General features: G+C 40.3%; 1 non-coding gene and 1 pseudogene across 1 annotated transcript; one reads left to right on the top strand and one right to left on the bottom strand.

Moving 5' to 3' along the window:
• Positions 1 to 45,647: 45,647 nt before the first annotated feature.
• Positions 45,648 to 45,757, top strand: LOC117201661 (uncharacterized; annotated as a pseudogene).
• A 5,622-nt stretch (positions 45,758 to 51,379) lies between these two features.
• LOC117201664 (U6 spliceosomal RNA) lies at positions 51,380 to 51,484 on the bottom strand. Its single transcript, XR_004483730.1, has one exon. It is a non-coding gene; the product is annotated as a U6 spliceosomal RNA (small nuclear RNA).
• Positions 51,485 to 72,089: the final 20,605 nt, after the last annotated feature.

The raw sequence follows: 72,089 nt of genomic DNA, 5'->3' as shown, positions 1-72,089 counted from the left end.
TGTATATATGTCCATGCCACTCTCTCACTTCGTCCCAGCTTACCTTTCGCCCTCCCCATGTCCTCAAGGCCATTCTCTGCCTCTGCATCTTTATTCCTGTCCTGCCCCTAGGATCTTCAGAACCTTTATTTTTAGATTCCATATATATGTGTTAGCATACGGCATTTGTTTTCTATCAGCTAACAACCAACAGGAGCAAACCTGTAGTTGACAACATTGGATTTCTTATTTGCTACAGCAAGGAGACCACACACCATGGGGAACTGCGGGTGATGGGTGGGGCAGAAGCCACTTAGACATGATTTAGAGGGTATGAGGGCCGGAAGCAGTCACAGGATGGTCTTGGCAGGGATTGGCCAGTTCCTGTAAATGAGGCTATTGCCAGAAGATTCAGTAATCTTACCTTGAGAACATTTGTTTACATATGACGTTACAGTTAGATTGGTTTGTGCGCAGTCTTAGCTTTGACAGTTAAGGAACACTTAAGAGAAGAGCCATTGATTGCCAGGACATTGATGATAATGAATTCAGCTCCAGTTCCATGAGTAAGACCTCTGAGAACAGGAACACTTAACTGTGTCTAGTTTCCTTAATGTAGAATATGGAGCCATGATGAATAGTCTCTAAGAAATTGAGCCATATTTAGTCTTTCTCCTTATACCTCAATGACAGTACTTTTTTGCAACTTGCCATCCTGGGTATTTTTTAAAATTGTGATTAGTTGTACCAGCTTTTGTTTACAGCTCTATTTTTGATTTTTCTTTTTGATGAAAAGAATAGTTGAGTGGGAAAGGGTGTTAGATTTCTTCTCACTTCATCTTATTTAGGGAAAGGCATAGCTGACCACGTGGTGATCATGTGTCCTATGATAGACACAGTATTTGGGACAAAATAAATAGCTTTGTCATATCTGGCCTGAAGAACACAAATCTACAGTGACAGAACAGAACACAATCAAAGAGTCTCATGTGGTACAGAAGCTGTATTTCTTAGCCAAACCTATGCCTAAGAACACGTGTAATTATGGCCACAAACTTATTTCTCCTGTCCTTTTTCCTTTCCGCTTTTAGCTCTGCCACTCTTAAAAATTATCTATTGGAGATACCGAGCTCTTGGGTTACTTTGTTTTGTTTTATGTATTTTACTATTTTATGGCCTGAGAATATGGCTTTGAAGAGATTTCCCCTCATCAGATTATTTTAGGAACCTTTTCTAGCAAGCTCAACTTCTTTGACATCTCCCTTGTGCAGAATAATTGTCCCCATCATACCACAAGTTGTTTTCCAAGAGAATCAGAGTTGTCAACAAAGGACAGGGGATAATCTGAATGTTTGAAGGGAACACGGGTGCTGTGAGGAAGAATGTGGTGATGGAGGGAGCAGAGTACATCCATCCACTTTGTGGTCCAGGTTCCAGAGGTCATGGGGTACATCTGCAAAGCCTCCACCCAATGCCACTGAATTCTCTTGGATGAATTCCATTATGTCATAAATCTCTGGGGATTGAATATTGAAAGTGAAGAATACCTCCTAACCCAGTAAGTAGTAAGGCCAGATTAGGGCATCTCAGGTTCACAAATAAGACATTGTATGTTTCCTCCTACTCTCTCTGGCAAAGCTTCCTCTTCTGGGCATGTGGTCTGGGAGGGATTAACACTACCCCCCATCCAGCCTCCAATAGCATGCCATGATGGCCTTCAGCCAATCAGGATATAAAAGCCACCATGATTGGTTCAGGGATGATCATATGGTCTGAGCCTGTTCAATCACATTCAACAGCACTCAAATGCAAGACATTTGGTTGCTAGGGAAGCATATACCTCACTACCCTCTGCCCCTGGTGGAACTTGGCAGTAGGAAGAGGAAGCTGCTGGCACCACTTTGAGATGATGAAGGGAATGCCAGTACTGGAAGAGCACGTTTGAGAAATGGAGGGCAGAAAATAAGTCCTGATCATGATTTGAGCCCCTGGGTCAGTTATTGCCTGAAGGGAGCCCTGCCTTTGAGACTTTGAATTGTAAAAGCTAATAAATTTCCTTTATGTTATAGTTGTAAGGTATGAGTGTGGCTCAGTGGGTCCTGCATCCTGGACGTAGCACGTTTTATTTATTTTTAACATCTTTATTGGAGTATAATTGCTTTACAGTGGTGTGTTAGTTTCTGCTTTATAACAAAGTGAATCAGCTATACATATACATATATCCCCATATCTCCTCTCTCTTGCGTCTCCCACCCACCCTCCCTATCCCACACTTCCAGGTGGTCACAGAGCACCCAGCTGGTCTCCCTGTGCTGTGCAGCTGCTTCCAACTAACTATCTATTTCACATTTAGTAGTGTATATATGTCCATGCCACTCTCTCACTTCATCCCAGCTTACCCTTCCCACTCCTCATGTTCTCAAGTCCATTCTCTATGTCTGCGTCTTTATTTCTGCCCTGCTGCTAGGTTCCTCAGAACCTTTTTATTTTTTAGATTCCATATATATATGTTAGCATATGGTATTTGTTTTTCTCTTTCTGATTTACTTCACTCTGTATGACAGACTCTAGGTCCATCCACCTCATTACAAATAATTCAATTTTATTTCTTTTTGTGGCTGAGTAATATTCCATTGTATATATGTGCCACACCTTCTTTATCCATTCATCAGTCGATGGACACTTAGGTTGCTTCCATGTCCTGGCTATTGTAAATAGAGTTGCAATGAACTTTGTGGTACATGACTCTTTTTGAATTATGGTTTTCTCAGGGTATATGCCCAGTAGTGGGATTCCTGGGTCATATGGTAGTTCTATTTTTAGGTTTTTTAAGGAACTTCCATACTGTTCTCCATAGTGGCTGTATCAATTTACATTCCCATCAACAGTGCAAGAGGGTTCCCTTTTCTCCACATCCTCCCCAGCATTTATTGTTTGTAGATTTTTGATGATGGCATTCTGACTGGTGTGAGGTGATACCTCATTGTAGTTTTGATTTGCATTTCTCTAATGGTTTGTGATGTTCAGCACCCTTTCATGTGTTTGTTGGCAATCTGTATATCTTCTTTGGAGAAATGTCTATTTAGATCTTCTGCCCATTTTTGGATTGGGGTTTTGGTTTTTTTGATATTGAGCTGCATGAGCTGCTTGTAAATTTTGGAGATTAATCCTTTGTCAGTTTCATCATTTGCAACTATTTTCTCCCATTCTGAGGGTTGTCTTTTCGTCTTGCTTATGATTTCCTTTGCTGTGCAAAAACTTTTAAGTTTCATTAGGTCCCATTTGTTTATTTTTGTTTTTATTTCCATTTCTCTAGGAGGTGGGTTAAAAAAGATCTTGCTGTGATTTATGTCATAGAGTGTTCTACCTATGTTATCCTCTAAGAGTTTTATACTCTCTGGGCTTATATTTAGGTCTTTAATCCATTTTGAGTTTATTTTTGTGTATGGTGTTAGAGAGTGTTCTAATTTCATTCTTTTCCATGTGGCTGTCCAGTTTTCCCAGCACCACTTATTGAAGAGGCTGTCATTTCTCCATTGTATATTCTTGCTTCCTTTATAAAAATAAGGTGTCCATATGTGCGTGGGTTTATCTCTGGGCTTTCTATCCTTTTCCATTTATCTGTTTCTGTTTTTGTGCCAGTACCATACTGTCTTGATTACTGTAGCTTTGTAGTATAGTCTGAAGTCTGGGAACCTGATTCCTCCAGCTCTGTTTTCCTTTCTCAAGATTGCTTTGGCTATTTGGTGTCTTTTGTGTTTCCATACAAATTGTGAAACTTTTTGTTCTAGTTCTGTGAAAAATGCCATTGGTAGTTTATTAGGGATTGCATTGAATCTGTAGATTGCTTCGGGTAGTATAGTCATTTTCACAGTATTGATTCTTCCAATCCAAGTACATTGTACATCTCTCCACGTTTTTTAATCATTTTTAATTTCTCTCATCAGTGTCTTATAGTTTTCTGCATACAAGTCTTTTGTCTCCTTTGGTAGGTTTATTCCTAGGTGTTTTATTATTTTTGTTGCAATAGTAAATGGGAGTGTTTCCTTAATTTCTCTTTCAGATTTTTCATCCTTAGTGTATAGGAATGCAAGAGATTTCTGTGCATTAATTTTGTATCCCACTACTTTACTGAATTCATTGATTAGCTCTAGTAGTTCTCTGGTAGCATCTTTAGGGTTATTGATGTACAGTATCATGTCATCTGCAAACAGTGGCAGCTTTACTTCTTTTCCAATTTGGATTCCTTTTATTCTTTTTCTTCTTTGATCTCTGTGGATAAAACTTCCAAAAATATTTAGAATAATAGTGGTAAGAGTGAGCAATCTTGTCTTGTTCCTGATCTTAGAGGAAATGGTTTCAGTTTTTCACCATTGAGAACAATGTTGGCTGTGGGTTTGTCATATGTGGCTTTTATTATGTTGAGGTAAGTTCCCTCTATGCCTACTTTTTGGAGAGTTTTATCATGAATTGGTGTTGAATTTTGTCGAAAGCTTCTTCTGCATCTATTGAGATTATCATATATATTTTCTCTTTCAATTTGTTAATATGGTTTACCATATTGATTGATTTTCATATATTGAAGAATCCTTGCATTCCTGCAATTAAGGAATACTTGATCATGCTGTATTATCCTTTTAATGTGCTGTTGGACTCTGTTTGCTAGTATTTTGTTGAGGATTTTTGCATCTGTGTTCATCAGTGATATTGGCTTGTAGTTTTCTTTCTTTGTGACATCCTTGTCTGGTTTTGGTATCAGGGTGATGGTGGCCTCGTAGAATGAGTTTGGGAGTGTTCCTCCCTCTGCTATGTTTCGGAAGAGTTTGAGAAGGATAGGTATTAGGTCTTCTCTAAATGTTTGATAGAATTCTCCTATGAAGTGATCTGGTTCAGGGCTTTTGTTTGTTGGAAGATTTTTAATCACAGTCTCAATTTCAGTGTTTGTGATTGGTCTGTTTATATTTTCTCTTTGTTCATTGTTCAGTATTGGAAGGTTGTGCTTTTCTAAGAATTTGTCCAATTCTTTCACTTTGACCATTTTATTGGCCTATAGTTGCTTGTAGTAATCTCTCATGATCCTTAGTATTTCTGCAGTGTCTGTTGTTACTTCTCCTTTTTCATTTCTAATTCTATTGATTTGAGTCTTTTCCCATTTTTTCTTCATGAGTCTGGCTAATGGTTTATCAATTTTGTTTATCTTCTCAGAGAACCACATTTTAGTTTTATTGATCTTTGCTCTCGTTTCCTTCATTTCTTTTTCATTTATGTGTGATCTGATCTTTACTATTTCTTCTTTCTAACTTTTTTTTTTTCTTCTTCTTCTTCTTTCTCTAATTGCTTTAGGTGTAAGGTTTGGTTTTTTATTAGCGATGTTTCTGACTCTTGCAATTTGATTGTATTGCTATAAACTTCCCTCTGGGAACTGTTTTTGCTGCATCCCATAAGTTTTGGGTTGTTGTGTTGTCATTGTTACTTGTTTCTAGGTATTTTTTGATTTCCTCTTTGATTTCTTCAGTGATCTTATTAAGTAGTGTATTGTTTAGCCTTCATGTGTTTGTACTTTTTACAGATTTTTTCCTGTAATTGATATCTAGTCTCATAGCACTGTGGTCAGAATAGATACTTGGTATGATTTCAATTTTCTTAAATTTACCAAGGCTTGATTTGTGACCCAAGATATGATCTATCCTGGAGAATGTTCCATGAGCACTTGAGAAGGAAGTGTATTCTGTTGTTTTTGGACGGAATGTCCTGTAAATGTCAATTAAGTCCATCTTGTTTAATGTATCATTTAAAGCTTTTGTTTCCTTATTTATTTTTATTTTGCATGATCTATCCATTGGTGAAAGTGGGGTGTTAAAGTCCCCTACTATGATTGCATTACTGTCAATTTCCCCTTTTATGGCTGTTAGCATTTATCTTAGGAATTGAGGTGCTCCTATGTTGGGTGCATAAATATTTACAATTGTTATATCTTCTTGGATTGATCCCTTGATCATTATGTAGTGTCCTTCTTTGTCTCTTGTAATTGTCTTTATTTTAAAGTCTATTTTGTCTGATATGAGAATTGCTACTCCAGCTTTCTTTTGATTTCCATTTGCATGGACTATCAGTTTCCATCCCCTCACTTTCAATCTGTATGTGTCCCTAGGTCTGAAGTGGGTCTCTTGTAGACAGCATATATACAGGTCTTGTTTTTTTATCCATTCAGCCAGTCTATGTCTTTTGGTTGGAGCATTTAATCCATTTACATTTAACATAGTTATCAATATGTATGTTCCTATTACCATTTTCTTAATTGTTTTAAATTTGGTACTGTAGATATTTTTCTTATTTTATGTTTCCTGCCTAGAGAAGTACCTTTAGCGTGTGTTGTAAAGCTGGTTTGATCGTGCTGAATTCTCTTAGCTTTTGGTTGTCTATAAAGGTTTTACTTTCTCCTTCGAAACTGAATGGGATCCTTGCTGGGTAGAATAATCTTGGTTGTCGGTTTTTTCCTTTCATCACTTTAAATATGTCCTGCCACTCCCTTCTGGCTTGCAGAGTTTCTGCTGAAAGATCAGCTGTTAACCTTATGGAGATTCCCTTGTATGTTATTTGTTGGTTTTCCCTTGCTGCTTTTAATACTTTTTCTTTGTATTTAATTTTTTATAGTTTCATTAATATTTGTCTTGGTGTGTTTCTCCTTGGATTTATCCTGTATGGGACTCTCTGTGCTTTCTGGACTTGATTGACTATTTTCTTTCCCATATTAGGTAAGTTTTCAACTATAATCTCTTCAATTATTTTCTTACTCTCTCTCTTTTTCTCTTCTTCTTCTGGGACCCCTATAATTCGAATTTTGGTGCATTTAATGTTGTTCCAGAGGTCTCTGAGACTGTCCTCAGTTCTTTTCATTCTTTTTTCTTTTTTCTACTCTGTGGTATTTATTTCCACTCTTTTATCTTCCAGGTCATTGGTTCTTCTGCTTCAGTTATTCTGCAATTGATTCCTTCTACAGAATTTTTAATTTCATTTATTGTGTTGTTCATTATTGTTTGTTTGCTCTTTAGTTCTTCTAGGTCCTTGTTAAACATTTCTTGTATTTTCTCCATTCTATTTCCAAGATTTTGCATCATCTTTACAATCATTACTCTGTATTCTTTTTCAGGTATACTGCCTATTTCCTCTTCATTGGTTTGGCCTGGTGGTTTTTTACCTTGCTCCTTCATCTGCTGTGTGTTTGTCTGTCTTCTCATTTTGCTTAACTTACTGTGTTTGGGGTCTCCTTTTTACAGGCTGCAGGTTCGTAGTTCCCATTGTTTTTGGTTTTTCCCCCCAGTGGGTAAGATTGGTTCAGTGGGTTGTGTAGGCTTCCTGGTGGAGGGGACTGGTCCCTGTGTTCTAGTGGATGAGGCTGGATCTTGTCTTTCTGGTGAGCAGGACCACGTCTGGTGGTTTGTTTTAGGGTGTCTGTGACCTTATTATGATTTTAGGCAGCCTCTCTGCTAATGGGTGGGGTTGTGTTCCAGTCTTGCTAGTTGTTTGGCCTAGGGTGTCCAGCACTGTAGCTTGCTGGTCGTTGAGTGGAGCTGGGTCTTAGCATTGAGATGGAGGTCTCTGGGAGAGCTTTCACTGTTTGATATTACAAGCAACCAGGAGGTTTCTGGTGGACCAATGTCCTGAACTCAGCTCTCCCACCTCAGAGGCACAGGCCTGACACCCGGCTGGAGCACCAAGACCCTGTCAGCCACACGGCTCAGAAGAAAAGGGAGAAAAATAAATAAATAAATAAATAAATAAAATTATTAAAATATTTTTTAATTATTAAAAATAGAAAAATTAAAATGTAATAAAAAAAGAAAGAAGAGAGCAACCAAATGAAAAAACAAATCCACCAATGATAACAAGCACTAAAAACTATACAAAAACAAAAACAAAACGGACAGAGAGAACCCTAGTTGAAATGATAAAATCAAAGCTATACACACAAAATCACACAAAGAATCATACAGATACACACTCATAAAAAGAGAAAAAGGAAAAAAAAATATTTTTATATAAAAAAGAAAGGAATGGAGCAACCAAATCAATAAACAAATCTACCAATGATAATAAACTCTAAATAGTAAACTATGGTAAACATAAAACCAGAAACAAATTAGATGCAGATAGCAAACCCTAAGTCTACAGTTGCTCCTAAAGTCCACCATCTCAATTTTGAGATGACTTTTTGTCTAGTCAGGTATTCCAGTGATGAAGGGTACATGAAGTTGATTGTGGAGATTTAATCTGCTGCTCCTGAGGCTGCTGGGAGAAACTTCCTTTTCTTTTCTTGTTTCACACAGCTCCTGTGGTTCAGCTTTGGATTTGGCCCCACCTGTGCATGTAAGTTTCCTGAGGGTGTCTGTTCTTCACTCAGGCAGGACTGGGTTAAAGTAGCATCTGATTAGGGGGCTCTGGCTCACTCAGGCTGGGGGTGGGGGGAGGGAGGGGTACAGAATGCGGGGTAAGCCTGCGGCAGCAGAGGGTAGCATGACATTGCAACAGTCCGAGGCTTGCCATATGTTTTCCCAGGGAAGTTGTCCCTGGATCAAGGGACCCTGTCAGTGGTGGGCTGCACAGGCCCTCGGAAGGGAAGGTGTGGATAGTGACCTGTGCTTGCACACAGGCTTCTTGGTGGCTGCAACAGCAGCCTTAGTGTTTCATGCCTGTCTCTAGTGCCTGCGCTGATAGCTCGCACCCATCTCTGGAGCTCGTTTAGGTGGTGCTCTGAATCCCCTCTCCTCACCCACCCTGAAACAATGGTCCAGACTTGGACCATTGGGCAGGTCCAGACTTTTTCCCGGACTCCCTCCTGGCTAGCTGTGGAACACTAGCCCCCTTCAGGCTGTGTTCACACAGCCAACCCCAGTCCTCTCCCTGGGATCTGACCTCTCCCAGCCCCCACCTACCCCAGCAGGTGAGGATACAAGCCTCTCAGGCTGGTGAGTGCTGGTCGGCACTGATCCTCTGTGTGGGAATCTCTCCGCTTTGCCCTCTGCACCCCTGTTGCTGCACTCTCCTCCATGGCTCCGAAGCTTCCCCCCAACCCATCCCCAGTCTCCTCCAGTGAAGGGACTTCCTAGTGTGTGGAAACATTTCCTCCTTCACAGCTCCCTCCCAGAGGTGCAGGTCCTGTCCCTGTTCTTTTGTCTCTGTTTTTTCTTTTGCCCTACTCAGGTACGTGGGGAGTTTCTTGCCTTTTGGGAAGTCTGAGGTTTTATGCCAGCGTTCAGTATGTGTTCTCTAGGAGTTGTTCCACATGTAGATGTATTTCTGATGTATTTGTGGGGAGAAAGGTGATCTCCATGTCTTACTCCTCTGCCATCTTGAAGGTCTCCCTCTGGATGTAACACTTTAGATCAGAGCCCCTTACTCCTATGGCTATGACAGAATCACCAGGAAAGTAGTTCTAGACTTGGTATCAGGAACTCTGAGCTCTCATCTCATTTAAACTAAAATTGTTGCCTCTCTGAAACTCTACTCCTCATGTGTGCCGGAGATGGTCACTCTTGGCCTATTTAGCACGTGAATTGCTGTGAAGTCAAGTGAGAGGTCATGGCTGTGGAGCCCCCAGCCAGGGAAGGAGTGCCTGCACTTCCAGTTCTTAGAGCGGAAACATGGCTACTGTCACCACAAAGACTGCAGAACCCCTGGGAAAGTGCCTATGTGTGGTGTGGAGAGGGCACAAACAAGGTTTACTACAAGTAGTTTTGCAGAACTTGTCAGAAGTCTTATACCCTTACCGCATAGAGGATACCACCTGCCAAAACTGTAAACAGACTAGGTGCTCCTGCCTCGTAAAACTTCGTCACATTGAGTCCAAAAGGCCCTGCATCAGTTATTGTCTGAAACCATCCCTGCCTTTGCAGGGGGAGCAGGGTGACATGTCACCACCCACCCCACCCTGGACCCTGCCCAGGGCAACAGCCTGAAAGCCAGCCACCTGGGAACCAAGCAGACACAAAGCCACAAGGCACTGTGCCCATAAAGTGAACAAGGCTGCTGGAAGGGGAAAATGCATTGTCTGTGGGAATGCTGAGGCAGAAGGCCCTGCTCCCATCAACTGTCCACCCCCAGAGTGTGTATTTATACTTATTGTACAAAGGAGTCTTGGAGAATTTGAGGCAGAAGCTTTGACCTTGTTACTTGGAGTGTAAAAGGGAAGGCAGCTGGCCTGACAGGCCATAAGCAAGGATCAAGGATATGATTTCATAGATATTGTACTAGGGTATGACTTCTTCCACACGAGTGTGTTCAAAGGTTTGCTCTTTAATCCACATCTCCAGGAGGCAAATTATATTCTGTATTTAAAAAGGAGTCAAAAGACCTGACTAGGTAAGCAGTTGGAGGCAAGCATGACTTCTATTAGAAATTCACGTGTTCCTGCACCCTGAAGGACAGGGTGATGCTGCCTGGTGCCAGGCTAACTGCCTCACTAGAGGCCCAGCCTGCCTCTGGAGTGCTCACTGGAAGATTCCTTTGCAGAGGCCCCCAGGGTCTGCTGCTTCCCAGAGATTGGAGCTTGTACTACAAGAGAAGCACCTGGGCATTTATTGCTCTTGCAGACTTGCAGGCACTATGCCTGTCCTCCATGCCTTCTCCAATAAATACAGCTCCACAAGACACTTTCCCTGGTTCACGAGCCTGAGCTGGATTTTACAAACCAGGCCTTTTATTTTCTGTATTCTGATTAGGGGGCTCTGGCTCACTCAGGCCGGAGTGAGTGGGGCCTTCCTGATCCTGGAGGGACTGTTCTTCCCAGAATTAGCCAATTCTTTTCGAATGCAATCAACCAATCCAGAGCCCACATCCCACTCATTTCCTCTCTAAGGCTCTCACACTGCGGTCCACTAACCACCTACCCTAATCACCCCAGGACTAGGTACCAGACAGCCAGGGACCATGTCCGTGCCCCAGAGCCCACTGAAATTATTGAAAATAGCCAATCCTAAACCTGCTTATCCTGCGTTGCCCATTCCTTCCCATGGAAGTCACAATAAAGGCTCTTGCCCATGCTTTCCCCCTCTCCCTCTGTTTCCTGACTGACACTGGTGCCTCCCTCTGTGGCCCTGCATGACATGGTATGTCCCCCCCACCGCTTGGGAACTGTAACAAACTATTTTTTCAGCAGCAGTGATCTCCTGATCTGTTGGCCTCACTATATCTCCAGTTTTCTATTAACATATGTTTTTGAAACATGGGTGTAGTGACCATTGTCCTCACACAGATTTTAAGTTTCAGCCTGAGAGGGGCTCACAGTTATAGATCTTGTATTTCACAAACATCAGCTCATTGCTTGAAGCTTCAAGTGGCAGAATTTCTCAACTGAGTAGGAAGCCATCTTTGTTGCTGTTCTTTCCATGTCTCCATAACCCAAAAGATACATATCAGCCCAGAGTTTGGATAAGGAGTTGCTTATTATTCTTGAAAGAATAAGGGGAGAGGAGGCAAATCTTGCATCAGAGACTTTGGGTGTCTCTGATGCAAGTTATGATAATGATGGAGAGTCGTTATCATAACTCTAACCTCATGAGGAGGCCATCTTGTGAATGGGACAGCTGCCCGCAGTGTCCCATGGATGGACCACTTCAGAAGTGGAAGTGAGGCAGGCAGCCATGCCTACCCAGGAACTCGCCAGCATGGATGCTTTTGCCCGCAGGGACAAAACCCTCTGGCCCTACGCAATTCAAAAGTAACTGCCACTCAATCCCCCTGGCACGGCGCTTTTCCTTGACTTGCCCCGGTTTGGAAAGACAAGATTTAAAAGGATAAAGTTCAAATATGAGGCAGCCAGTCCTGTCAACTTTATCTCTGCACATTATTTGAGTCAACAACAATCATGAACTTGTATGAACTGCCAGGAACACAGCCCAAATGAGGTTTCCCTTTCTCGATCACATTTATTTATTTTGTTAGCACCGCCGCTACATTTTGCATTTTTATTACCCAGTCTGCAAACGACACCAAAATTCAAACACAGCAAACTTCCAAAATACATTTGAGAAGCTGTTGACTTGGGAGCGACACCCAAAATCAACAAATCAAATGGAGATAAATTGGCCCCAGTTTGCTTGCTTGTGGCTGTTTTATGGACTCAGAGAGACAGGATGGATTTTATGGATCTTGGAAAATTGTCTTGTGTCACTTTAATTAACTGGAGCATGATGGTGAAACGCAAGCATGAAATGGGGAATTTTTCCACTTCTGGCTTTCCTGGAAGCTCTGTTAGGACAGCCACGAGTCAGCTCTATGGGAACAGTGGGTCCTCACTGCCCATCAAAACAACCCCTCTGTTAAAGTTTCAGAGAATTAACGATGATCTGTAAAACTCACCTGAAAACTGCGTGACATACCATGCCCTGTTATATTTATCCTTTAAGAAAAGGAATCTAGTTACAAAAGGCATTTGAGGGCAACTTAGAACCTTTGCATGTGACATCTCTCTACTAACACAGGTTATGCATACCTCTCCCTGCGTGGTCTCCCAGCAAAGACAAGCTGAGGAAAGTTTGCTCTCAAAGTCTTCTTGCCGTTCTTTGTGGATTCACTCTCCTTAGCCTCTCTCCCAGGCCTCCCAATTGCCTCTTGTGAAGAAATGGCTGATTGCCTATCCAGCATCCGTTGTTTCTTTCTGCCTTAGCAGGAGTCTAATTTTTTTCCTGGGTGTTAGTTTCCAAGCTACAAAGTGAGACTTCTAATCCTGATTGCTGCCGGGAGTGGTCAAGCAACCCAATTCTAGACAATGAGATGAATATGGACATAGTGGGTAGGGTTTCAAAGGAAAGTCTTTTAAAGAAATTGATCCTATTGGTGTTTTGTGCCTTCTACTCCCTTCATTTTTTTCCTTTTTGAACCTGGAATGCAGATATATTGGTTGGAGATGCAGCAGTCATTTAGGATGATGAGAAAAACTTGGGGGTGAAGGCCATGTCCCAGGACGAGGGAATCTTGAGGGTGAGTTCTGAAGATGGCAGAGGGTAAAGCCAGCAAGAGAATGGGGCACTGAGACATCATGGAATCATTGTACCAGACCTGGATGGACTTCCTAAGAATTTCAAGTTATTTGGGTGGAATTAAGCCCCTAATAAATAACTTAAGCCACAGTTTGATATTAACTGAGTGTCCTCATACGCACCTCCCAATCCACCCACACACATACAGACAAAGACACTGGTTCCTAGATGAAACCTATGCTTCAGACTTTTGTTCACTCAATTTTTTCTCCCTTTATTATGAAAAGTGACCCTTTCCCTTGGGTGGCAACTTACTCTTAAGTAAGAAACTGTTTTCAATAGAGTAGTACTTCTTGATGACTCCTAAATAACACAAGCTTTTGTACCCATCACCTTCCACTTTATCATCTGTTCCCATAGATGTCCCTTCTCACAATGTCTCCTTGACAACACCATGCACATTTTTCAAGACTCAGCATAGACTTATCCTCTTCTGAAAAGCTCCCTGACCTCCCCAGGCAGCACCTGGGACTCCCTTTCTGTGCTTTCAAAGTGCCTCCAGCAAAGTGTGGCACTGGGGTAATTGGCTGTTATCTGTTTTCCACATGTGAATTCAGAAAGGTCAGGAATGGTGTCCACCCAACCAGCCTCTACCCAGTTCCTGGCTCTCTAACAAATGTTTGTTGAATGAATGACTGATTGTAGAATGCATTTCAAATTTAGCTGGATGGATAACTGAATCACTTGGCTGTACACCTGAAACTAACACAATACTGTAAATCAATTATACTTCAATAATTTTTTTTAATGTAGCTGGATGGATATTTTGGGACATTATAGGGTATTTGAAAAGGAAGCCTATCCTGCCCTGGCCCAATGCCTCCTCCTCTTTGAAAGGGGGATCACAGAAAACAGCAACACCATCTCCAGCTGAATGTATGAGTCACCTAGAGTGAGACCAGCAGAAAAACAGTGCAGTCAACCCACAGAACCGTGAGAAATAGCATTATTGTCTTAAGCCTCTAAATTCTGGCATGGTTTGTTACACAGAGCAGATATTTGCTACGAGATTCTTTCTCCCTGATTCCTTATTCCTCTATTAATGAGGCAACCTGAACGCTTCCTTGCACCTTAAGAGAGCACAGAGACTAAAGACCTGAATGGGACATCAGTATTGGCCTCAAAACAGTATTTGCAGAACGATTTTGGGGCACGGGGTCAGCCTTCCTCTGCAGGCGGGTAGAATGACCAGCTTCTGTGGCCTCAGTCTCCTCTACTCACAAGCAGCCTGAGTTGGCACAGTGAGTTTTCGAAGTGCACTTTGAGCAACAGTGGGGTTTCCAGCAAAGTGCCTTGCGGGCAAGGCCAAGAGCATCCCTGTAACTGGGTCTGGGAGACCCTCCCCTTCTATCAGAGAAGCTATTCTTGCATGGGTTTCATATATTAGGTTTTGCATAAAAACTTATCTGAAGAAAGCATTCAGTTGCTTTAAGCATGTGAAAAATCACTGAACTAGATTTTTTCAGGGCCTGTGGGGACCTAATCTTGAGTAAGCAGGAAATCCGCAGCTCTAGGAGGAGGCTGCTCTCATTTGGTGTCTTTCCGCAAACTTCCAGAAGCTCGTGTCCAAAGCCTCCACATGTTCACATGGAGCTGGAGAACATGTAGGCATGAGATGGGTACTCAGCGCGAAGACATAACTGGCCTGGAGGCTTTGCACAGAACCACAAGCATGACAGTTCACTTAGAGACTGTCATTTACGTTCGTCCTCAGTGCAGGACGAACAGCCTTCATGTTCCCTTCATGCATCCCGGGGTCCATCCTGCCGGGAATGGAATGTCATCTCTGAGCCCCTGCAGTGACCATACTCTGCCTGTGGGAAGGGGCAGCCCGGAGAATTTGCTTTCAAGAAGGAGTTAACCCACACATCCATCAGAGGGGGAGGGCTTGGAGTGAGCATCCGCTGCAGAAAAAAGTGGGGAATTTTAAACAGCTATTTCAAAGGGCTGTGTATTTCTAATAAGGTGGGTTTATCTGGTCTGCATCTCACCCGGCCTCTCAGTGTGCAGATGTCCAACAGATGTGCTCACTCTAGAGGGGGCTGGGAAAACCTTACATATGATTGACAGTAGGGCCCAGACAGACCCTCCCCAGGTGTCCAGCACCAGCCCACCTTCCTCCCTCATGGCCCGCCTCTCACACAGGCCACCTGCTGTCCCTCCTACCTGTGCCCTGGCCCCAGGTGGACAGAGGAGGAAGGTTGGTGCCACTGCCAGCCTCCTTTCTCCCTCGGCCTCCTTCCTCCTTGGCTGTCTCAGAAAAGGGCACGTGGGAGGATGACTGACCTCAGCAGGGGTCTGAGGACCCAGGGAGGCAGCCATGGTCCGTGTTCTGCCAGAGGCCTTATATGCAGTATTGCATAGAATTCAAACCACAGCCCTATGAGATGGAGGCTAATTATCTCCAGGCTACACACGAGACAAGTGCACCTGAAGAGTTTAGTGAAGTAACCCAGACCACACGGCTACACTATGACCACAAGGCTTCCTGTGAGTCCCTGACAGAAGTACAGGCTGTGAGTGGTGCTTCTGGGCCTCAGAGGTGGGTGTTCGTCCACCTTGAATTCCGCCAAACATCATACATTTCTACAGCTTCTCCTCAAAAATACTAGAAACCCATCTAGTATACAGCAGTATAAAATGACACTTCTGAGAGCCATCAACTTCCTATTTTATTAAAAAAGGAAATAAAATATCAAGGAAGCAACCCTAAGTCTGCTTTCTGCATCTCTGGTGAAGCAGCTTCCTCTTCAGTGATGAGAACAGGCAGGGATTTTCTGGTGGCTGTCTGCAGCTCCAGCACATGGGCCGGCCACTACAGCTGCCCACCTGCTGTCTGTGGGCCACAGCAGGCCTGTGCCCTGACCTTTCCTATCTAATTTCTCAGAAATGTGGCTTCTGTGAAGCACAAGTGCAGCTTGGGAAGCCAATCTGGCAGGTGGCATTTCAGAGTGACTGTGGACACCAACTTCAGACTGGCAGCCAACGCGAGCGTGGACGCCCACTGCTTCAGCAGGTCAGGAAGGCAGAGCTGTGAGGACACCACAGAGCCCCGGCCGGGGTCCTCCTTTTCCTGGATCTGCCAGCCTCACCTGCGGTCTCTCATTTTAGCAGAATGTTGTCTTCATCTAAAAGAATCGGTTCAAAGAAAAAACTATTTTTTCTTGCTTTCCTTTTTCTCTCTGCCTTCAGGGAAATTGCTTTTGTTTGCTTGTGGCCACCAAGTTCTCAGTATGGACCAGGCTCTTAAGTTCCTTTGGAGGGTTGCCTGTGGCTGCCTGAGCCATCCCAGGGCAGACTCGTGGCCTGCAGGTCTGTGATCTGCGCCCATGGTGCCTGAGATGGGAGCTGTATGGAGAGCTACAGGAAGTCCCCTGGAACAGTGACTCATGCTGCCAGTGTCATAAAGCACAAAGCAGGGATGTTTAGTATGAAAGACACATTGCTTTTTCTAAGTAAATCACTCCTAAACAATTGCTTTATCCAAGTGAGGCAGAGGATATTCCAAATGGGGTAATAAAGAGAGGGGAAAAGGAGGAGGACAAGGATAAGCCCACACTAAATCCTGCCCAGTCTAGGTCCCAGGATCCACTCTCTGTGGTCCCTTAACCAAGTGGTAGCCTGTCCCCTGGACCATATTTTGAGTCTCTTGGTCTTTTTCTTTTCTTTTCTGGTTCCATTTGTTGGATTTTCTGAATTTGCATTGCTCATTGAATGTTTCCAATTCTTCCTAGGGCCACGTTGCTGCTAACAAGAAATAGAATCCATCTAAGTATATGTTTTACAGTCAGGACTCAGGCAGCACAATTATAAAATGTCATTCTCTTTGTCTCTTTTAAGGCACAGACCTTGAGAAGGTATCCAATGGAGGTATGCCTTCCCCTGGCCCTGGATGAACATTCCAGCAGACCTCATACTTCTTTTAACCTCTTGATGGAAGTGTTCTGATTATTCTCAAGTTTTCAAAAGTCTGAGGGTCACTTTAAGTCTGCTGGCCAGTCTGCAGCCTGAGGTTTCTGTTCTGCTTGACCTCCTCCCCCACTCACTACTGAGGCTTAGTGCCCCCACACTAAGGCTTGGAGGAGAGAAAATGAGAGGAAGCCTACCCAGTGGGCCTGGGAAGCACCTCCATGTGGTTCTCTCAGGGGTGTTCTCCTGGCTTCTCTAGGCTCACTGCTCCCTGGGGCTTCTCTCACCTGCAGCCCTTTCCCCTGTAGTTGGGTTCACTTTCTTCTGTTAGTCGTTTACTCAGGAAGCTGGAGGTCAGCCCAGCTTCTCCTCACTGAACAGAGGGAGCTAAGCTGGTCTTCAGTGCTGGCTGCCTCCTGCATGAGGCCCACATGCAGCATCAGTGGTTCTACCCCTTGCTCTTACACAGGAACAAGACACTTTCTGTGGGCAGGGCACACTCTCCAAGACCTCCTGTGGAGCCCCTCTGTTGACTAGAGGTCAAAGGGGAAATGCCCTCCACCCCTGATAGGGGGCTGGGATTTACATAACTACCCACCCCACCCCCCCAAATTATCCTCCTTACAAATGATCTCTCACACATGAGGTCTAGATGTGTTTGAATGTGTCCTATAGTGGCAAGACCAATTTTTAACTGGTTCCTTTGTATGCTTTGCACCTGCTTGAAATGCAGCCATTAGGGTGTGATGACAGCAATATGGTAGAATGGGACATTACAGTCCATATTGCCTCATAGGAACATTGAGATAAATGACTATCCATACACGAAAATGCCTTCATGAGAGATCTGGATTCCAGGTGAGAGATTACAGCACCTGGTGGAACACAGAAATGAGAAAAGACACACTGAAGAGGGTAGGAAGGACAGCTTCATTCTACCTGAGTTACATCTCCCCCAAGCCTATGCAGTGTAGGGCCAAGAGAGAGGCCCTCCACTCTAGAGCTCTCCCATGAGGGAGAGAGAGTGAGGTGGGCTTCTGACTTCACCATAGACTCAATTGTAAATATTATGCAACTAATGTCAGAGTAGCTAAACATATAAAACAAGTATTAACAGACTGAAGGGAGACACAGACAGCAATACAATTCTAGTAGGGGACTTCAATATTCCACTTTCAACAATGGACAGGTCTTTCAGACAGAAAATCAATAAAGAAACAGTGGACATGAACAACAATATTGAATAAATTGACCTAATGATATATACAAAACATGCCATCCAAGAGCACCAGAAGACACATTCTTCTCAAACACACATAGCATATTCTCCAGGATTGATCATATATTCCATCAGAAAACAAGTCTAAGCGAATTATAAAAGATCAAAATCCTGTCAAGTATCTTTTCCTACCACAATGGTATGAAACTAGAAATCAATAACAGGAGGAAAATCAAAAAATTTGAAAACATGTGGAAATTAAACAACACATAATTGAAGAATTAATGGATCAAAGAAGAAATCAAAAGGGAAATGTAAATATATCTTAAGGCAAGTGAAAAATAGAAACACAACATGCCAAAACTTATGGGATACAGCAAAAGCAGTTCTAAGAGGGAAGACTATGGTGATAAAAGCATGCATTAAGAAAAAGAAAGAGCTCAAACAAACACCTCACTACACCTCACCTCACTTTGAATAAACTTGATTCAAAGGTAAGATTTCACCTCCTTCCCCCAGAAGGCCCATATGGGCAGGGTGGGCAATCTGCAGCCTGAGCCTTGTCCTGTGTTTGACCTCCTCTCCCACTCACTACTGAGGTTTAATGTCCCCACAGTAAGGCTTAAAGGAGAGACAATGGGAGGTAACCTGACCGGGGGGCCTGGAAACTGCCTCCATCTGGTTTTCTCAGGGATGTTCTCCTGGCCTCTCTAGGCTCACTCCTCCTTGGAACAAATTAATAAGTGTGATACAACACATGAATAGAATGAAGGACTAAAATCACATGATCATCTCAATAGATGCAGAAAAAGCATTTTATAAAGTTCAGCATCTCTTCATAATAAAAACTCTCAACAAAATACATATAGAAGCAATATACCTCAATATAATAAAAAAACATCTATCATAAGCCCAGAGCTATACTCAGTGGTGAAAATCTGAAAGCTCTTCCTCTAAGATCAGGAACAAGACAAGAATGCCCACTCTCACCACTTCTTTTCAACATAGAAGTTGAACATAAGTCCTTTTCAGAGCAATTAGGCAAAAAAAGAAATAAAAGGCATCCAAATTGTAAAGAAGGAAGTAAAATTGTCAAGGATGATATGATCTTATAAATAGAAAAACCCTAACAACTCCACTGTAAAACAGTTAGAAAAAATCAACAAGGTCAGGGATGTTACAGGATATAAAATAAAAAATTAACTCATTTAAAGTGATGAAAGAGAAGAACTTACAACCAAGATTACTGTAGCCAGAAAGGATCTCATTCAGATTCAATGGAGAAATTAAAACCTTTACAGACAAGCAAAAGCTAAGAGAATTCAGCACCACCAAACCAGCTTTACAACAAATGCTAAAGGAAATTCTCTAGGCAGGAACACAAGAGAAGGAAAAGACCCACAAAAAGAAACACAAAACTATTAAGAAAATGGCAAGAGAAACATACATATCAATAATTACCTTAAATGTAAATGAATTAAATGCTCCAAACAAAAGACATAGACTGCTGAATGGATACAAAAACAAGATCCATATATATGCTGTCTACAAGAGACCCACTTCAGACCTAGGGACACATACAGGCTGAAAGTGAGGGGATGGAAAAAGATATTCCATGCAAATGGAAATCAAAAGGAAACTGGACTAGCAATTCTCATATCAGACAAAATAAACTTTAAAAAAACGACTATTACAAGAGACAAAGAAGGACACTACATAATGATCAAGGGATCAATCAAAGAAGAAGATATAACAATTGTAAATATTTATGTACCCAACATAGGAGCACCTCAATACCAAGGTGAATGCTAACAGCCATAAAAGGAGAAAAGGGCAGTAAAGCAATAATAGTAGGGGACTTTAACACCCCACTTTCACCAATGCACAGAACATCCAAAATGAAAATAAATAAGGAAACACGAGCTTTAAATGACACATAAAACATGATGGACTTCATTGATATTTATAGGACATTCTATCCAAAAAAAAACAGAATACACTTTCTTCCCAAGTGCTCATGAACATTCTCCAGAATAGATAATATCTTGGGTCAAGAGTCAAGCCTTGGTAAATTTAAGAAAATTGAAATCATATCACATATCTTTTCCGATGACAGTGCTATGAGACTAGATATCAATTACAGGAAAAAATCTGTAAAAAATACAAACACATAGAGACCAAACAATACACTACTAAATAACCAAGAGATTGCTGAAGAAATCAAAGAGGAAATCAAAAAACACCTAGAAACAAATAACAATGAAAACACGACAATCCAAAACTTATGGGATGCAGCAAAAGCAGTTCTAAGAGGGAAGTTTACAGCAATACAATCATACCTCAAGAAACAAGAAAAATCTCAAATAAACAACCTAACCTTACACCTAAAGCAATTAGAGAAAGAAGAACAAAAAAACCCCAAAGTTTGTAGAAGGAAAGAAATCATAAAGATCGGATCAGAAATAAATGAAAAAGAAATGAAGGAAACAATAGCAAAGATCAATAAAACTAAAATGTGGTTCTTTGAGAAGATAAACAAAATTGATAAACCATTTGCCAGACTCACAAAAAACAAGGGGGGGGGGAGAAGACTCAAATCAACAGAATTAGAAATGAAAAAGAAGTAACAACTGACACTGCAGAAATAGAAAGACTCATGAGGGGTTACTACAAGTAACTATATGCCAATAAAATGGACAACCTGGAAGAAATGGACAAATTCTTAGAAAAGCACAACCTTCAGAGATTGAACCACGAAGAAAGAGAAAATATAAACAGACCAATCACAAGCACTGAAACTGAGATTAAAAATCCTCCAAAAAAAAAAAAAACCCAGGACCACTTGGCTTCACAGGCGAATTCTATCAAACATTTAGCGAAGAGCTAACACCTATCCTTCTCATACTCATCCAAAATATAGCAGATGGAGGAACACTCCCAAACTCATTCTATGAGGTCACCATCACCCTGATACCCAAACCAGACAAAGATGTCACAAAAAAAGCAAATACAGGCTAATATCACTGATGGACATAGATGCAAAAATCCTCAGCAAAATACTAGCAAACAGAATCCAACAGCACATTAAAAGGATCATACACCATGGTCAAGTGGGGTTTATCCCAGGAATGCAAGGATTCTTCAATATATGCAAATCAATCAATGTGATACACCATATGAACAAATTGAAGGAGAAAAAACATATGATAATCTCAATAGATGCAGAAAAAGCTTTTGACAAAATTCAACACCCATTTATGATAAAAAAAAACTCTCTAGAAAGTAGGCACAGAGGGAATTTACCTCAACATAATAAAGGCTGCATATGACAAACCCACAACCAACATCCTTCTTAATGGTAAAAAATGAAACCATTTCCTCTAAAATCAGGAATAAGACAAGGATGCCCACTCTCACCACTATTATTCAACATAGTTTAGGAAGTTTTAGCCACAGCAATCAGAGATGAAAAAGAAATAACAGGAATCCAAGTCAGAAACAAGAAGTAAAGCTGTCACCATTTGCAGATGACATGATACTATACATAATCTGAGGGATGCTACCAGAAAATTACTAGAGCTAATCAAAGAATTTGGTAAAGTAGCAGGATACAAAATTAGTGCACAGAAATCTCTTGCATTCCTATACACTAAGGATGAAAAATCTGAAAGAGAAATTAAGGAAACACTCCCATTTACCATTGCAACAAAAATAATAAAATACCTAAGAATAAACCTACCTAAGGAGACAAAAGACCTGTATGCAGAAAACTATGACACTGATGAAAGAAATTAAAGATGATACAAACAGATGGAGAGATATGACATATTCTTGGATTGGAAGAATCAGTACTGTGAAAATGACTATACTACCCAAAGAAATCTACAGATTCAATGCAATATCTATCAAACTACCAATTGCCTTTTTCACAGAACTAGAACAAAAAATTTCACAATTTGTATGGAAACACAAAAGACCCTGAATAGTGAAAGCAATCTTAAGAAAGAAAAACAAAACTGGAGGAATCAGGCTCTCTGACTTCAGACTATACTACAAAACTACAGTAATCAAGACAGTATGGTACTGGCACAAAAACTGAAGTATAGATCAATGGAACAGGATAGAAAGCCCAGAGATAAAGTCAGGCACATATGGTCACCTTATCTTTGATAAAGGAGGCAACAATATACAATGGAGAAAAGACAGCCTCTTCAATAAGTGGTGCTGGGAAAACTGGACAGCTACATATGAAAGAATGAAATTAGAACACTTCCTAACACCATACACAAAAATAAACTCAAAATGGATTAAAGACCTAAATGTAAGGTCAGACACTATAAAACTCTTAGAGGAAAACATAGGACGAACACTCTTTGACACAAATCACGGCAAGATCCTTTTTGACCCACCTCCTAGAGTAATGGAAATAAAAACAAAAATAAACAAATGGGACCTAATGAGACATAAAAGCTTTTGCACAGCAAAGGGAACCATAAACAAGACAAGAAGACAACCCTCAGAATGGGAGAAAATATTTGCAAATGAAGCAAGTGACAAAGATTAATCTCCAAAATATACAAGCAGCTCATGCAGTTCAATATCAAAAAACAAACAACCCAATCCAAAAATGGGCAGAAGATCTAAATAGACATTTCTCCAAAGAAGATATACAGATTGCCAACAAAAACATGAAAGGATGCTCAACATCCCTAATCATTAGAGAAATGCAAGTCAAAATTACAATGAGGTATCCACCCTCACACCGGTCAGAATGGCCATCATCAAAAAATCTACGAACAATAAATGCTGGAGAGGATGTGGAGAAAAGGGAACCCTCTTGCACTTTTGGTGGGAATGTAAATTGATACAGCTACTATGGAGAATAGTATGGAGGTTCCTTAAAAACTAAAAATAGAACTACCATATGACCCAGCAACCCCACTACTGGGCATATACCCTGAGAAGACCATAATTCAAAAAGAGTCATATACCACAATGTTTACTACAGCACTGTTTACAATAGCCAGGACATGGAAGCAACCTAGGTGTCCATCAACAGATGAATGGATAAAGAAGATATGGCACATATATACAATGTAATATTACTGAGCCATACAAAGAAATGAAATTGAGTTATTTGTAGTGATGTGGATGGACCTAGAGTGTGTCATACAGAGTGAAGTAGGTCAGAAGGAGAAAAACAAATACCATCTAATACCATATGCTAACAGATATATATGGAATCTAAAAAAAAAAAAGGTTCTGATGAACCTAGGGACAGGACAGGAATAAAGACTTAGATGTAGAGAATGGACTTGAGGACACAGGGAGGGGGAAGGATAAGCTTGGATGAAGTGAGAGAGTAGCATTGACATATATACACTACCAAATATAAAATAGATAGCTAGTGGGAAGAAGCTACATAACACAGGGAGATCAACTTGATGCTTTGTGACCACCTAGAGGGGTGGGATGCGGAGGGTGGGTGGGAGACACAAGAGGGAGGGGACATGGGGATATATGTATACATATAGCTGATTCACTTCGTTGTACAGCTGAAACTAACACAACATTGTAAAGCAATTATACTCCAATAAAGATGTTAAAAAAATTAAAAATAAATAGAGATTCAGACATAGAGAACAAATGTATGGATACCAAGGGGAAACAGTGGGCAGGGGGTGAGGAATTGGGAGATTGGGATTGACACATATACACTATTGATACTATGTATAAGATAGGCAACTAATGAGAACATACTGTATGGCACAGGGAACTCTACTTAATGCACTGTGGTGACTTTAATGGGAAGGAAATCCATAAAGAGGGAATATATGTATATGTATAGTTGATTCATTTTGCTGTACAGTAGAAACTAACACAACATTGTAAAGCAACTATACTCCAATAAGAATTAATTCAAAATAATTAACTCAAAATGGATTAAAAATAAACATAAGACATGAAACCATAAAACTCCTGGAAGAAAACACAGGGGAAAATCTCCTGGATATTGGTCTAGGTAATGAATTTTTGGATATGACACCAAAAACACAGGCAACAACAGCAGAAATAAATAAGTGGGACTACACCAAAGTAAAGCTTCTGAACATTAAAGGAAACAAGCAACAAAATAAAAAGACTATGTACAGAACAGTGAGAAAATATTTGCAAACTATATATCTGCTAAGGGGTTAATATCCAAACTATATAAGGGTTCCTACAGCTCAATAGTAATATAACAAATAATCCAATTTAAAAATGGGCAAAGGACCTAAATGGACACTTTTCCAAAGACATACAAATGGCCAAAAAGTACACGAAAAGATGCTCAACATCACTAATCATCAGGGAAATGCAAATCAAAATCACACTGACATAGTACATCATACCTATTAGGATGACTATATTTAAAAAATAAAGTGTTGGTGAAGATGTGGAGAAAAGGGAACACTTGTACACTGTTGGTAGGAATGAAAATGGTGCAACTATACCTCACTAAAGTGGTTTTAAAAGAAAAAGAAATGTAGGCATTAACATCCTTTCTTTTTGGACTGCAGCTTCATGTTAACACTGTGTTACACTTATTTTCCTCTCTCTATATCTGGAAAGGAATTATTTCAATTGAAAGTATTAGATATACAAAGCAATGAGATTTATAATTCTCTTTATCAAAATAAGGAGAGTGTGTAAACCTCTAGAAACATGATCAGAGAGATTTTCCCACTCCAAGTCCAGCCTTGAGCCAAGTGCCTCCCCAGGACCCTGATCACGGTCAGAGTGCCCACTTTTCCTCGGTACCTTAGTTGTTCTATTTAAACAGCCTCTGCTCTAGGACATTTTCTGGTGATCTAATAAACACATTCTCATAAAGAAGGCATCAGCTTTTAGATTTAGATGAAAAATATAGAAACCTAATTACATTATAAAGGAATTTGCAAATGTATGGTCCAAAGCCCCCTTCCTGCAAGCTTGGGGAAAGTCTGAACACATCTCTGTAGTTTGTTCCATGCAAATGTGGTTTTAATCCAGAGCAGTGAATTCTGCACACTCATGTCTCAGGGCTACTCCTAATAATAGACTGTTCCCTCCCCACACCCATGCTGGAAACAGAATGTGTCATATCTCAGAATGCTTCATCATGATGCAATTTGCCTGTCAGGTCTCCATCCCAGCAGCAGCTGCAGCTGATTATGGCTCAGCTCCGGGCTGCGTTTTATTTATGATCCACCTCCTCCCTTTCAAAATCCATCAGTACACACTGATGGAAGTAAAACTAGAGACTCCTGGCAAGTCTGGAGCTTGGGAAATGAACTTTCCTCTCCTTCTTTTCCAGACAGCAATGTTCAGGAAAGCCATGCAGAGGGGTCAATGTGCAGTAAGAAGGCTGGAGAGGCCCCCTGTGTGTGTTTCTGCTTGTAAGCTGATGCTGAGAAACAATATTCTCTTAGACTTTCAGTGCTTTTCTTCCTTAAATTATTTTCCTCTTCTCCTGCTTGCCACCATGCTTGACCCCCAAATCTCAGTAGCATTTCAGGTCTAGCACTTACCTTCAACCATTTCTATTTCTGCTTGGGGGTGCTGGTTGGCAAATAGCATGTCCTTCGGAGTCAGATTGTCACTGCCTCCTTCTTAATATCCATCTCAGTCTCTTCTAACTGGTAAGTGTCATCCTCAGCCATTCATGCCCACCCCTCCCCATTTATTCTCAGGTCTGTCATATTGGGGGTGTCATCCAAGACCACTCTCCCTCAGTGTGTCTGGACCACAGCTGGCCCGTGTTCAGCCTTTTTGGTTGCTTCTTGGACAAGTCATCACCTTGACTTCTCCACATGACATTTCCCTAAGATAACACTGTGTTCTTGATCTATCTCTTGAAATCCATATTCATTTTCAAGAGCTTTTGGGAAAGACATTATTAGCTCAGGAGTTCTCTGTGGCGGCTGAGAAAGCATTTCCCAGTGAAGGCTCTGTCTCAAGCACTCGGGCTCACATATGTTTGGAAGGCGTGTGCTGGGTGTGCACACATGTGTGGAAGGAGAGCCCAGCAGATCATTACTAAATTAAAGGAATATAGCGAGAGGAAAATTAAGAAGAAATGAGAGCACTCAGATGCCAGAGAGAAAAAGGGAAGAATAATTTGATGATGCTCTCCAGCTGCTGTGGGCTTGAACTTGAGAAGGCTCCAAGCCAGTTGACTAGAACTAAAGATCCTACTTTCTCCTAAACTGCTTATTAGAACCAACTACATAATTTGTGGGCCCAGTGCAAAATGAGGGAGTGGGGCCTCTTGCTCCAAATTAATAAGAATTTCAAGATGGCGACAGCAGAGCATTCAGCCAGGTATGGCCCTTCTGTGTGCAGGGCCTATGCAACCACCAGGTGGCTCACCAGTGAGGTTGCCCTGCTGCTTATCTGCGCTTGGTGCTAAAATGGTCATCACCATTTTAGCCTGAGGTGGAAGGGTGTCCACCTGCCCTTTAAGCACCAGAGGCCTGTGGGAGGGAGTGGAGGGGACGCCTCCTACCTTCACCTCATCAGCATCTGCCTTGCAGAGCATCTTGAGGCTGTCCTGTTTAACCTGGCTCCTGGCCCAAAGAGCTCAATTTCCTGTACTCAGACCTGGAAGGAATCCTGACGAATCCTCACAGAGAGGCCTTCCAGCAGACCCTTGGACATCCCCCGCTCTGGGAATGGCATTCTAAGGAAATTGCTAGCACCTGGCCATTGTTAGCTCTCTGTTCGCGAGAACTCCTGTGGGCTGCCTGCTAGGCTGTGGCTGAGCTCTAAGCAGGTTCCCAAGCCAGGTGTTGCACTTGGTGACTGAAGCAGAGTCTGCTCTTCCTTCCTTCATGCTATTTCAGCTCTGTCGGGTGAGGAAGGGAAGCACACACCTCAAAGGGAAGGCTGGGCCTGCCATTTGCACCCGTTATTGACAGAGTGACAGCTGTGCAAGATGGCAGCAGGTATGCACAGATGTGCAGAGCAGAACAGGAGTGTGCTAGAAAACAGCTTCCACAGTGGTTTCTTTTACCTTAAATTTTACCTGGAGAAAAAAAAGTCCTTGAGAGCAGCTAATACATTTTATTGAAGTAATGAAACAAGGGGCTGCTTAGCACACAAGAGCAGAATCATATTTGAAAACTACAGTAATTTAAAACAGTGACATAGACTAAGGAATGGATAGATGAATAGAATAGGACATAAATTCCAGGAACAGATCCAAATATATACAAAGGAATTTAACATAGGAGAAGAAAAGCATTTTAAAAACTTTTTTTTTTATTTAAGAAGGGGAATTGGGAAAATTTGCTAACCATTTGGAAAAAATATTGAAGACCTTATACCATATGGATAAACTGCAGATGAATGAAAGACTTATTTTTAATAAACATAAAAGTAATGAAAGAAAAGACAGATGAGTCTGCAGATATATTTCAGATGAAGGGGCACTCTAAACAGAACATCCAAGGCAGAGACAATGAAGTTAAAGAATAATGGTTCTGACTTCTCTCTTCCCACTCAAAACACAGTAAATGAGTAAATTAAATGTGTAGATTAAACACATATAAACCAGATAGGCAAATGTAAAAAATGAATGATATTTATCACTCTGTATGAAAAGCATACATACTCTAAACATATATAGATTAGAAAGCTGAACACCCAGACACTTTTGGAATTGGGCAAATAAATGAAACATTTCATAAGCAAAAATGCAGATTAGAACAATAAGTTATGTATTATATACGCAAAAGGGGCTAAGAGAGTTGATCTTAAATGTTCTCACTACAAAAAAGAAATAGTAATTGTGTGACATAATGCAAGTGTTAGCTAAGGCTACTGCTACCATGGTAATCATTGTGTAATATATGTGTATCAAATCAACACTTTGTACACCTTAAACTTACACAATGTTATATGTCAATTATATCTCAATAAACTTGGGAAAAAAAGAAAAAACACCAATGAGTTATCTTCCTCTTCTTAACCTGGCAAAGATATTATATGTTAGTAATATCTGGACAAACATCTATCAATAGTAGAATAGATAAATAATGGAGGGATAAGTAAAAGTCCAAAAATAAGAGATTTGTTGAAAAAGCTTTGATACATCTGTAGTGATGGAACCCCCAGAGGTCATTAAAAATGACATAGTACAGAAAGATGTTGAAGATATCAGATGACTTTAATTAAATTATCTTTGTGTATCCTGTGGCTGCCAAAGTGTTGCAGTCTCTGCTGTAGTGTTTAAAACTTGGGTGTTTCTATTCAGTGAATTAATCCCCTACCCCTAACATTACTGTGAGGTTGATCTCCGTAGGGTTGACCAGTTGTGCAATTCATCAAGGCAAACAAGGAGGATCTGATTTTGGATTTAATATTGTCATTTCATATGCATTAAGAACCAAGAAGTGCCCAGCCCAGTGCTGGTCCTGTGGAGATGGCTAATATGGAGAGCAGGTTTTCCTCCTTCCCTCCCTCCCTTCCTCCTTTCTTCCTTCCTGCCTGCTCTGTTTTTCTGCCTTTCTTTTTTTTTTTCTGCTTACCTTATGTCCTTCTCTGATCCCTTTTTTCTCTTTTATGTCCTCCATGTAATCAGCTTTACCCTGCACTCGACATGCACCACATCCAGAGTTACAGAGATGGATGGATACCAGCCAAGCCCCCAGGGCATCTCAGTATAGGGGGGAAGCACATCTGAGCTAGAGAGAAGCCTTAGCACAAGGATATCTGAAGGTTTGTGTTGCCCAGGAGCCCTCACACATCACTTGTGTCCCCAGACATAGGTAGATTCACAGAGCAAGCCAAGCGTGCCAGCAAAGGGTGTGCACATGACAGAGTCCCACATGCCACACAGCCCATGTTATGTTTGGGTCATAGTGAGGAGTTTGGTGTAAATGGAACATTCAGTGTGAGCGGGAATCTGAAACGACTTGCCACCCTCCAGCTAACAAGGGGAGAAATTTGTTTGGCGTTAAGCTAAGGACAGGCATCCCAGCAAAGCCCACCAGGCTCCGCAGACTCACCTGTGACCCCACAGGCTCTCAGACGTTCTCTGGCCTTTGCTTAGTGACCTACAATGCCCTCGACCTTATGGCCTTCACGGCACACTGCTGGCCTGACGGGTTTGCTGGCAACTCTTCCCTCCCCGCCCTTTGGACTTGCTCTCACCCACGTTCAGAGGCTGTTTTGTTCACACGACACCACAGGATCTGTCTCAGATGCAGCATGAGGGTCATTAGAAAAAGGCTAGAATGGTCTCAAGCTGCAGCTACGGTGTTTTGTTACTCTAGCACTTCATTCATGCTGATGAAGTCCAAACCCTCAGCCTGGGATGGCAAGGGCCCCTGTCCCCGCACTGGCCAGGTCTCCAGGACCATTTCTTACCTCTTACATCTCCCCTCCACTCCTTGGGCCTGGCATGCCAAGCCCTAGGCTGCTTCCCCCTCCCACGCCCCCAGCAAAGCTTCCCCCTGACCATGCGGTGTTCCCATTGTCTGGGACACAACTGCTCCAGTTCCTTCATGGCCTTCCAAACTCTGCCTTAGAAGGTGGGGGTGGGATCAGCTCAGAGAAGGCCTTCAACAATCTTGCACCCTGGTATTCATCCTCAAAGTGTGGGCTTAACCTAATAACTTGCTTCTAATTAACAGAAGATGGAAAAGATGATGGGCCCTCACTTCTATGACTTGATTGCAAAGACTGTGACCCAGTCTTGCACATTTCGATGAAGCAAGCTGCCACGTTGCAGAGGCCCATGTGGCAAAGAATTAAGGTTCTTGGTCCAACAGCCTGCAAGGAACTGGATCCTGCCAACAACCATGTGACCTTGGAAGCAGCTCCTTCCCCAGGCGAGCATTAAGATGAACATGGCCCAGCTTGGCTGCAGCTGACAGGACATCCTGAAGCAGAAGATTCAGCTAAGATGCACCTGTGCTCCTGACAGTACAGAAACCATGAGGTAATGTGTGTTGTTTTAAGCTTCTAAGTTTTGGGGTAGTTTGTTATTCAGCAATAGATAACCGATACAGAAGGCACCTGCTGTGGAAGCCCACCTCCTATCCCTGTCACCAGATGTCCTCTCAGTCAAGCTCAATGTCCCTCTTTGTCCTCCCAGAGCACTCTCTGTGTGCCTTTATCATCATATCCGATCCCAATTCTGTAATCATCTCTTTATAGAGCTCATCATGTAATGCTCCTTTGTGTCCCAAACTCCTAGCATGTTTCCTACTCATGAGTAAGGACCAACAGATGTTTCCTAAATGAGTGTGAAAAAGTTGGGCCTAAGGTGATGTGAGGTCACAGGAGACTTTTTAAATTAAAATTTTCATTTTGTGATAAACATTTATTCACACGTTGTTGTAAGAAATAACAGAAAGATCCTGTGTACCCTTTACTCAGTTTCTCCCAGTGGTAACATCTTGCAAAACTATAGTGGGATATTAGAACAGGAAATTGACCTTGATACACTCCACACTTATTCAGATCTCCCCAATACACATCATATGACCCATTTGTATGTGTATATCTGTGTGTATCTAGTACTATGCAATTTTATCCTAAGTAAGATCATGTATCTACTACCACAGTCAAAATAATAAACATCTCCATCTCCACAAAATCTCACATGTGGTCCTTTTATAACCACACCCACTTTCCTCCCACTACCATCCCTGACTCCTGGCACCACCAATCTGTCCTCTGTCCCTATAATTCTGTCCTTCAAGAATGCTATACAAATGGAATTACAGGGTCTGTAACTTTCTAGGACTGTCTTTTTCAGTCAGCATAATTCCCTTGCAATCCATGCAAGTTGTTTGAATTTTTATTACTGAGTGATGTTCCATTTACTACTTTATTTCTTTTTATTGCTGAGTGATGCTCTATGGTAAAGAGATACCAGTTTAACTATTCACCCACTGAAGGACATTTTGGTTCTTCCCATATTATGGCTATTACAAATAAAGCTGCTATGAAAAGAAAAAAAAATGTCATGAAGAACCTAGGGGTAAGACAGGAATAAAGACACAGACCTACTGGAGAACGGACTTGAGGATATGGGGAGGGGGAAGGGTGAGCTGTGACAAAGCGAGAGAGAGGCATGGACATATACACACTACCAAACGTGAGGTAGATAGCTAGTGGGAAGCAGCCGCATAGCACAGGGAGATCAGCTCAGTGCTTTGTGACCACCTAGAGGGGTGGGATAGGGAGGGTGGGAGGGAGGAAGATGCAAGAGGGAAGAGATATGGGGCCATATGTATATGTACAACTGATTCACTTTGTCATAAAGCAGAAACTAACACACCATTGTAAAGCAATTATACCCCAATAAAGATGTTAAAAAAGAAAAAAGAAAATCTGTTTATAGGTTTTTGTGAGAACACGTCTTCATTTCTATTAAATAAAGGTCTATGTATGCAACTGCTGGATCATCTGATAAATGCAGGTTTAATTTTATAAGAAAATGCCAATCTGTTTTCCAGAGGGGCTGTCTCATTTTCCATTCTCACCAGAAACATCTGAGTGATTCAGCTTCTCTGCATCCTCAACATTTGGAATTGTCACTTTTTATTTTCACCATTGTGATAGGTACATGGCGATGTCCCACTGTGATTTCATTTTGCATTTCCTTGATGGCTAATGATGTTGGCCATCTCATTGACCTATTTGCCATCCGTGTATCTTCGTCAGTAGAATGTCTATTCAGATCTCATGGCCATTGTCTAATTGGATAGCTTGTTCTTTTCACTGTGGAGTTTTGAGAGTACTATATATTTTCTAGATTTAGTCCTTTGATAGATTTGTGTCTTCTCCCAATCTGTGTAAAGTTTATGTTAAGGTTGACTTTTTGGTCTGTGGATATCCAGTTGTTCCAGGCCATTGGTTGGACAGGCTGTCCTTCCTCAACTGAATCCTTCTGCACATTTGTCAACAATCATTTTGGCCTATACGTCAGTCTGGATCCAAACAAGAGATAGAAACCAAGTAGTATGTTAAACGGGAGAAGTTTAATACAAGAATTATTAACTGTAATAAAATAATAAGTATAGGATATACAGAAATCTATATGGTATAGGGTTTCTCCTAAGGCTGAAGGAGAAACCCGAAGGAGAAACCCAAAGAAGGACAACATTGGGAGGAGTTCAGACTTCCTTGAAGAAGGTGTGGTTTGGCCACCAAACTGCAGAGGAGCTCATTGGGTTAGCCAGACTGGAGTTGCTGGGTAATTCAGGCAACCCACCCCACCCCCAGAGTGCTATGGACAGGGAGCAGGTAGTCAACACCAAGTGGGACAGGCTGGCATGGGGTCTGTAGGCTGGAGGAGGAGGACTTTAGGGCAGGCAGACTGCACGTGCAGTGGGACAGCCACCTCTGCGTACCTCCTACAGACCCCAGGGGCTGCATGGACTCCAGGGGCTGTGTGGGCCTTGCAGAAGGAGCCCTGGAACACAGGTGGCTGCAGGCAAGCTGCCCACAGGCTCTCATGTCTGTGTGGAGAAGGCTGCCCTTTAAAGAATGGCCCAAATCAGTTCTTCAGACAGAAAAGCAATGACCGAGAAGGAATCCTGGGGCACCAGGAAGGAAGGAAAAACACTGGAGAGAGCAGAAATATGGGTAAGTACAATAGATTACCCTTCTCACCAGTTCATTAAGTCATATTTGACGACTGGAACAAAACTGATAATATGCCAACCCCAACACTCACTCCAGCCATGCTCACCACATCTCAGCTGCCACAGGGCTCCTGCTGCATTTGAAGGCAGAGGGGCTCTGAAGCCACCTGTGTCCCCATGTGTGGTAGGACACTGCATCTGCAGGACTTTGAGATTGGTGAGATGATTGAGGGTCTCTTTGGAGGGGGTCACCTTCTGGGGTGGCCCTGAGTGTGGGAACAGCAGGGTGACCATCAGAGCGGAGGCTGCCAAGGCCAGGCCTCCAGGGAGCGAGGGCCACTGGGGGCCAGACCCCCAAATCCGGGCCAGACCCCAGATCCTGGCTGTTGCAGGGGAAGGACACAACACTAGTCCCCAGGCGTGGGCCCACCTCCACCCCTCTGGCCACTAGGACAGGAAGATCAGAGCAGCAGATACTAGTGGGTGCTGCAGGGCCAGGAAACCTGAGGAATCCTCTCCCTGCCTCTTCCTTTAAGCCATTGAAGGCAGAAGTGGAGAGAGGGAATATCAGATTCAGGGCACTGGACCCCCAGTGCTCTCACCAGTATGGAAGGCCCAGCTCTAAGGGGCTCTTCCCCGCTTATACGTGAGCGGAGATTCTCCAGGAAGACCGTGCTCTTTGGAAATAGGGGTTGTGTGTCAAAAACCTTGCAACATGTACGTAATTAAAATAATACAATTACAAAACAACAAGACAACAAAACAAACCAGGCATTTTTCAGGAACACATGGAAGGTCTCTAGGAGGAAAGTTATGAGCTGAAACAGGCTAGCCACACTCACCTGCTGACCTACTAAAAAACGGGTTTAATCTCTAGCAAAAATGCCAACTGGGGCTCCAATTAACCCCTTGTACTCTTTCTCTATGCCCTGTTAGACAAACAGTAAGAGGAGAAAGAATTGTGCAAGCACTGGCTAGGTTATATGCTGTGGCTAATTTTGTTTTTTTCAGAAAAGTATATGTTGGCAAAATAAGGATTTGGGAACTGCAATCTAAGAAGGAAATAACTGGTTCCGCCACTGCCAAGGTCTGCCCGGAGTGGGGCGTGGATCCTAGTGTGTGGGCCCGAAGGTGGGGCTGAGAGGCTCAGGAGGTCGTCTGGAACGCTGGCCTTGGGACATCCAAAGTACTTCAAAGTGGAGAGCCTTATCTGAAAACTCTCCGTGTTTCTCTTTCTGGGGGAGGGTCTTCTAAAAGGAGCAGGCCAGGGACTGGAGAATGCAACAAAAGTCTTTAAGGAGGAAGGCTGGAAAGAAAAACAAACAAAAAAACACTTCAGGGGCATAATTGTAAAAATGCACTTCCTCTTCATTTGCCCAGAAAACATTTCCTAAGCTCCTCTGGTTGCAGGCTCCGTGCAGGCCTGGGGACAAGGGCACAAGGTCAGCCCGAGGCTGCGGTGGGAGGGCACAGAGAAAGCACAGTCGGACAAGTGAACTTCGGGGATCTCAGAGCAGCCTCTAGGGCTGTGACCAAGATGCCCAGCTAGCTAGGGAGCACAGGAAAAGAGACCCGAACGTCCTGGGAGCAAAGAGGAGGCCGTGGGCGCCTCGAGGCTTTGGCAGCGCCAAGGAGGGGTTCCTCAGTGGAGATGGACCTGCTGGGGTGCCACCCATGGGCGGCGCTGACGCAGGGAGGCATGGCCAAGCACGGGGGTGTTCAGAGTGTGCACGTGGTGGCCACAGACAAGCTCAGAGGTGACGGGACATCAGCAGCACTCATGGAGTCCTCCCCAAATACTCCTGTTCAGCAAGTGGGTGACCTACATTTCCTTTGGCAGGAAGCTGCGTGAGGGTCTGAGGGAGGGGCGAGTGCAGGGCCCACAGGCTGTCGGGAGAAGCGATGGGTCCTGGAAGAGAAGGGAGGAGTCGGAGTTGTGTAGATTCCTCTTCTGCGGATAGCGGGCGTGGGCCTGGGACAGTGCGAGGATCTGAGGGCACAATGATGACGCGTGCAGCGCAGCCCACGTGGGATCTGCGCCTGGCAGAGGAGGGGGCAGGAGGGGCAGCCGCGGCGTCACCCTGAGCAATGGGAGTCCTAGTGCAAGTGACGCTTGCCAGGGTGGGTGAAGGGAGAAGAGCAAGGCGGCAAGGATGGGACTCCGGCCGCATCCTGTGGGCGTAGTAGGTAGTCCCGGATGCTGGGAAAGCAGTGGCTTAGGCGCGGGGTGCAGAAGGCGATGGGCAAGCGGAGGCTTCCGGGAAGCACGGCTGTGACTGGGAGGGGAGATGGGGGGCTGGGTGACAAATGGAATTGAGGTCCGCAAATGCGTGGCTTGTGGGTGGAGGCCCAAAGGCATAGGCAAAGTGATGGTTTTAGAGAAACAGGAAGGGAGCTGGCAAATGAGGGGTGTTCACAGCTCAGTAGAAAGACAAGCCCATCAGGAGCAAGGGCACATTCTCCAGAGGCAGTCGGGACTTGAGGGGCATCATTCTGAATTTCTTGCTGAGATGGAGGTTAAGTCGGGTAAGCGTGTGCAGTTGTACAGGTTGGGAAGTGCACAAGGTGCCTCATCATGGCAAAACCCCATCATTCTTGAGGTAGGTGATCTGGATTTACATCGTTTTATGACACGGAGGACCTCCTCCTGATCAGCATATAGTCATGTATGGGCCAGGAACCTAGGATGTCTGCTGAGTGGGAATGAAAGGGGCAGATGGGGATTTGAAGGAAGAGGTAAAATGTGGAACTAACAGAGAAGAAATGGAGAAAGGAAAAGCCTTCAGCAAGCAGTGAACGTTTTCTCCCTCTTTCTCTTTGCCCAAGTGGTTTCAGGGATTGCCCGTGACTGTTAGCATCCTAGAATATTACCACAGAGGCTGTGTTCAAGGACAACTTCCCCAGGGACAGAAAGTAACAAACAAGAAAACTTCGGTCTGGACCTCTGCAGTCATAAATGTGCTGTTTTAATAAAACCTGACAAGCCTGCCTACTTTTTTAATGAAGTATTTAATTCCCTAAGTATTTCAAAATACTCAGCAAAATTATTTCCTTTTACCCGTGTCAGATTGTTTTTATTTTTTAAGTACTGATGAAACACAGATAGTGGCAACTTTTATTTAATCCAAGTCCAGAAGGACTCACTGCCAGCCCTCATCCACCAGCGCATGCAGGACTTAGGGCTGTTTAGCAGCGTGTTCACCAGCTTGACTCAATGCCAACCACCTTCCCCTCACAAAATGACACAGTGCAGCCCTCAGGCTCTGCTGAAACAGGAGCTTACAGGGGCAAATTTTGAGCTGATGTGGGTGAAAGAAACAGCCAATACACATGCTACTGGCTTCTGCTGAAATCCATGGCCTGTCAAGGAATTATGTCCTCATAGGCTCTGTGCACCAGCTCAAATCCAGGCTTCTTAGTACAGTGATAATAGGTCACTCCTGGAGCCCATTCAATTGAGGTAATGCTTTTTGAGTCTACAACACAGCCTGACATGGAGGTCAATAAATATTAGCAATCATTATTACTTATTTTTCTTTGGCATTCTCCAATGTATCTTACAATTATTATGACAAAAAAAAAAAAGCTTTAAAAAACGTAACACTGCTGGGGAATGACATTGGGGTCTGTTGTCCTGAAATCTAGCTCTAGTCCTGGTTCCCAGGCAGATGCTGAATCTCTGTGCACCTATGAGGTGGTCTAATAGCACCTCCACCACTAGAGAGGCTGTCAGGAGGATGAATCCAGACAGTAAATGCAAAAGCCCTTATACCCCATTAGGCCACACACATGCAAGGAATAGGGGTACAAATCCCATCTGGAGTGTAGAATTGGAATTGACCCAAGATGATTAGCTTACCTTCCTCTAGTTCCAATAAAAGTGTCACGTAATGAGACACAAGAGCGTACGGTCACAGTGAGAACTAGGAGAACAGGAGCACTCCAAGCACTGGACAACCCTGGACCTGCATGGGTCCCTCTAGGCACACTCAGGATATCCTCCAAGTAGAATTCCTTCACCTATGACTCTGCAAACAGGGACTCTGTTATCGCCTCTCAGAACATTGTGATGAGCTCACCATGGGATTGGCTGCTAGGAGACCAGCTTGCTCTTTCCTGTTATCACTGATGTCCTGAGTCATCTCCCCTCCAGCACTAATGGATGACCATGGGAGAAGGACTCATGGGTCCCGGGCCACTTCTATGCCTGGGTCTCCTCCCCTGGGTCAGGAAACAAGCAACATCAAGAATTTATTCCCCTTGTGGAAATAAATGGTACAATATGGGGAATTATAATGCAGCAATGCATACCCCGATTCTGCCCTAACCAGCTGTGGAGGGCACCCTGGGAGCTCACACTCTGGCCTGACCCTCAGAGAAGGCATACACTGTTCTCCTGTCTTCATTCTCATCTGCATGCCCTGGTCAAACCTAATCTCCATTTCTGCTCCCTACAATTTCTTTTCCCCTGGCCTCTGACCCATTGGGCTGTGCAAATGCCCCCCAGGCTCTTTTCTTCCACTGTCCCTGCAGAGAACGCACCTCCTGCCCTCTCTCCATGAGTCTTCTCTACCTGCCTCTCCCTCTGAAACCTCTCTGGAAAAACCTGCAGCGTTGCTACTGTGCTCATTCATTCCTGTGCAGCCATGTGGTGTGGGACCCACCATGAGGGCTGTAGGGCTGTGGTGCAAAGAATGGGGAGTCAGACCTGGGCTGTGAATCCCAACCCACTTGGCAGTTATGTGCCTTGATAGTGGTCTAAAACTCTCATTTTTTGAGAGCTCCTTAAAATTTTGACGACGTGCTTTTGTCTTCATGTCATCGTGGCTCAGGAAGGGACTTTGTAGTCTTGTAGACCCTAGGAACGGCATGGCTGAGTTCACACCCAGGCCTCCAGGACAGAGCCAGTGCCAAGTCACTTCTGGACAAATTGGGTGACTTCTGTATTGGCTCTTCCTGTATGAAGTGTGGTGGCTGCCACTACTTAGAATTGTCATGAAGAGCAAGTGTACATCTCTGCCCACTGGATCATGGGGTGGTTGGGAAATACATGTTTTGTCTGCTGAAGAACAGGATGTCTTCCTGGCACCCAGAACCCAGCCTGATAACTAAAATAGGTGCCAACGAATATATTTTTTTGACTGATAATATAAGCAGAGCCCTAACACAGTACCTGACAAAAGATGGACATTCCAGAAACTACAGTCATAGGAGGAGGCATTTATATACATGCTTAGCCAAGTTGTTCACCATCTATCTGTGGGCAAAAAATTTTGCCTGCCTTTTCAGTAAACAAAGAATGTTGCCTGCCATTCCAGTAAACAATGAATTACGCCCACCATCAAGCCGTCAGCCACTGCAACCACCCCTGACAGTGCACCCTGAGGGGATTCAGGATGGAGACAAACTGGGTACTGGCCCCAGATAGTTAAAATGCATATCAAAGGAATAATTTCTATGAGCCTAGACTCTTGCATCTTCCCATATAGAAAAGCACAAAAATCATTCATTTGAGATCTCTGTTTTTAGTGTTTAGCAGCAACCTTTTGATGTTTGACTACATGTTTGTTTGTTTGTTTTTTCAGCAAAAACTCCTATATATCCTGACTCCTTCTTTACCTCTTTGGAATAGTCCCTCAGAGCTATCTGAGAGGCTGCCTACCCGGGCTATAGTCCTCAGTAATGTTCTCGAATAAAACATAATTCTCAACTTTTGGTTGTGCATTTTTTTTTCTGGTGGACATATCTTCAACTCATTCCCACAGTCTGTGGTCAAGGACCCCAGAGTCCAGCATGAAGACTGGTTCACACTTGTCACTCACACTAGTCTGTGCTGCTGAGGAAGGTGGTAGCCACATAGAAGGCAAAAGAGGTACACCAACCCTCACCAAAAGACAAAGGGCTTGGTTCTCTTGCTCTGCCCATTGTACAGATGAGGAACCTAGGGCCCTGACTGCTTAAGTTGCCCACAGACATGAGAATTAAATGAACCACAGAATGTTTCCATTGTCTAACATACAGTAAGCACTAAATAAAAGTTTTGATCTTGTTTATTTGGAAGGATTATTTGTCCTTACCCACTGGTCTACAGGGCCACCAAGGAGGCGAAGTCACCGAGTGCCCCGACACCCCATAGTGGACACAACGCCAGGCACCCACAGTCCCAGTGTGGAATTTCTCTCTTCCACACTAAGCAATGACCCCTCACCCCCAAACATCTTGAAAGTGGTAGTACTTGCATCGAAGCAGAAAACAAAGAACATCTGGAGGTTCTTCCTCCTTTCCAAGCACAACACAAACTTCAATTTCTTTCCTTTTTTTAAAATTTAATAAGAGAAAAAATATCCCCCCTAAATTCCTAGGGGAAATCCAGAGACAATTATTCCCATCATATTTTGAGGAAGTCTTGAATCCTTCTCTGGTAGATATTGGATTCTCAGAAGGCAACTGACCTTCTGCAAAAGCCATTAGAATAACGTCATCTGAATGAGGTTTCCAGAATGAAATACTGCAGCCCCACCAGGCAGAAAAACAAACTCAGCCATCAGAGCCCACAAACAGGGCCTCACCAAGCATGGACACATAAATGTACCATACATGTGCAGCCAAGGCTTCTCCAAGCTTTCCAGGAGGGTCCACGGGTCCAGAATGCCATGCATTTCCACCCCAGCAAGCCAAGGTGAAGCTCAAAGGGATGTTTCATTTCCTGAATGGGCCACCTCCTTTCTGGTAGGAGAGAAAGTCCATGCTGGGATACATTATCAGGGCTGCTTCTGTACCACAAGAAAACTTGTTCCTTAATAATGACATGGGAATGAACTCACATTTGCAGATGATTCTGGATGATTTACTCTATTTACAGTTGTGGGAAATGAGACTTGGAGAAATAAGTAACTTGCCCAAGTCCACCTAACTAATAGGCAGAACCAGAAGAAGAACCCGAGTCCACCTCAGAGCCCATGCCCCCCATCCACAGCCATGTGGGGGCCACTTTAGCACAACTCCCTGTCACAAGCCCCCTCTAATCCATCACACATTTACAGAACATCGCAGTGATATTCACATCTGATCTTTCACTCCCTCCCCTAGACCCTTTGGGTGCTTGCTGACTAAATAAATCTCATGTGGCTCACAACTTCCAAGACCAGGTCCACACAAACCCTCCCAGAGCAGGAAGGGGAGGGATGGTCCACATCCCATATGTCTAAATATTTTAAAGCCCTGGTCCCAGATCAGGCCTCAGTCCAAAGGAAACCCCAACCCAGGAACTCATGCACATGCATGTGGACATGCCAGTCTGTACCTCTAATTTCTGTGCACACGCATATGCTCAGCTACCCCTCAGGCCCAAGGGTGCACATTGGAGGGGTGGTCAGCCCTCGGGATGTTTGGACAGAGAATTCTGGATGTTTAGAGTACCCCATACATGATCTAGAAGGAGGAGTGCAGGTCCCAGGTGGACACATCCTCTTGGCCTGGTGGAGGCATCTCTGCAGGAAGGAACCAGGCAGAGCAGGACCTGCATGGGCCCTCTAAGGACCAGCGCTGGCTATGGACCCCTCGTGCTGGGCTGAGGGCCTCACTGTCCAGGCCCATGTCTCCTGTCCAGCCATGTCTTCTGCTGCATGCAACCAGCCTTTATAAGCCACTTACAGATCTAAAGAGTAACATCTGCTTCATGTCCCCATGAACACATTTGCCATGATCCACCTGCCTACGATTCCCCTCACCGTTTCACCTGCTGATCCCCCAACCTCCAAAACTCCAGTAGGGTTTTACCATACTGTCTCACAATTATTTTACAGTCTGTCTTCCAGACCAGACGAAGCATGAGGCCCAACACAGAGTTGGTGTTTAATCAATGTATTGCCTCAATGGATGTCTTTGCTTTGCCCACATCCCAGAAAAAAAGAAAGATATCAGCTTCTGTTTGAGCCACAGATGCCTAGGAAAAAGAAGGACTAGAGCAATGTGTGCTTAGATTGTCTTCTTCCAAGCAGACCTCAAGCCAAGGGGACCCCAGCTCAATACCATGTTTTTGTAATCTGCGAGAAATGTGTGAATTTCATTTAGCATCATACAACAAATAAATACTGGGCACTTACTACATGTCAGACCCTGTCTGGACACTGGAGATACAATGGTGTAGACTATCAAGACAAACACTTGTATCCGGAGCTTACACTTAGTGGGAGCAGACGATAAAACACCAATTACCCATATCTGTGTGAGCACAAATCACACGTTGACATGTGCAATCCAGGGATCAAATTACAGTTGGATAGAGTAAGCTTGAGTGGCTGCTTTGTCCTGGAAGACCAGGAAGTGGAGGTGACATCTACACTGAGCCCCAAATGCTGAACAGGAGACAGTCACGTGCACAAGAGTAAAGGTTCAGAGGTGGAAGGAGGGGCCAGCAGTAAGTGCTGGTGATAAGAGCTCAGCTTCTCCAAACAAATCCACCTGTGAGGTCACAACTTGATGAGAACAAGGGGAGCAGGGAAGAGAGAAGTTTAAGGAAGAGGTCAAGGGTTAGCTTCTGCTGGTATGAAAGTGGGTAAGGAGATTGTACCTTATTCTACATCTGACCAGAGCTGGTGCAGGCATTGAGTGGGGAAGCCATAGCCAGTGAGTTATGTTTCCAAATGATCATCCTACCTGATACATAGACAATGAACTGTGAGACACCAAAGGTCACCACAAGGTGACTCAGTAGTTCAGGGACTTGTCCAGGATGGTTGAAACGAAGATACCCAGTTAGAGAGAGTTGGGTTAGGTTTTAAGAGTCTCCTCAACAGGACTCAGTGATGGATCTTAAGGAAGGGATGAGGTGTCAAAGGTAACATGCGGATGTTCGATTTGAACACCTAGCTAAACAGTTACGAGCCAGTGCAGGCAGGGTCCAGTTCCTGGAAGGTTGGATTGAGAAAATGCAGGATAGCCAGGTCAGAAGTGGAGGCAAAACTGCACTTTCTGAAATCTCATTTGTAATTTTGTCTTTTGGAACTAAAACTCATTTTTCTATTGACATGATAAAAGGTAGTAAGGACCCAGACCAACCCATAAATGCCAATTTAATCCACAATGCACTGACCATAGGACTAATGAGTCCACTGCCAAGGGACTGGTGCTTCCAAGGAAGAACATCTAGAGTTCCAGTGTGGAGTCCTGGGAACATAGTGTTAAAGAAAACCAGAGCCAGACAGATGTGAAAGAAGTGAAAGCAGATTTTATTCAGAAATTACTGCAATAAAAGAAAAGAGGCCTCAGTTTAGAACTGGGCTCAATTCCAGGTACATAATGGACAAATGGGGACTTATAGCCACAGAGCAGGGTGGTGGACAGTGGATGGAAAATTACTAAGAGGAAGAATCACAGGTAAGGGAAGATTCTGGCTAAACCAAATTGACAGGAATGCTGATGGCATGCCAGGGTGATCAGATATCACCTGGAGGATGGAGAAGGATGAGGGAATTTGATCAGATATTGAGGGTGTTCAGATATTGAGGGTGGGAGGTTCTGTCTAAACTGACTTAGCAGGAGTTTTGCTAAAATTGGGCAATGCAAAGGCAGACACAGAAGTTCAAAGCTGAATTCTACTTGGGAAGGGTGTTCAGAGGAGCCTGGCTGAAGTTTAGTCAAGGACAGTCTTTTTCAATAGCTCGCTCTTGTGCAGAGCCCCCGTTCCCTCTGAGGCCTGGATACAGCAGGAGGGTGAGACTGGGACTCCAGAAGGCTGGTGGGGAGAGGCTGCTGCAAGAACTCAGCAAGAGGAAGTGACTGACTTGGCCAGGAGAATGCAGGTGATGTGCCTGGGCCTAAGGATGGGGTCTGAGGGAAGGAAAATACACAGGTGATTTTTCTCCTTACCCACTGTAAGATGATGTTCCCCCTTTGCAGACATGAAATACTAAAAGGTGAAAATTGTACAGAGATTTTTTTAATGGTGTCAGTGCAAAGTGATCTAATCTTTTGGAGAAAAAATCGTAACATTTTTCAATATTCACAAAAATGTTAGTACACTGTGATCTAGTAAATTTATAGTTTACTAGAAATCTACACCAAGGAAATAGTGTAAAGAAAAGAAGAGTAGCAGTCATTTACTAATTTCTTTTTTGTTTTGTTTTTCTCTCTTTCATTTTTTTTAATAGAGGTATAATTGATATATAACATTCTATTGGTTTTAGGTGTATGACCTAATGATGTGATACGTGTATGCATTGTGAAATGATTACCACGATAAGTCTAGTTACCATTCGCCAACATACAAAGTTAACTTTTAGGATTCACTCTCTTGCCAACTTTCAAGTATGCTCTGCAATATTATTGATTATAGTCAACATGCTGTAAATTACATCACCCTGACTTATTTATTTTATAACTGGGAGTTTGTACCTCTTGACCCCCTTCACCCTTTCCTTCCATTCCTCAAACCCCCTTCCCTCTGGCAACCACCCACTCATTTCTTTATTCAACAAATTTTTATTAAACCAGGCTCTGGTCTATGCTCCAGAGAGATGGCAGAGAACAACAACAATTTTCTGATTTATTGAGATTCTATTCCCATGCAGGATAAGCAAATATGTAAATAAATAAGTAACCTGTACACTATGTTAGGTGGTGATAAGATTTTTGGAGAAAGTAAAGAAGGACTTCCCATTCAGTAAGATGGAATAGCCACATCCATCTTCCCTCTTAAAATTAAAAACCCTGGACAAAACACAATAGCAAGCATTGGGAGATTCTGAAAGGCGGAAAAAGAAAATAAACTGCCCAGGGACCACAGGGCTTGAGGTGTGCCATGGCAGCAAGTTCCCTGGGTTTTCTTATTGCAGACTTTATATCCCACACAGAGAATTATAGAAGCCTCCAATCTGGACTGCCAACAGACACAGACAAAAAAGCTCCAAGAAAAACCTGTTCTTCTGGAACATGCATTTACCATTTAACTAAGCAATTATACTCTTGGACATTTGTCCCAGAGAAATGAAAACTTACATTCACACAGAAACCTCAAACAAATGGTTAGTGCAGCTTTATTGTGAATAGTAAAAAACTAAAAACAACCTAGATGTCTGTCAATGAGTTAAATAAACTCTAGGACACCCATACATTGGGCTCTAAGTCAGCAGTAAAAGGAACAAACTATTGATACAATTAGGATAAATGTCCAAGGAATTATGTTGAAATAAATAGCCAATTCAAAAAGATAGCCTGCTATATGATTCCATTTATATAACATTCTTGAAATGACAAAATTATAGAAATGGAGAACAGATTAGTGGTTTTTAGGGGTCAGAGATGGGGTGAAATGATGTGGGGTGAAATGAGATGGGGAGATGAGTGTGGCTATAAAAATGTGACACGGGGGACTCTTGGGGTGATGGAAATAATTCTGTACCTTGTCTGTGTTAATGTCAATATTCTGGTTGTGACATTGTACTGCAGTTGTGCAAATTTTTACCATTGGGGGAAACTGGGTAAATAGTATATGGAATTTCCCCATATTATTTCTTACAATTTATTGTGAGTTTACAATTGCCTCAAAATGAAAAGTTTAAAAAAGGAAAGGGGGATAGTGAATGTTAGGACAAAGTGGAGACAAAATGCCTCATGGAGCAAGTGACACTTGAGCAAAACCACGAAGGAGGAGAGGGATCCAACCTGGAAATTATTTGGGGAAGAGCATCCCAAGAAGAGGAAAAAAAAGAGTAAATTCTTGTTTATCAAAAAATAAAGAGGGGATAGTATCTGCAGAATGGTGGGCTAGGAAGCTCCAAGCTCTCATTCTTCCAAGAAATATTAAAAACACAACTAGAGACTGTCTGAAACAACTTGATACAAGCTCTGGAAAATAGTCAACGCTTTACACACTATGAAAACACCCAATCAAGAAAAAAAAAACACGCTTATTCACACCTGCCCCACCCCCTTCTCAGCATGGCAGTGGCCTTGGTTTTGAGAAGGTGGAAGCTCAGTTTCCAGTCCCCTTCTTCCATCAGAACTGGAGGGAGCAGAGCAGATGTTACTTGCCATCTACTGTGTATAACTCTTCTAACCAGTCTGGGGATACTTGAAGGACTGCTGTCAGGTGCTCATTTGTTTTGCATAACTCAGAATCCAGGCAGGAAAAGTGTCAGGAGTTGCTCATAAAACTACAAGATGGATGTACAATATACTACCTAAGGCATATAGAAGAAGCTGGAGTGAGACTTTTTGGGAAATTAAAGTATTCAAAAGCAGTCATATGTATGGCAGAATTTAGAAAGCCATTCACATGCACAGGACTTTTCTCAGAAAAGTCCTGAGAAAACCTTAAGCTTTCACGTGGATTGATCCTTAAGCTAAGCGATATAGGCATGCAAAGACTGGAAGAGGTGGCTGTTGTTCTCTCTCTCTCTCCCTCTGTGTGTGTGTCTTTCTCTCTCTCTCTGTTTTTTCTTGTTGTTGTTTCTTAGTTTCAATTCCTGTCATTAAAGGAAATCTCTGTCAAACATTAGTTGAGCATGAGTTAAAGGAACAGAGAGTTCAGTGATCACACACATCAAGGAATAGTTTTTGCATAATAGTTTGAAAAATTCTCAAAACAGACTAACATAACCTTCAACAATACAAATATCAAACCTTGGAGAAAGAAGATAATGTGATTTCCAAAGTTACTGCATTATAACAGTCACATGGCAAGCTTTGAAAAAAGAAATTACAAGGCATAATATGAAACAGGAAAGCACTGCTCATTCTAATGAACAAATTAGGTTGAAAGAAATCATTCCTGAGTAAGCCCAAAACATCAAACTTACTACACAAAGACTTTAAAACAAATGTTTTAAATATGCTCAAAGTGCTAAGGAAAAACACAAACAAAGAACTGAAGGAAATCAGCTGTTATCTGAAAGGAGAAAATGTTAGTTTTCCCTTGATGCATGGAAGAGGCCTTCAGGCCTGACAGTTAAGACACTGCCATCTACTTGGTGACATCTAAATATGGTTAAAAAATAAATTTAAAAAGAATGAAAGGGGGCTTCCCTGGTGGTGCAGTGGTTGAGAGTCCGCCTGCCGATGCAGGGGACACGGGTTTGTGCCCCGGTCCGGGAAGATCCCACATGCCGCGGAGCAGCTGGGCCCGTGAGCCATGGCCGCCGAGCCTGCATGTCCAGAGCCTGTGCTCTGCAACAGGAGAGGCCACAACAGTGAGAGGCCCGCATACCGCAAAAAAAAAAAAAAAAAAAAAAAAAAAAAGAATGGAAGGAAATCAGGAAAATGATGTATAAACAAAATGAGAAAACCAACAAAAGATGGAAATTATAAAAAGGAACTGAACAGAAATTATGGAGCTAAAAAGTACAGTAACTAAAATAAAAAAATTAACTAGAGGGGTTCAAAATCAGATTTGAACAGACAGAAGAAAGGTTTAGTGAACTTGAAGATAGACAATTAAAATTATCAAGTCTCAAGAACAAATAAATAAGTAAATAAATAAATAAAGAATGAAGAAAACTGATGACGGTACTTATAGGACAACATCAAGCAGACCAAAATATGTATTATGAGATTTCCAGTGGGGGGTAGACAAAAATGAACAAAAAAATAGACAGAAAAATGACAGAAAACATTAACAAAATGTGATAGTACGTTCTTACCTATTAATAATTACTTTAAATGTAAACTGATTAAACTCACCAATCAAAAAGCACAGAGTACCCAAATGGATTTAAAAAAAAAAATACACAGGATCCAACCATATTTGTCTACAAGAGACTCATCTTACATTTAAAGGCACACATAAGCTGAAAATGAATAGATGGAAACAAGTATTTCATGCAAATAGTAACACAAAGGAAGGAGGAGTAACTATACTAATAATAGATAAAATAAACTTTAAGTCTAAAAGTGTCATAAGACACAAAGAAGGTCATTACATAATACCAAAGGAGTAAATTCAAGAGGGAGATATAACATTTATAAATATACACACTCAACATCAGAAGACTTAATAATATAAAGCAAATATTGATATATCTAAAGACAGAAAGAGACTTCAATACCCCACTTTCAATAATAGATAAATTATTCAGACAGAAGATCAGTAAGGAATCAGTGAACTTGAATCCTATAGACCAAATGAACCTAACAGACATTTACAGAACTTTCCACCCAACAGCAGAAGAATACACATTATTCTAAAGCACATTTATAACATTCTCCCGTAGAGATCACATGGTAGGCCACAAAACAAGCCTTAACATATTTAAGATCATATCAAGTACATTTTTTACCACAATGTGATTTCTTAATTTATTCGTTCTTTGAGTGTGTTGTTTAATTTCCACATATCTGTGAATTTTCCCATTTTCCTTATGTTACTGATTTCTACTTTCATTCTGTTGAGATCAAAAAAATAGTATGAATTCAATCTTCAAAAATTTTCTTCAACTTTATAGTGGTACAAATGACAGATTAAAATGTATATAATTAAGGTGTACAATTGATGTTTTTACATACATATATGTTGTTACCACAATGAAATTTATTAACTTATCCATCACATCACATAGTTACCTTTTCCTGATGAGAATACTTAAATCTACCCTCTTACCAAATTTCAAGTATACAATACAGTAGTGTTAACTATTGTCACCATACTGTACATTAGACCTCCAGAACTTATTCACCTTGCATAACTGAAAATTTGTAATCTTTGACCAACATTACCCCACTTCCCTTTCCCCCCAAGACCCTGGAAACCACTATTCTACCCTCTGATTTTATGAGTTTGACTGTTTTATTTGACTATAGATTCCATGTATAAGTGGCATCATGCAGTATATTTCTTTCTGTGGCTTGCTAGTTCACTTAGCATAATGTCTTCTAGCTCTATTCTTGTTGGGACAATTGACATGATTTCCTCCCTTTTAGGCTTAATAATTCATATATGTATATATATATATATATACACACACACACACACACACACACACACACACACACACACACATTCTTTATCCATTCATCCATTGGTCAACATTTAGTTTGTCTCCATATCTTGGCTATTGCGAATAATGTTGCAGTAAACATGTAGGGCAGATATCTCTTGTATCAGGTGATTCTAATTTCCATTCCTTTGGCTATATACCCAGAAATGGGATTTCTGGATCATATGCAATCCTATTTTTAATTTTTTGAGGAACCCCATATTGTTTTCCATAATGGCTGAACCAATTTCCATTTCCCACCAATAGTGTATAAAGGTTCCCTTTCTCCCACATTCTCACCAATGCTTGTTAATCTTTCATCTTTTGATAATGACATTTCTAACAGGTGTAAGATGATATCATATTGTGGTTTTGATTTGTATTTCTTTGACGATTAGTGATGTTGAACATCATTTTATATACATCTTGGCCATTTGCATGTCTTCCTGAAGAAACTGGTTGATATTCTAGTCCATTGCTCTTTTTTAAAATTGGGTTATTTGGGATTTTTTTTTTTTTTTTTTTTTTTTGCTTTTGAATTGAAGGAGTTCCTTATATGTTTTGGATATTAACCCCTTATCATATATATAGCTTTCAAATATTTTCTCCCATTCCATAGGTTGCCTTTTCACTCCATTGTTTCCTTTTCTGTGCAAAAGCTTTTTAGTTTGATGTAATCTCACATGTCTATTTTTACTTTTTTTCCTGTGCTTTTGACGTCATATCCAAAAAAATCATTGCTCAGGCTAATGTCAAGATTTTTCCCCATGTTCTCTTCTAGTAGTTCTATGGTTTCAAGTTTTGTGTTTGTCTTTAATCAATTATGAGTTGATTTTTGTGTATGGTATGAAATAAGGGTCCAATTTCATTCTTCTGCATGTGAATACCAAGTTTTCCCAACACCATTTATTGAAGAGATTATTCGTTCCCCATTTTGTGTTCTTAGTACCCTTTTTGAATATCAGATATTAACAAAACTAAGATAATTTTTGAAAAGACAAACAAAATCAACAAACCCTTAGCTGAAATAAGAAAAAAAGAGAAAACACTCAAATAAATATAATTAGAAATGAAAGAGGAGATATTACAATATCCATTATTTCAAGTGGGATATTGAAATCCCTTACTATTATTGTATTGCTGTCTATTCCTCACTTCAGATCTCTTAATATTTGCTTTATATATTTAAGTACTCTGATACTGGGTGTATATATATTTATAATTGTTACGTCTTCCTAATGAAGTGACCCTTTATCATTATGTAATAACTTTTTTTGTCTCTTGTGACAGTTTTTAACTCAAAGTCTATTTTATCTGATGTAGGTATAGCTATCTATAATTTCTTGTGTTACCGTTGGCATAAAGCATCTTTTTCCACTCATTTACTTTCAGCCTTGTGTGTCCTTAACTCTAAAATGTATCTCTGATAGATGACATATTGGTTAGATCTTGTTTTTTTTTAAATCCATTTAGCCACTCTGTCATTTGATTGGGAAATTTAATCCATTTATATTTAAAATAATTATTGGTAAATAAGGACTTACTATTTCCATTTTGTTAATTTTTTTGTCTGTTTTTGCACCTCTTTTGTTCCTCCCTTGTTTTCTTTTCTTGGCATTTTACATTATTTTACATCCTCCATTCTTCAGTCTTGTCACTTGATCACCACAAGATGACTGTCACAGCTCTAATTATCACAATCTCACATAAACATCTCCAAAGGTTGAAAAAATAAGATTTGGAAAAGGAGCTCTTCTTGCATTCCTCTCCTGTTTCATCAGGGAGGAAAAAATTTTCTAGAAATCCTCCAATAGATTTCTCCTTGGATTCCACTTTCCAGAACTGTGTCACATGGACATCTTTAGCTGTAAAGAAAGCTAGGAAAGTTAATACCTGTTATTTTCCGATAAATTAATATCTGACATTTCCAATGTGAACTATGGGAAGTGTCCAGAAAAGAAAGCAGTTGCTCTTACATATCTGTGAGTTCCTAACCCACAGATATAATCAGTCACAGATGAAAAATATTCACCAAAAAGAAGTTCCAGAAAGTTCCTGAAAGCAAAACATGAATTTGCTGCATGCTGACAATTATTTACATTGTATTTACCAGTTACATGGCATTTACATTGTTTTAGGTACTATAAATAATCTAGAGATAATTCAAAGCATATAGAAGGATATATGTAGGTTATACGCAAATTGTATGTCATTTTATATAAGGGACTTGAGCATCCTCGGATTTTGGTATCTGTGCTGGGTTCTAGAAGCAATCCCTCATGGATACCAAGGGACAACTGTAGTAACTGAGTCTAACAGACCAACCCAGTATTTGGCAATATTCATTAAGATAGATTTGAGACAGGGGTTTGCAGAATTTTAGGACTTCCCCCTAAGACTTTCCCAAGTTTCCTCAGTGTAATAAGTAAAAACTAAGACATTGGTTTCCAGATGATACTTTGAATTTAAGAACCATGGCCAGAAGCATAACCATGTATATAATTATGAGTCTAATATTAGAGTAGAAAGGAGTGGGAAGCAATATCAGCCCCAATTTTCCAGAAGTAGAAAAATTTTTAATTAAAATAAGACAAATTCTCAAGCTTATATGGAATCAAAGTTTATAAAATGTAAAATATTAGTAATGGTTTTATGCATTAGACAACATAAAATTTAAAAAATTATGTCTATATGAAATTAGTTTGAAAGTCTTATAATCACTTTGAAACACATCATACTTTCAACACAGTACCTCTATGTTGGTATAGCTGGTATTTTCACCACTTACATTTATGAACTCGTTTTTCCTATCGACACTCATTCACAACTATGCATGTTACTAAACAAATTTAATATCTTTGTAATTGATTAACTATTTGTTTAGTTAATGTACATTCTCAGAAAGACCTCCACAGTAACAACTTTGATCTGCAGAATTGACTTTGTAAATGAGGGTTAGATTCTAAAAACTAATCATGGTCCTAGCCAGAGAAATTAGCCAAGGAAAGAAATAAAAGACATCCAAATCAGAAAGTGAGAAGTAGAATTATCTCTGTTTGCAGATGATAGGATCTTATGTGTAGAAAACTTTAAAGACTGCACAAAAAATCTGTTAAAACTAATAACTGAATTCTGTAAAGTCACAGGATACAAAATTAACATTCAAAAAACAGTTGCAGTTCTGTACATTAAAAATGAACTATCAGAAAAAGAAATTAAAAAAAATATTGGAGTAGAGTTGATTTACATTTTTTGTTGCTTTTTGCTGTACAGCAAAGTGAATCAGTTATACATATACATATATCCACTCTTTTTTAGATTCTTTTCCTATATAGGTCATTACAGCATATTGAGTAAAGTTCCCTGTGCTATACAGTAGGTACTCATTAGCTATCTATTTTATATGTAGTAGTGTGTATATGTCAATTCCAATCTCCCAATTTATTCCTTCTTCCCCTCTCCCCCCAATAACCATAAGATTGTTTTCTACATCTGTAACTCTATTTCTGTTTTATAAATAAGTTCATTTGTACCATTTTTTTTAGATTCCACATATAAGTGATATCACATGACATTTGTTCTTCTCTGTCTGACTTACTTCACTCAGTATGACAATCTCTAGGTTCATCCATGTCACTGCAAAAAAATATGGAATGCTTCATGAATTTGCATGTCATCCTTGCTCAGGGGTCATGCTAATCCTCTCTGTATTGTTCCAATTTTAGTATATGTGCAGACAAAGTGAGCATCAGAAAAGGAAATTAAAGAAACAATCCCATCTATGATAGCATCAAAAAGAATGGAGTATGTGAAAGACTTGTATACTGACATCTACATCACTAATGAATGAAGTCAGTGAAGACACATACAAATGGAAAGATATCCTGTATTCATTGAATGGAAGAATTAATATTGTTAAAATGTACATACTACCCAAAATAACTTAGAGTCAATGTAATGCCTATCAAAATCACAACGGTATTTTTGCAAAAACAGGAAAGAACATCCTAAAATTCATATTGAACCAAAAAGGACTTCAAATGTTGCAAAAGAAAAGCAAAGCTAGAGGTAATACACTTCCTGATTTCAATGTCTTACAAGTCTATGGCAATTTAAAAATGTGGTATTGACATAAAGATAGACATATAGACCAATAGAGAAGGATAGAAAGCCCAGAAATAACCCCTCCCCCATGTATATATAGTCAACTGATCTTTGACAAGGGTGCCAAAAATACAGAATGGGGACAAGGTAGTCTTTTCAACAAATGATGGTGGGAAAACTGGATATCAACTTGCAAAATAATGAAATTATACTCTTACTTTCCACCATACACAAAAATAAACTCAAAATGGATTAAGCACTAAAATGTAAGACTGAAACTATAAAACTCTTAGGGAAAACATAAGTGAAAACTTGATTGGTCTTGACAATGATTTCATGCATATGACACCAAAAACACAAGCAACTGAAGAAAAAATGAGTAAGTGGGACTGAAATCTAAAAGCTTCTGTACAGCAAAGGAAATATTTAAAATAGTGGAGAGGGAACAGAGTGTAAGCAACCTACAGAATGGGAGAAATTATTTGCAAACCACAGACCTGATAAGGAGTTAATATTCAAAATGTATAAGGAGCTCCTTCAGCTCAACAGAAAAAAATTCCCAAATAACTGAATTCAAAAAGGAACAAAGGACTTGAATATCAGTTTCTCCAAGGAGACATATAATAGCTAACAGGTATACAAAATGATTGCTCAACATCACTAATCATCTGATAAGGAGTTAATATTCAAAATGTATAAGGAGCTCCTTCAGCTCAACAGAAAAAAATTCCCAAATAACTGAATTCAAAAAGGAACAAAGGACTTGAATATCAGTTTCTCCAAGGAGACATATAATAGCTAACAGGTATACAAAATGATTGCTCAACATCACTAATCATCAGGGAAATGGAAATTTAAATCACAATTAGATATTACCTCACACTATTAAGATGTTAGTATGGCTATTATTTTTATTGTGTTGGCAAGGATGTGAAGAAATTGAAACTCTTGTACATGGTTAGTGGGAAATGGTATGTACAGCCACTATGGAAAACAGCATGGAGGTTTCTCAAAAAATTAAAAATAGAAATACCATATAAACCAGCACTCCTACTTCTGGGTTTTTATCCGAAAGAACTTATATCAGGATCTCAAAGAGGCATTTGAACTCCCATATTTATTGCAGCATTACTCACAATAGCCAAAATGTGGAAACAACCTAAATTTCCATTAATGGATGAGTTGATATAGAAAATGTGGTATGTGTGTGTATATATATATATATATATATATATATATATATATATATATATATATATATAAAAATATTATTCAACCTTTAAAAAGGAGGAAATCCTGCCATATGCAACAACAGAGATGAACTTTGAGAACAATATAAGTTAAACAAGTCAATCACAGAATGACAAATACTGCATGATACCACTTATATGAGGTGTATAAAATAGTTAAACACAGAGAAGCAGAGAGTAGAATAGTGGTGGTCAGGAATTGGGGGTAGGGAAATATTGGGAATTGTTATTCAATGGATATAAAGTTTGAGTTAGTTGATATGATAAGTTTAGAGAGCTGCCACATAGCATTTTGCTTAAAGTTAACATTAGCGTATGCTAATTTGTTAAGAGGGTAGATCTCCTGTCAAGTGGACACTTGATATTCACAGAAGTAGAAGAAGAAGACGAGAAAGAAGAAGAAGAAGAAGAAGAACAAGAACAAGAACAAGAAGAACAAGAAAGAAGAAGAAGAAGAAGAAGAAGAGGAGGAGGAGGAGGAGGAAGAAGAAGAAGAAGAAGAAGAAGAAGAAGAAGAAGAAGAAGAAGAAGAAGAAGAAGAAGAAGAAGAAGAAGAAGGAAAAGGAGGAGGAGAAGGGAGAGGAGAGGGAGGGGGAGGAGGGGAGGGAGAGGAGAGGAGGGGGAGGGGGAGGGAAGAAGGGGAGGAGGGGGAAGGGGAGGAGGGGAAGGAGAAGAGGCTGAGCAAATTCCAACATAATAAATCCAAAGAAACTAATATCAAGATAAATTCTAGTCTAACCTCTGAAAACTAAAGCAAAGAAAAAAAAAGTTGAAACCAGTGAAAGAGAATGACATATTGCCTATAGGGGAAAAACCATTTGTATGACAGATAATTTCTCATCAGAAAACATGGAGACCACAGAGAAATAGCTCAACATTTTCAAGTCCAGGTGGCAGTGGGGGGTGAGAGGTGGAATGCTGCCAACCCAGAATTTTATATCTAGAAAAATATTTTTTTTAAGAATGGAGGGGAAATCAAGACATTCTCAGATGAAGAAAAAGTAAGCAATTGTGTTGCCAGCCAACATAACCTAAAAGAATGGCTAAAGAAGGTTCTTTCAACAGAAAGTAAATAATAAAATAAGGAATCTTGAAGCATTAGAAAGAAAGATCAATGAAAAAAGTAAGAAATATGGGTAAATACCACAAACTTTCCTCCTCCTCTTAAGTTTTCTAAATTATGTTTGATGGTTGGAGTAAAAACTACAACACTCTGATATTGTTCTCAATACACGTGGAGGAAATTTTTAGGACAAGTGTATTCTAAATAGGGAAATACTAGAAATGTGTAAAATAAAAGAAAGTTTTTATCCTTTACTTGAACTAGTAAAATTTTGAAGACATCAGACTATGAAAATATGTGTATGTATAATGAAATACCTAAAGCTACCACACAAAAAGCTATACAAAGAGATACACTCAAAAGAAACATGGTAGTTATATCAAAATGAAAGTCTAAAAATATTCAAGTAACCCACAGGAAGGCAGAAAAAGGAAAAGAAAGAAATGAAAATGAGAGAACAAACAAAACAAAAAATAATAGCTAACTTAAGCCCAAACATATTGATAATTACATTAAATGCAAGTGCTCTAAATACACAAATTAAAGGTGGAGATTGGTAGAGTATATAAAATTCATGACACCCAAAATATTCTGTCTATAAGAAAATCACTTCAAATATATTGATATGGGTAGGTTGAAAGTAAAATGATGGAAAATATATGCCATACTGCATGGAAACATATCAAAAGAAGGGAAGAATTGCTGTAATAACATCAGATGAAGGAAACCTCAGCACAAAGAAAATTACCAGAGACGAACATTACATAATGTTAAAAGGGTCAACTTACGAAAAAGACATAGCAATCCTAAATATGTATGCATCAAATAAGAGAGTTTCAAAATCTGTGAAGAACAACTGGTAGAAATAAAGGAGGAACAGACAAATCCACACTTACAATTGGAGACTTCAACACTTCTCTCTCAAAATCGGTAGGACAACTAGGAAAATAGTTGGCACATATATAGAAGAACTTGATATCATCAACTAAAGACTCTATTCAACATTTTAATCATTTTTCAGTGAACACTTCATTGGCATTAAGTTGTTGGCATTCACGTTGTTGTGAAAACATCCATCTCCAGAGCTTTTTCATCATCCCATCCTGAAACTCTTGTATCCATTAAGTAAAAACTCCCCACTCCCCCCTACTTTCTGTCTCCAAAAAAAAAGAAACTCCATATACATTACCAGTCACTACTCATTTTTCCTCAACTTTCCAGTCCTAGGCTTTCTGTCTCTATAGAAATGCCTATTCTGGATATTTTATGTAAGTGGAATCATACACTATATAGCCTTCTGTGACTGACTTCTTTCACTTAAAATAATGTTTTCAAGGTTCATCTATGTTGCAGCAGGTAGCAATATTTTATTCATATTCTGATTATTTATTGAAAATGTGTAAAAATATAATTAATATTTGAATATTGATCTTGTATCCTGACACCTTGATGAACTCATTTATTGGCTCTAATGTTGTTTAATGGATTTCTTAGAGTTTTCTGCATACAAGATCATGTCATCTGCAAATATAGTTTCCAATCTGGATTTTTCTTGCCTAAATGTCCTGGCTAGAAACTCCGAGAAAACGTTAAATAGAATGGGTGGGAACAGAAATCCTTGTCTTGTTTCTGATATTACAGGGAACGTATTCAGTCTTTTACCATTAAGTATGATGTTAACTGTGTGATTTTCAATGATACATTTTAACAGATTGAGGAAGTTACCTTTTATTCCTAATTTGTTGAGAGTTTTCATCATGTTGAGTATTGGATTTGTCATATTATTTTCTGTATCTATTGAGATGATCCTGTGGGGGTTTTATTTGTTTGTTTATTGTATTAATATGGTATGTTACATTAGCTGATTTTTTAATGTTAAACCAACTTTACATTCCTGGGATAAATTCCAGTGGGCTGTAGTGCATAAGCCTTTTATATATTGCTGGATTTAATTTGCTAATATTTTGTTGAAGGTTTTTGCATGTATATTCATGAGGAATACTAACCTGTAGTTTTCTTTTCTGATGATGTCTTTGTCAGGTTTTGGTATCAGGGTAATATGGCTTCATAGAATTAGCTCCCTCCACCTCTGTTTTCAGAAAGAATTTGTGAAAAGTTGATATTCTTCTTTAAATTCTTGGTAGAATTCACCAGTGAAGCTATCTGGGCCTGGGCTTTTCTTTGTGAGAAGTTTTTAGATTATTAACCCAAATCTTTACTTCTTATAGGTCGCTTCAGATTGCATATTTCTTCTTGAGTCAGTTTCTATAATTCGTGTCATTCTCGGAATTTGCCCACTTATTTTAGTCTAAGTTGTCTAATTTGTGGGAATACAGTTGCCTATCACATTTCCTTATAATACATTTTATTTCTATAAGATCATTCCTTATTTTAGTAATTTGCATGTTTCCTATTTCTTTCTTGGTCAGTCTTGTTAAAGGTCTGTCAATTCTATTGATCTTTTTGAAGAACTAACTTTTGGTTTTTAAAATTTTCACTATTGTTTTCCTTTTCTCTATTTCATTAATTCCCACTTATACCTGTATTTCCTTCTTTTTGCCTGTTTTAGGTTTATTTTGCTCTTCTTTTTTCAGTGTCTTATGGTGGTTGTTAAGTTATTGATTTGAGATCTTCTTATTTTCATGTGGGCTTTTACAGCAATAAATTTCCCTATAAGCACTACTTTAGATGCATCCTATAACTTTGGGCATGTTTTTCCTTCACTTTCATTTATCTCAAAGTGTTTTTAAAATTTTTCTTGTGATTTCTTCTTTGACCATTGTTTATTTAGGATGTGTTGCTTAATTTTCATGTTTGTGAATTTCTTAAATTCTTTCCTGTTATTGCATTCTAATTTCATCTCATTTTGGGCATAGGACTTTCTTTGTATGATTAATACTTTTACACTTATTGAGATGTGTATTTATGGCCTTGCATATGATCTATCCTAGATAATGTTCCTTGTATACTTGAAAAGATTATATATTGATATGATTGAATTTATGTCTGTTTGTTTACATTATGACTTCTATGTGTTTCATGTTTTCATTAGGAAAAAGTCTAATCCACCTTAATTGCTTTCTTTCCATTAAGTTAAAATTTTTAGAGTACGATTTTAATTACTTTAATGATTTTTTCACTATATATATATATATATTTTTTTAAGTATTTTTATTTATTTATTTTTGGCCGCACTGCATGGCATGGGGGATCTCAGTTCCCTGACCAGGGACTGAACCCATGCCCCCTGCAGTGCAAGTGTGGAGTCTTAACCACTGGACCAGCAGGGAATTCCCTCAGTATATGGTTGTAATTTATATTATTAATGGTTCTTCTGGGGATTACAATATACATCTTATCATAACCTACTTCAGATTTATATTAACTTAATTCTAGTGAAATATAGAAACCTTATTCTTGTGTACCTTTCTTCCTTCTTTTCTCATTTTGTGCTATCATTGTTATACACACTACATCTATATACAATGTTATAATTAATACAGTATATATGTCTTCTAAAGAAGCTCTGAGAAGAAAAGATGGCAAGAATGTATTTAAAGAGTTTGCTATATTAACCTTATTTGCCATTTCTGGGTCTCTTATTTTGTTCTTGTGGATTTGAATTACTCTCTGGCTTCATTTCCTTGACTCCAATAGAGCTGCTTCCATTCATTTCTTTTGTGCTGTAATTTTTAAAATATATTACATTTCTATATACTATATGCCCAATAATGCAATTATACAAACATTGCTTTTCATCAAATGTTGAAAGTTTTCAGTCATTATTTCTTTGAACATTTTTTTATTCTCCTTTCTTTCTCTCCTCTGATACATACATATTGGTGTGCTTAATGGGGTTCCATATTTCTCTGAGACTCTTTATTTCTCTTCCTTTTTTGTTCCCTCTCTTTTACAGATTACTTAATATCTATCAGTATATCTTCAAGTTCATTGATTCTTCTGCCATTTCAAATTTATTATTGAGTCCCTCTAGTGAATTTTTCATGTTCGTTCCAGAATTTACATTTAATTTTTTTCTAGTTTCTATCTCTCTATCTGATTTTGTGATCTCCTTTTTCTTTATTTGATGAGATAAAATTATCATACCGTTCTTTAATTCTTTTTTTTAAACATCTTTAGGGAGTATAAATGCTTTGTAACGTTGTGTTAGTTTCTGCTGTACAACAAAGTGAATCAGCTATATGTATACATATATCCTCATAGAGCCTCCCTCTTAAGCCTCCCTCCCACCCTCCCTATCCCACCACTCTAGGTGTCACAAAGCACCAAGTTGATCTCCCTGTGCTACGCAGCTGCTTCACACTAGCTAACTATTTTACATTTGGTAGTGTATCTATGTCAATGCTATTCTCTCACTTCATCCAATCTTCCACTTCCCCTTCCCCATGATCTCAAGTCCATTCTCTATGTCTGTGTCTTTATTCCTGTCCTGCCCCTAGGTTCATCAGAACAATTTTCATTTTTTAAGATTCCATATATATGTGTTAGCATACGGTATTTGTTTTTCTCTTTCTGACTTACTTCACTCTGTATGACAAGTCTAAGTCCATCCACCTCACTGCATAACTCAATTTCACTTCTTTCTATGGCTGAGTAATATTCCATTGAATATATATACCACATCTTCGTCATCCATTCATCTGTTGACGGACACTTATGTTGCCTCCATGTCCTGGCTATTGTAAATAGTGCTGCAATGAACATTGTGGTACATGTCTCTATTTTTATTAATTAATTTATTTATTTATATTTTTGGCTGCATTGGGTCTTCATTGCTGCATGCAGGCTTTATTTGTGGCGAGTAGGGGCTACTCTTGGTTGCGGTGCACAGCTTCTCATTGCAGTGGCTTCTCTTGTTGTGGATCATGAGCTCCCGGTGAGTGGGCTTCAGTAGTTGTGGCACATGGGCTCAGCAGTTTTGGCTCTTGGGCTCTAGAGTGCAGGCTCAGTAGTTGCGGCTCATGGGCTTAGTTGCTCTGTGGCAAGTGGCATCTTCCTGGACCAGGGCTCGAACCCATGTCCCCTGCATTGGCAGACAGATTCGTCACCACTGCGCCACCAGGGAAGCCCTCTTTTTGAATTATGGTTTTCTTAGGGTATATAGCCAGTAGTGGTGTTGCTGGCTTATATGGTAGTTCTGTTTTTAGTTTGTTAAGGGACCTCCATACTGTTCTCCATAGTAGCTGTATCAATTTACTTTCCCACCAATAGTGCAAGAGGGTTACTTTTTCTCCACACCATCTCCAGCATTTATTGTTTGTAGAATTTTTGATGATGGGCATTCTGACTGGTGTGAGGTGATACCTCATTGTGGTTTTCATGTGCATTTTTCTAATGATTAGTGATGCCGAGCATCATTTCATGTGTTGTTAGTAATCTGTATGTCTTCTTTGGAGAAATGTCTATTTAGGTTTTCTGCCCATTTTTTGATTGATTTTTTTTTTTTTTTTTTTGATAATGAGCTGCATTAGCTGCTTGTATATTTTGGAGATTAATCCTTTGTCAGTTGCTTCTTTTGCAAATTTTCCCTCCCATTCTGAGGGGTGTCTTTTCATCATATTTATGGTTTCCTTTGTTGTGCAAAAGCTTTTAAGTTTCCCATTTATTTTTTATAAAATAAAATGGGACCTTTTACTTTTAAGGTCCCATTTGTTTATTTTCATTTTTATGTCCATTTCTCTAGGAGGTGAGTCAAAAAGAATCTTGCTGTGATTTATGTCATAGAGTGTTCTGCCTATGTTTTCCTCTAAGAGTTTTATAGTGTACGACCTTACATTTAGGCCTTTAATCCATTTTGAGTTTAGTTTTGTGTATGATGTTAGGAATTGTTTTAATTTCATTCTTTTACATGTAGCTGTTCAGTTTTCCCAGCACCACTTATTGAAGAGGCTGTCTTTTCTCCACTGTATATTCTTGCCTTTTTTATCAAAGATAAGGTGACCATATGTGCGTGGGTTTATCTCTGGGCTTTCTATCCTGCTCCATTGATCTATATTTCTGTTTTTGTGCCAGTACCATATTGTCTTGATTACTGTAGCTTTGTCGTATAATCTGAATTCAGGGAGCCTGATTCCTCCAGCTTCGTTTTTCTCTCCCAAGATTGCTTTGGCTATGCAGGGTCTTTTGTGTTTCCATACAAATTGTGAATTTTTTTGTTCTAGTTCTGTGAAAAATGCCATTGGTAGTTTGATAGGGATTGCTTTGAATCTGTAGATTGCTTTGGGTAGTAGAGTCATTTTCAAAATGTTGATTCTTCCAATCCAAGAACATGGTATATCTCTCCATCTGTTTGTATCATCTTTAATTTCTTTCATCAGTGTCTTATAGTTTTCTGCATACAAGTCTTTTGTCTCCTTAGGTAGGTTTATTCCTAGGTATTTTACTCTTTTTGTTGCAGTGGTAAATGGGAGTATTTCCTTAATTTCTCTTTCAGATATTTCATCCTTAGTGTATAGGAATGCAAGAGATTTCTGTGCATTCATTTTGTATCCTGCTACTTTACCAAATTCATTGATTAGCTCTAATAGTTTTCTGGTAGCATCTTTAGGATTCTCGATGTATAGTGTCATGTCCTCTGCAAAGAGTGACAGTTTTACTTCTTCTTTTCTGGTTTGGATTCCTTTTATTTCTTTTTCTTCTCTGATTGCTGTGGCTAAAACTTCCAAAACTATGTTGAATAATAATGGTGAGAGTGGGCAACTTGTCTTGTTCCTGATCTTAGAGGGAGTAGTTTCAGTTTTTCACCACTGAGAAGGTTTGTTGGCTGTGGATTTGCTATATATGGACTTTATTATGTTGAGGTAAGTTCCCTCTATGCCTACTTTCTGGAGGGTTTTTATCATAAATGGGTGTTGACTTTTGTTGAAAGCTTTTTCTGTATCTATTGAGATTATCATATAGCATTTCTCCTTCAATTTGTTAATATGATGTATCCCATTGATTGATTTGCATATATGGAAGTATCCTTTCATTCCGGGGATAAACCCCACTTGATCATGGTGTATGATCCTTTTAATGTGCTGTTGGATTCTGTTTGCTATTATTTTGTTAAGGATTTTTGCATCTATGTTCATCAGTGATAATGGCTTGTAGTTATCTTTTTTTGTGACATCTTTGTCTGGTTTTGGGACTTCGGACCTTTATGATTTCTTTCCTTCTGCTAACTTTGTTTTTTTTGTTGTTGTTGTTCTTTCTCTAATTGCTTTATGAGTAAGGTTAGGTTGTATATTTGAGATTTTTCTTGTTTCTTGAGGTAGGATTGTATTGCTATAAACTTCCCTCTTACAACTACTTTTGCTGCATCCCATAGGTTTTGGGTTCTCATAGTTTCATTGTCATTTGTTTCTAGGTATTTTTTGATTTCCTCTTTGATTTCTTCAGTGATCTCTTGGTTATTTAGTAGCATATTGTTTAGCGTCTATGGGTTTGTATTTTTTACAGTTTTCTTTTTCCTGTAATTGATATCTAGTCTCATAGTGTTGTGGTTGGAAAAGATACTTGATACAATTTCATATTTCTTAAGTTTACCAAGGCTTGATCTGTGACCCAAGATCTGATCTACTCTGGAGAATGTTCCATGAGCACTTGAGAAGAAAGTGTATTCTCTAGTTTTTGGGTGGAATGTCCTATAAATATCAATGAAGTCCATCACATTTAATGTGTCATTTAAAGCTTGTGTTTCTTTATTTATTTTCATTTTGGATGATCTGTACCTTGGTGAAAGTGGGGTGTTAAAGTCCCCTACCATTATTGTGTTACTGTTGATTTCCCCTTCTATGACTGTTAGCATTTGCCTTAGGTATTGAGGTGCTCCTATGTTGGGTGCATAAATATTTACAATTGTTATATATTCTTATTGGATTGATCCCTTGATCATTATGTAGTGTCTTTCTTTGTCACTTGTAATATTCTTTATTTAAAGTCTGTTTTGTCTGGTATGAGAATTCGTAGTCCAGCTTTGTTTTGATTTCCATTTGCATGGAATATCTTTTTCCATCCCCTCAATTTCAGCCTGTATGTGTCCCTAGGTCTGAAGTGGGTCACTTGTAGACAGCATATATATGGGTCTTGTCTTTGTATCCATTCAACCAGTCTATGTCTTTTGGTTGGAGCATTTAATCCATTTGCATTTAAGGTAATTACCAATATGTATGTTCCTATTACCATTTTGTTAATTGTTTTGGGTTTGTTTTTGTAGGTCTTTTCCTTCTCTTGTATTTCCTGCCTAGAGAAGTTCCTTTAGCATTTGTTGTAAAGCTGGTTTGGTGGTTCTGAATTCTCTTAGCTTTTGCTTGTCTGTAAAGGTTTTAATTTCTCTGTCAAATCTGAATGAGATCCTTGCTGGGTAGAGTAATCTTGGTTGTAGAATTTTCTCCTTCATCACTTTAAATATGTCCAGCCCCTCCCTTCTGGCTTGCAGAGTTTCTGCTGGAATAACAGCTGTTAATCTTATGGAGATTCCCTTGTATGCTATTTGTTGCTTTTCCCTTGCTGTTCTTAATATTTTTTCTTTGTTTTAACTTTTGATAATTTGATTAATATGTGTCTTGGTGTGTTTCTCCTTGAATTTATCTTGTATGGGACTCTCTGTGCTTCCTGGACTTGATTGACTATTTCCTTTCCCATGTTAGGGAAGTTTTCATCTATAATCTCTTCAAGTATTTTCTCAGACCCTTTCTTTTTCTATTCTTCTTCTGGGACCCTTGTAATGCGAATGTTGGTGCATTTAATGTTCTCCCAGTGGTCATGAGAGTGTCCTTCATTCTTTTCATTCTTTTTTCTTTTTTCTGCTCTGCAGAGTTATTTCCACTATTTTATCTTCCAGGTAACTTATCCTTTCTTCTGCCTCAGTTATTCTGCTATGGATTCCTTCTAGAGAATTTTTAATTTCATTTATTGTGTTGTTCATCATTGTTTGTTTGCTCTTTAGTTCCTCTAGGTCCTTGTTAAACGTTTCTTGTATTTTCTCCATTCTATTTCCAGATTTTGGTTCATCTTTACTATCATTACTCTGAAATATTTTTCAGGTAGGCTGCCTATTTCCTCTTCATTTGTTTGGTCTGGTGTGTTTTTACCTTGCTCCTTCATCTGCTGCATATTTCTCTGTCTTCTCAGTAAGACCAACTTACTGTCTTTGGGGTCTCCTCTTTGTAGCCTGCAGGTTCATAGTCCCCATTGTTATTAGTGTCTTCCCCCAGTGGGTGAGGTTGGTTCAGTGGTTTGTGTAGGCTTCCTGGTGGAGGGGACTTGTGCCTGTGTCAGGTGGGTGGGGCTGGATCTTGTCCTTCTCGTAGGCAGGGCTGTATCCAGTGGGGCATTTTTGGGTGTCTGTGAACTTAGCATGACTTTAGGCAGCCTCTCTACTAATGGGTGAGGTTGTCTTCCTTTCTTTCTAGTTGCTTGGCATGGGAATCCAGCACTGGAGCTTGCTGGCCATTGGCTGGAGCTAGTCTGATTGTTCAGACAGAGATCTATGGGAGAGCTCTCACTGATTGATATTACGTGGGGCCAGGAGGTCTCTGGTGGTCCAATGTCCTGAACTAGGCTCTCCCACCTTGAGGCTCTGGCCTGACACCAGGCCAGAGCACCAAGACTCTGCCAGCCACACAGCTTGAAAGAAAAAGAAAGAAAGAAAAAAAAAGTGATAGAACTCAAACCAAATGGTGAAAGCAGATCTAAAAAGACAAAATCACCCAAAGAAACATACAAATACACACTCACAAAAAGAGAAAAAAGGAAAAATAATTTTAATTAAAAATGATAAAACATAAAAAAAAATTTAAAAAAAGAAGAGAGCAATCAAACCACTAAACAAATCCACCAATGATAACAAGCACTAAAAACTAAACTAAGATAAACATAAAACCCAGAAACAAATCAGGCACAGAAAGCAAACCCCAAGTCTACAGTTGCTTCCAAAATCTACTGCCTCAATTTTGGGAGCAGTTGTTGTGTATTCAGGTATTCCACAGACGAAGTGTTCGTCAAGTTGATTGTGCGGATTTAATCTGCTGCTCCTGAGGCTGCATGGAGAAATTTCCCTTTCTCTTTTTTTTCCGCACATTTCCTGGGGTTCAGCTTTGGTTCTGGCCCCGCCTCTGTGCTTAGGCCACCCTCAGGCATCTGCTCCTCTCCCAGAGAGGAGGGCGTTAAAGCAGCGCCTGACTAGGGCTGTCTTGCTTACTCATGCCAGGAAGAGGAAGGGATATTGTAGACATAATTGGAATGTGGGGCGAGCCTGTGGCAGCAGAGGCCAGTGTAACATTGCAACAGCTTGAGTCACGCCATGTGTTCTCCCAGGGAAGTTGTCCCTGGATCTTGGGACCTTGGCAGTAGAAGGCTGCACAGGCTCCCAGGGGGATGTGGATAGTGACCTGTGCTTGCACACAGGATTCTTGATGTTAGCAGTGGCACGATTAGCATTTCATGCCCGTCTTTGGGGTCTGAGCTGATAGCCATGGCTCATTCCCATTTCTGGAGCTTGCTTAGGCAGTGCTCTGCCTTCTCTGGGCACACAGAGCAGGAATCCCCTCTCCTCGCACATCCCAAAATGATGTTCTCTTGTCTCTTTGGTAGGTCCAGACTTTTTCCCTGACTTCCTCCTAGCTAACTGTGGTACACTAGCTCCCTTCAGGGTGTCTTCATGCAGCCAACCCCAGTCCTCTCCCTGGGGCCCTCCGAGGCCTGAGCCTCAGCTCCCAGCCCCCACCCACTCTGATGGGTGAGCAGACAAGCATCTCAGGTTGATGAGTGCAGGTCGGCACCGATCCTCTGTTTGGGAATCTCTCTACTTTGCCCTCTGAACCCCTGTTGCTGCACTCTCCTCCATGGCTCTGAAGCTTCTCCTCCTGCACACTCTCTATCCCTGCCAGTGAAGGGTGTCCCTAGATTGTGGAAACTTTTCTTCCTTCACAGCTCCCTCCCAGAAGTGCAGGTCCCATCCCTATTCTTTTGTGTCTGTTTTTTCTTTTGTCCTACCCGGGTATGTGGGGATTTTCTTGCCTTTTGGGAAGTCTCAGGTCTTCTGCCAGTGTTCAGTAGGTGTTCTGTAGGATTTGTTCCACAATTAGATGTATTTTTAATGCATTTGTGGGGAGGAAGGTGATCTCCACATCTTACTCCTCCGCCATCTTGAAGGTCTCCTCTTTAATTTTTTATGCATGGCTTTATTTAGTCTTTAAAGGTAATTGTGGGGCTTCCCTGGTGGCACAGTGGTTGAGAGTCTGCCTGCCGATGCAGGGGACATGGGTTCATGTCCTGGTCCGGGAAGATCCCACATGCCGTGGAGCGGCTGGGCCGTGAGCCATGGCCACTGAGCCTACATGTCCGGAGCCTGTGCTCCACAACGGGAGAGGCCACAACAGTGAGAGGCCCGCATACTACCAAAAAAAAAAAAAAAAAAAAGGTAATTGTGTAATTATAAAAGGCAGTATAGATGCATACATCTTCTGTTTTTCTCTACTGTCTTATTTAAGAAACAACTGCATAAGACAATATGTAATGAAGTGTAAAGACATGTTACAACATAAATGAACCTTGAAAACATTAAGCTAAGTGAAGGAAGCCAGTTACAAATGACCACATAGTGTATGATTCCATCTATATGAAAAAGCTAGAATAGGCAAATCCATATAATTTGTCTGCTAAATTTGACATGTGGGCCCTCTCAGAAGCACTTTCTGTTGTCTGATTTTTTTCCTTTGTATTCATGTTTTCCTGTTTCTTTGCATGTCTTAAATTTTTTAGTGAAAATCTAAAATGAAGATAATATATTTTCACAATTTTGGATACGAACACCCCTACCCCCACCCCAGTTTACCAGGTTTTGTTGTTTCTATTTGCTTGCTTATTTGTTTAATGATCTGGCTGGAGTATTTTACTGTAATGTATTTCCACTCTGATATCACTTCTCCAGGGCACCATCTTGGACACATGCACAGTCACTCTGGATGACAGCAGTTTTAACAGGGATCTCTTGACTGTCTCTTTCATCTTTTTAAAATTTTCTTTCTCTATTAATATCACATCAGTTATCATACTCCACTAAATTGTAAGCTGATTGTTCTATTATTTTCAAGAATATTTAGAGGAATAAATCTACTGTCTAATTGATTTAAATTCAGGCCCCTCACAGGAGTAATTTTTGAGGCCATACTTTAAAGTTTGTTCTTACTAGCTGTCTCTTTCCTGTTATTCTCTGTAACTTAGCTGACCTATGGTTTAGCTTGTTGCTCTCAAGAAGCTACCAGCCTCCTCTTCATTATTTACTGTCAAAATCTCCATTGTTTTTGAGCATTCTCTCAGGCTTACACTTACTCCATACTCTCTACCAAAGAAGTCAGTTTCTTTGAGGAGAGTGTTGGAACTCTGTTTTTATAGCATGACTCTCCTTCTGAGCAAAATCTCTGAGCAACAGGCCTGGAACTGGGGCCAGGGACAAAGATCCTCTTCTCTCAGAATGATACCCCTGGTTTGTAGGCAAGGCACTGGTTGGGGGATATAGCCTCTGGTCTTCTCCACTTGACCTTACCTGCATGGAAATTCTGCCTCATGAGCGACCTGCTCTGAGGATGATAAGGGTCTCAGTATTCTATGGCTGCATGCCTGGTGTAGAGGTTTTATCCTGTAAGTGGAGGAAGGGCTGGGGAATGAGGCTACTGACCGCTCAGTGGCACTTGTTTTGAATTTAGTCTCTGAAACACAAAGCTGGAGGGGGATGAGTAAAGCTGGTATCCTGTCCCTCCCAGGGAAATACCACAGTCTTTGACTGGGGACAGCAGTAGAGGTATCCCTGTTTTCCTAGCATGCTGATCTAGGAGTGGGGAAAGAAAGAACTGTGGCTCAAGTGCCACAGACTCTTGCCAAAATCTGATAGGTTTTCTTGAATAAATATTTCTTCATTTTCTGTATGCTTTTTGGACAATTTCCAAAACACTTTAGATAGTTGAGGTTTCTTTTCTGATTTTATTTTTATTTTTTTAAGTCCTTTTCTTATTGAAGTATAGTTGATTTACAATGTTGTGTTAATTTCTGCTGTACAGCAAAGTGACTCAGTTATACGCATATATACATTCTTTTTTATATTCTTTTCCATTATGGTTTATCCCAGGATATTGAATATAGTTCCCTGTGCTATACAGTAGGACCTTGTTGTTTACCCATTCTATATATAATAGTTTACATCTGCTAACCCCAAACTCCCACTCCATCTCTCCGCACGCCCCTCCCCCTTAATAATCACAAGTCTGTTCTCTGTGTCTGTGAGTCTGCTTCTATTTCATAGATAAGTTCATTTGTCATCCTCCCAGAAAAAAGGCCAGATGACTGCCACTGTGTTCCCTTTGATAAGAAAGTACAAAATAAATTAAGGCAAGTAATTGGTGTGAAAATATCTTTAAAAAATCCATGCTTAGGAAATAGTTTGAGAGGTGCAAGGAGAATAGGGTACTATGGAGTATTCCTTGAAAAGATTTCACAGAGGCAGAAATGTCATTTTGATTTCTGATGGGCTGCCAGCCTGTAGAGCAGCAGCTATGCATAGTCTTTATCCATTCATCTGTTGATAGACATTTAGATTTTTTCCGTGTCTAGGCTATTGTAAATAGTGCTACTATGAACATAGGGGAAGCAACAGTTTTGAGTTGCTTAAGCTCACTTAAATGTGCTGGAAGACAAGGAAAAGGAGTTATCCCAGAAGATAAGAAAAGACAGAGAGAAATGAAAGAGAGAAGCCAAAGACCTAGAGGATAAATCCAATGGTCCACCTACTAGGAACTGGAGTTCTAGATGAAAAGAGCAGAAAAAGATTAAAGAGAAGAAATTATCCAAGAAATAATACAAGGAAATTTCTCAGAATTGAAGGATATTCAGCTGCAGATTGAACATACCTTCTAAAAGTCCAGCACAATAAATTTAAAAAAACAAAGAGAGGTACATAATTATGGAATTTCAAGTCACAAAACCATAAAGAAAATTTCTGAAGTCAAAAATAGACTTATTGTGGTGGTGATCATTTATAATATCTACAAATATCTAATCATTATGTTGTACACCTTAAACTATAATGCTATGTCAATTATACCTCAATAATAAATAAATACTTTTAAAAAATTCAGAAAAACATACCATTTTCAAGGAAAATGGTTAAGAATGGCATTGGCCTGGATGCTGAAAATAATAGAGAAACACCTTCAAAATTCTGAGGCAGAATAATTTTGAACATATAGTTCTAATACCACACCAAATATTACATGTGTAATGACAGAATCAAGACATTGTAAACATGCAAGGACTTAAAAAGCTTATTTTCCCTGTGATCATTCTTTGGAAAATACTTGAGTTTATCTAAAATGAGGCACTAAATCATGTCAAAGAGCATCATTGGAGTTGGAAAACTCGTAGTGTCTCCACTAGGAAGGGTGATGTGAGGAAATTCCAGGACAGCATCTGCTTAGTGGTCCTAGGAAACAACCAACCTAAACTGCAGGAGAATGGAAGGAATTCCAGGAAGAAACTGAAACACTGAGGTTTGGGAATGGGAGGGAGAAGTGAAGGCCATTAAAGGGAAGGCATCATTAGATAAAAAGGCAGATCTAAAAGACACTGGAGGAAACCAGACTCAAAGAAAGTAAAACTGTGGTATATCATAGTTCCAAAAGCACAATAATGTGTCTCTTAACTAAAAGTAGTGCTACTGCAACACTTAAGGGTAGATGAAGGGAGGTAGACAGTAGCATTAGAGAGCTAACTTCTCAATTATCAGAAGTTAAATAATATCTAAAATTGAAGGAATCAAAAAACAACTTAAGCATATTATTTAGAGTAATGGAGATAATGACTCAAAGAAACAAATAAAAAAGTTAAAATGGTTGCCACTGAGAAATATGATGGATTTATTTTGGCGGGATTTGTTTTGCAAGGCTTTTGGTATGACAATAATTTAACCATGTATCATTTTGATAAAACATCATCTTAAATTTACTTTATCGTGTTTGTAATTTAGCTTAGATCTTTACTATCTATTATTTTACTTCAGAAATGAATATAATACCAAGTTTACCCAGGTCAACCATTCATGAACTGCATGGGCATACAGAGACTTGTGCAATTTGCCTGTACCTCATCCAGTAAAACTTTGTTTTATTTTCCAAATGCAATTATTCCTCTCTAAGTGGCTCCCTGACCTTTCCCATTTTGTCACTGTCCCTCTACATTAATCCCAAACTTAGCTTTGTTCCTTCCTTTTGTGGTCTCTTAGCCAAAGCCCTTAGCCCCTGTGCCCCTAGCCTGTGGGGCAGTGACCTGATGCTTCTCCCTATAGATTACAGATAGTAAACTTTCCTCAAGAACATGGCCTTCTTCTGAAACAAGTAGGAAGGAAATAAGGCAAATCAAAACAAGAAGGAAATCATTCACTTTGGGAAATTTCAAACTTCAGGAAGTTTTCTAAAGCCTAAATATCCTCCACAATTCACTTTCATTCATTCGTTTGTTTGTTCAACATTCGTTTGTTTGTTCAATAGCACTGTGCCTGCTCTGTGACTTGTGCTTTGGTAGCATTGGGGCAACTTCACGGGCTCTTTTCTCTGCTTTCCACTTTACAGGGGCTCATGGAGAAACTCACCCAAGTCCCTTCAAGGCAGCCACTTGTCCAGGTCACATCTTCTGCCACAAGCACACCCCTTTGCTGAGAGGATCTTTTGCTTTAAGACTTCAAACTTCCAAATTTCCAATGTTGTTTACCCCATATTCAAAACTTATGAAGTTCACAGTAGAAAACAAGTGAAGACACTCCTACTAGTAATAAATTTCTTTCCAATTGTCCATTACAAATGAAAAAGACAAATTACTGAAAAGCTTCAAATTTCATACAAGCAGCCAGCCAGTAGGCAGTTTAGAAAGAATGAAAGGAACAAAACCATCACTGTAAATATTGAGCACAATCACTGATTTTAACAATCTATAACTAGAGTTTAAAATCGATTTTACTTTTTTTAAATTAAATACTTACTAAAAGGTTATTACCCTGAATATTTAAGTTACTGTTACTATTTCTTTCCTTTTTGAGCAAAGACCAAGTTTTTAATTGCGTTTGGTGCTCCTGGAATCTTCTCACTGATTCTTTTGAAAATGTACAGCCAAGTGGACACCGCAACCCAAACAGTCTCCAGAATTTCAAAATTTACATACAGGAAATGTAATGAGTCAACTTGAAATTTACATAAGCCTTGAAATCTTGGGAAGAATGACCTAAAAACAGCAAAACAATGCAGTAGATGTTTGGGTTTATAATATTTACAATCTGAGCATTTACAACCACACATTGCATAGTTTCTACCAGTGAACATGACAAACGCCATGCCCAGCACTGTTTAAGCAAGTGCACAGAGTTACTGACCAAGGGCACCATTGCCCTGTTCAAAGGGAAAGAATGTGGCAAAATTAGGTCACATTTTCTGCAGAAAGAGCATCCAGAATACTTTCATCATCACCATCCTTTGAACATATCATCCATAGGAAGGGAAGTCTAACCAATGATATTTGGGGCTAAACAATAGCATTCAGCATGCCATTCATTCCAGAGGAGTTTCTCCATGCCAGCCTGTGTCTTCAATGACAGTCTCTAAGAAGCTATGTAAGAAGGACAAAGATTACATCTCGTCTTTTACATTTGAAAGAATTTTCCATGGCTTGGAGTGTGTCATGCTTGTGAAAAGCAAGGAAACAGAGTAGAAACCCCAGATTCCTTTTCTTTAATTTACTCGTTCATTAAACAAAATAATTATTGAATATATCACATGTGCCAGGTTGACGCTCAGAGCTGGTGAACAATGCACAATCATGGTCTCACGTTGTTTCCTGTCTAGGACTTTTCCCAATCACTTACTTATGCTTCTTGATCCACAAAATGTGTAAGTATACCAGTAAGGAAATGGCAACCACTAAAGAAATGTTTTAAGCACTGGTCCTTGTGAATTACATTTTAAAAGGGAGACAATGGAAGTTCAAGTGTTCAGAGCACCAGACCTTCAATTCATTGTTTGACTAAAACCTTAAGATCGTTTTCAAAAGCCAACGGTTTACTAGCAAGTTAGAAGATAAATTTTCGTTTCTTATTTCATTGGAAAGTTATAGAAGGGGAAAAGAAGTATTCTAGAATTTACCATCTGTTTTGACTGACTTACAGATAACTTATAATCTCAACTCCTGGGAAACCATATGGCAGCATCACACAAAAAAATGTAGGAACACTTAGATCCTTGTCTTAGGGTTACGGCAAAGGCTTCTAAAAGGAACTCCAAAGATACTCCCAAGATTGACAGTGTAGAGAGTCTCTTGGGGGAAACTTTTGAAAGACGAGCAGCAACTGCAAATAGAATTATCTTCCTAGAACACTCAGGAAGATGGTTGCTCCTCAGAATGATGAAAACTAATGACCTGCTGAGTGGGAGAGAAACCAACTTTATTTAGACCAACAACTAGTTTCTTTCTTCTTGTTTTTGTCCTAGAGAAGTTTGTCTGAGTTGTCAAAGCTGAAAACAGTAAGCTCCTCAAGGACAGAAATTGTGTTTTAGTCAACCCTCCTCCCCTCCCCCCACAATCCCTACCATGTAGCAAGTGCTCAAAAATTAAAGGAAGACAAGAAACTCTTTACTCTTTGGCAGGGAAAAAGTTACAATTATTGTATGTATAAACTTTTCCCTTCCCCACCCTCTATGGGACAGTGTGTTTCTCCTCATCTGCCGGTCTCTGTTTGGCAGAGAAATGAAGTGAGCAGATGAGCTGAATTAAAGAAGATGAGGAAGAACAGGGGCTCCTGCAAAGAAATGGAGAAATGGCTTGGAGCCAGCTGGGGGAGAATGAGACGCAGTGAGTTGAAGGAGGAGGTCGAGAAGGAACAGTCACTATTCCTATG

The sequence above is a fragment of the Orcinus orca genome, chromosome 6, assembly GCF_937001465.1.
Source record: "Orcinus orca chromosome 6, mOrcOrc1.1, whole genome shotgun sequence".
Taxonomy (NCBI): Eukaryota; Metazoa; Chordata; class Mammalia; order Artiodactyla; family Delphinidae; genus Orcinus; species Orcinus orca.
The sequence above is the reverse complement of the archived record's forward strand: the minus strand, read 5'-3'. Positions and strand labels throughout refer to the sequence as shown.